At 38.6% G+C, this 72,089-nt stretch overlaps 1 protein-coding gene across 2 annotated transcripts; it reads left to right on the plus strand.

Annotated features, from left to right (window-relative positions):
* Positions 1-13,113: 13,113 nt before the first annotated feature.
* FAM174A (family with sequence similarity 174 member A) lies at positions 13,114-31,880 on the plus strand (the record flags this gene model as incomplete). Of its 2 annotated transcripts, XM_084780804.1 has the most annotated exons (3): positions 13,114-13,686; positions 22,031-22,165; positions 31,294-31,880. In XM_084780804.1, the coding sequence occupies exons 1-3, from the start codon at positions 13,253-13,255 to the stop codon at positions 31,295-31,297; spliced, it is 573 nt and encodes a 190-aa protein (XP_084636930.1). In that variant the 5' UTR covers positions 13,114-13,252. The 2 variants fall into 2 exon arrangements, with proteins under 2 accessions (XP_084636930.1, XP_084636931.1); XM_084780805.1 differs by lacking the exon at positions 31,294-31,880 and having other exon boundaries at positions 22,031-22,169.
* Between the last annotated feature and the right edge of the window lie 40,209 nt (positions 31,881-72,089).

Genomic DNA, 72,089 nt, shown 5'->3' on the forward strand with positions numbered 1-72,089 from the left:
ATATGTGTGTACAGAGCTAACCATGCACTTTCACTGATGGTTGCTGGAATAATGATTTATCTCATGCTGGATTAAAAATAATACATACAACATGCTTTCCAAACACTGGCTTGAATTATTTCTAATTTGCATAAACTTGCTTCCTTGTGCTAATTTTTGTTTATTTCTAAAAGTGCTAGATGTTGAAACCAGAGCTTTGCACACACTAAGCCTTGTTTGTGTTCAGGCATTGAACTGTAACCCCCTACCCAATTAATTGTTTTACTAGGCCATGTTGAAGCCTTTATAACAAGAAAGGCTACTGGTTGAAGAACATACGTGGTTTGTGATGAAGTCAGTACATTTAATCTGTTAAAACAACAATAATATTAGCCATCTGAATGTCTTGATTATTCCAACAATCATCCCAGTGGCCACATTCTGGATGTCTTTTCTATTCAAACCTGCTTTCCAAGCACTTCTGTGTTGCTCTTTTTTTTTTTTTTTTTTTTTTGGTTGAAGGCCGTTTATAGTGAATTAAACCCGCCAAGGTTTCCACCTCTCAGTTACTGAGCAACCAGCAGTTATTGATATTTTTCTACGGGAGCTTAAAATACATTGCAATGGTGTCTTAGCTGAGAGGCCATATTTGCATTTGAATGTTATCCAGTATATTCATGTTGCCAAAGAAATGGACTCAGATCCTAGGGTATTCAGCCGAGTGCACTGAAAACCTCACACCCCATTTATAACAGAACACTTTACAGTATAATACACCCGGAATTGAAGTTGTTGGAAGCTATAATAGCAGGTTGAGTTCTCCCTAAAAATATCCCTGAGAGTCAGGATGATGAATGAGAATAATCCATTAAAGGCTGTATACATAGGCATTACAAAGCTCCTGGCACTGTTTGAAGCATTTTATGAACATTTGCTCATAATTCCCGCACTGAGTACATTCATTATCTTCAATTCAAGTGTATAGACAACTGCCAGAGCTAGAATGACTTGAAGAAAGGAAAATACTTTGTTACAGGACATGATCCTGTATATGGTCCCGCATATTAGTTTCTATGTAAAACATACAAAACATTATAAAGTCCATCACTTAAAGTAAATACAAGAGTAGATATATTCTAAATGTCAAAACAAACACAGTTTCTTTTATATGCCCTTGACACAAAGCATTATAGGCACTGAAAGGATGCATTTCTTTCCATCATTGATATTTAGACACTATAGTATTGCCTTAGATCTTGAGAGGGCAACCATGTAACCTTATAGCCCCAAGTATGATGACACTGGTATCGTTGCAATAATTGATTTGTATTGCACTGAGGTACATTCCATTTTTTCATTTTCTTTCTTTTTTGGGGGGGGGGTGGGACAAGGTTTCTCTGTGTAGCCTTAGTTGTCCTAGACTCACTGTGTAGACCAGGCTGGCCTGGAGCTCACAGCGATCTGCCTGCCTCTGCACCCTGAGTGCTGGGATTAAAGGCATGCACCACCTGCCTGGCAAGGCACATTCCTTTAATGACTAATTTGTTGAAGGTTTTTAATAACTGGACAAAATACCTTATGGACCTACTGTGATTATCATTTTTTATTCCGTTGATATTCTATAGAGTACACTTTTTTGAACTGTGTATGTTGAATCATCTTGATCAGGGATCAGGTTAAAGAATCTTTGATGTCTATTGATAAAATATAATTTCATAAATGACAATGGTTTACAGTAGCATCTATGTAAATAACCTACATTACTTATGTATTTCTACAGACAAATTAATGCAAATCTTTGTGAAACCCCATTGTAGGTCAAGAGTTCAGACACAGCTGAGTGAAAATGTTTCTAGCTTTTGTTTTCCTCAGGAAGTTGCATCAAGCCTAAGTACGAGCTGCGCTCTTTGACTCATAATGAAGAGACTTTTGCTATGTTCACTTGTGTGCTCACTGGAAAATATTTCAATTTCTTGACTTTAATAAGGTCCACAGGACCATAACTAAATAAAGTAGGCCAGCAAATTTATAAATTGACCTCCTGTGAGCTACTTGTATCCCAGACTCAGAACTGACATAGCCATGTCTTCTGCTACAGTTGAGTGGAAACAGAAGCCTACCCCAACTTACAGTAAAGACTATAGGGAATCAGAGGTGATCATTTTCTAAGATGGGCTAAAATTAATATTGGCATTTGGATGGAAAAGAAAGAGGGAAACTCACTATTTTGTTGAGTTTTCTCCATCTTTAGAGAAGATGATCTTGGTACATTAGTTGCCTTCCTATGGCATAGGTAGTGAAAGGCACATCTCTGAAATTTATCATTCACTTGAGTCACAAATCAATGGTAGTATTAGAAACAGGGGTAGGCTCTAAATTCCAGAATTATCTTGTTCTTTTCTTGTATATTTTCTCCACTTAACACAATGGTTTTATAAAATAAGTCTATTCTTAATCAGAAGTCAATATATTTTTCATTTTTTAAATTTTGTAGTCTTTATTTCATTAATTACTTTTAAAATTTGAAATAGATTTTTCTTTCATGCAATACACCCTAACCACTTTTCCCCACCCCCCACCCCCGACACACACACACACACACACACACACCTCCCAGCTCCCTCTAACTTTCCCTCTCCTCCAGAGCCACTCCAATCTGCTTCTCCTCAGAAAGGATCAGGCCCTCCCAACAAAATAAGTGAACAGCTCAAAACAAGATACAATAAGAAAAGGCAAAGCCCTCATATCAAGGCTGGACAAGATATTTTTCTTAATGAAAGAAGGTTAACACAGTGGCTGAATACCAAGCCTCCATATCTGAGGTGCCATATCTGAGGTGTCTCCACAAGTTACAATTACCCTCCTAGGAGCCATGCAATGGTCTAGCTCTTTCTGTATGCTGTGAGGAGGAATAGGAAATTTGTCTCAAGGCTAATCTCCATTCTAGTACACACCTGCTATTGCTTATTCCATCTGAATTAGCCTAATTGAGATTGAATATGCTCTCCGGAATGCATGTGCTCTGAACTGACAATCAGATTGTTAAACAGGAAGTTTGAGAAGTGTAGGCCTTGCTCCAAGTCGTGTCTTTACACATGAACAATAAAACGTGACACACATTTTCCATTGTATTCTCACACACAATGAATTTATGCATCTTGAATAGTCTCATAATCACAAGAATTAGGGGAAGTAAGATGCGCTTGTGCACTTTGCATAATGACACAGATGTAGTTCAAACATCAGCCGCTCTCTTCGTTCACTTTAAGAGATAGCTCCCTTTTTCCCCTTATTGATTTTCTATGCTTATTCCAGACTACTTGATGTTCCTCTGATTTGTTTCTTTTACTGACTTGGCATTTTTTGTAAGTGAGTCACTTGTTACTAATGGCAATTGCTAGCTATTGACCAAGTATGACATGACTACTGAATTGAAACTTTTATATTGTTATAGCTTACTATTGGTAAGTACGATTTAAGGTTCTCTAAATTAGCTCTAACTGTGACATTTAAAAATGCAGGGATAGCAAAGACAAATGCACAATAAAAATCATCAACAATGAAATCACAGCTTTAGTGTCTCCTAACATTACATTATAAAGTACTTTTGCTGATCTAGAATTAAGTGAAGTAAATTATTTCACAGGCAATCCTGTCCTTGATGGATTTCTGTTTATTATTTGAGTTTTTACTCCATTGGGCATGAAGAATAAAGTTAATTATTTATGAACAACTAACTAATGAACAAGAATGCTGATTTGGTTTATTGCTTTATTTTTATTTAAGGATTTTTACTATTTTATTAGGCATTTCCAACTTTCACAAGGGCAGTAGTTGCTATTTAGGAATCTTTTCAATCACTAGGATTCTGTAGTGCTGTTCTTTTAAATCTGTTTATAGCATAGAAAAAAGACCAGATATCGATTCCCCAGTAAACTTCTGCCCACATATACCTCTCACCAGAGTATCACATCCATTATAGTAAATGAATCTACACTGACACACTGCTGTCATTGTAAATCCTGAGTTTGACATTTGGATTCATGCTTAGTATGTTACAGTCTGTGGGCTTGGATGAAGAGTAATTATTGCGTTTTATCACCATAGTAGACTAGATAATGTTTTCACTGCCCTAAACTGCTTACGCATTCTGCATATTTTATCTTTTTTCTCTTCCTTTTCTATTTTTATTTTTTAATTACTTATTTTATTTTTTATATTATGATATAATTACATAATTTTCTCTTTTTCCTCCTTGAAAACCCTCCCATATGATTCTCCTTGCTTTCTTTCAAATCCATGGCCTCTTGTTCACTACTTGTTTATATATATATATATATATGCATAAGGGTACATATATAGGGAGATATATAGATTTCTAGATGTATAACATATATTACTATACTTATTTATATATCCCTAAACATATAAGTACAACCTGTTCAGTCTCTTAATGTCTCAGTGTTACTTGTATGTATGCGCCTTTTGAGTTTGAACTCAATATGATGTTTTTTATTCACCTTACATACTGATTGTAGCCCACTCCCTCCTCTCTTCTTAGCCCCGCCCTTCCTCTCCCATCACTACCTCCCTTATTCCTTAGAAAATGGGAGCCCCACCCACCCCTCCTCATCAAGTTGCATTAGGACTAAGTTCATCTTCTTCACCTGTGGCCTGGCAAGGCAGTCTGTCAGGGAGGAATGATTGAAATGCAGGCAACAGAGTCCATGTGAGAGACAGCCCCACCCCCACCCCCAGGTCTCCTTCCTAGCAAATCCACATGAGGCCTGAGCTGCCCATCAGCTACATCTATGTAGAAGTCCTAAGTCCAGTCTATGTACGGTCCTTGATTGGTGCCTTAAATTCCACAGGCCCCTCTGGCCCCTAGTTATTTGGCCCTGTTGGTCTTCTGGTGGAGCTTTCATCACCTCTAGGTCCTTCTATCCTTCCTTCTACTTTTCCACTATACCTGAGACTCCTAGAAACAGGAGCCATGAAGACTGAAAAGGACACCCTCTCATTGGACAAGAATCCTAGTGGAGGGAGGAGAACACCAGCCCCCAACAAAAACTTTGATCCAAAACTAACCCTCCAAGATGTGCAAGGATAAAGATAGAGCAGAGGTTGAGGGAATGTCCAACTAATGCCTGGCCCAACTCAAGACCCACCCCATGGAAGAGAGTCAACCAGTGACACTATTAACAATATTCTGCTATGCTTGCAGACAGGAGTCTGTCACAACTGACCTTTGAAAGTCCCCATCCAGCAATAGTTCAGAATAGATACTGAGACTCACAGCCAAACATTGGTGAAAGTAAAGGGAGTCTAGTCAGGATGATTTTTAAATGCATAAATTGAATGGTACCCATAAGCAAAGTGCTTCTCCATATTATTTTTAAATTATTTTCATTCTTGAGGTTTATATATGTGTTTATGTGGGTATTCACAGACATACATGTATTAAACAACATGCCAATGAAAAACAATTAATGAAAAAAGTGGCCTTCCTCATTTCTATCAGCTAGAAACCACCGATATTGTCTTTTGTCTGTTCAACAGTGTAAAACATTTGTAATAGCAAAGTATGCAACTTCATAGAGTAGCTTTGTGTAGTTTGTAAGACTAAGGTAAGTTTCCTTCTCATCTTCACGTGACATGATAGTTCATTTCTCTTCCTTTCTATTTCAATGGGACTTGTTATTTTCAATTCTCTTCCATTGAAAACCATGTCACTGTGCTGATGTGCCTTTCTCCTACAATGTATCTTGGTTGCCTGCAAATTTTCAATTATTAAATAAATCTACCATGAGCATCTTTGTATAAATTGCTGTATAAGTGTTATGTTTTCTACTACTTTGGGTAAATATCAAGAAACACACTGATCAATCAACTTATGAGGCTGTATTTAGTGTTCTAAGAGTCCATGAATAAAATCTTCTGGAGCATCTTCCTGACATTGGGGACATTTGATACGGTCACGAGCCTAGATTCTGGTCATTCTAGTTGGTCCACAGTTAGTGCCTTCTGCCTAACCAGTAAGTCCGCTGTTCACTTCAGTTTATTGAAACTCCCAGCAACTGTCTTCTGGATTATTACTTTGTCCCTATTTTGCATCTACCATCATGTTCTTGCAATAATTATCAACATTTTCATATTTCAAACAGATAGCTTTGTTTTGTTACCTTTGCACAGTCTCCTGCTTGTTTCTCCCTTACATTTCTCCTGAACACTAGATTCATTTAAATTTATTTATCAATCACTGAACTTCATATAATGCTTCAATAGAACCACTAACTCTCCCTAACCTTTTAAGTAAAAAAAAAAAAAATCTGTTTTTCCACAATAAACAAAACCAGTATTTGGAATAAGATGTAATACATAAAATGTTAAAATGTCATTTAAGGCAAACATTGCTTGAATTAAAGTACCTCAGCCAATTCTACTACGTCTAGAAGGCAGCATTATGCCATGTAAGATCCAAGTTCCCTTTGACTAAAGCTTTTCCTAACGACGTCAGCCTTTGCTAACACTCAGGCATGAATCTAGTAGACTGCAGTCCATATCCAACACTCTGCCAAGTTCTATGCATTGTTGTTGACGCATGTCAAAATCTTCCCATATTTTTCTTGTTCCCAAATTATTTTCACTACCACTGTTCACAATATCTCTAGTGTATCTTCTTCCTCAATCATCTTGTACACATTATTTGACTTATTTAGAAAGCCGCCTTCATTTGAGTATAGACTTGTGAGTCATTTTGAGATTTTTTTTTTATGTCTGTCCTTATTGCCATCTATTGGTCCTATGTTCTTTCTTCATCACTGATACGTCTCTATTTGACAAACTGCCAAATCAATTTATATGTTTTTTATGACTCACTTGTTCTATCCTGGAGAGTCTAGAGGCATCTAAAACATCTTGAACATAAAAACTCATCCACATGTATGAAAGTGTTGTTAAATAGTACAGTAGCATGTAAGTGGATAAATAAAAAATAAATGTAATAAATATAATCAAAATCTTACATTAAAATACTTTACTCACAATCTAGTGAGATAATATATAGCTATAAAATGTTATCTAAACAGTAGATATTCCATAAAGAAAATACAAACCTATTTGAAATACAAAATATTGAAAGTACAAAATATTTGAAATAAATATTCAAAATAAAGGAGTAAATGGAGAAATTGTTTCTCTTTTAAGAAAAAGTATTGAAAGCAAGAAAATTCAATAAGAAATTCTAATATATGGTGTGTAAAGCTAATTATGACAGATAATTTTATTTATAAATAAAATGTAAAATAAAATAAAAATAAATTTACTTTCTTAAAATAAAATAAAATTTTGCTCTACATATTTCATACTAGGGAAGTATAAATAAGTAAATAGGCAAAACTATAACATATAAAAGGAAAGAAAAATATTGTATGAACTGTAGTTTTATAGTATATGGTATAAATCTCAAAAAAATAATGACACAATTGTAGGTATTTAATTTTGTAAAAAGCAATAATGTAAGCATTTATATTAATTAATAACAAATATTCACTACTGTGTAACAGAAATTTTAAAAGAATATTGAAAATGGAAGTTATTTGTTAGCTCTTTGCCGCACACAAAAAACATATTACAAAGTAATAAATGCTATGACTTGGTATTTGACAGCCTAGACTACAACTAAATGTCATATGTTACTTTGAATAGTACTCTGAGCACTTGATATGTAGAAATTAATTTCAGTGGGTAAAGTAAGTTGGGGACATGTCAGCTTCAGGTTATATGTATATATAATATATTAATATAAGTGTATATGCATGCATACTTCATTTATATATGTATTATATATAATTTTAGGTAAATATTAAACAACATGATTTCTTGATGCTTTTACCCAACAACCAAGGTGTTATTTGTCCCTAATTCCCCCTATTCCTTTTGTATTGACCTTCCTTCCTTCTTCCCAGGAGTCATGCCATTGCCATTATTCTATTTCTGATGTCATATCATGTGTATACTATTATTCACCTCCTGAACCTCACCACCACCTATGGTCCCTTTATACTTGCCTGGTTTCTCTGATTACTCCATGATGTATGTTCACATCTGTAGCTAGGAATCACAGGTGAGACTGAAAGATAGCATTTGTCTTTCGGCCTCTGGGTTACCCTACTCAATATACTATTTTCAGGTCCATCCATTTAAAAACAACAAAAAAAATTCATGATTTCATCTTCCTTTATAGCTTAATAGTATTTCAATGTTTGTATGTACCACATTTCAATTATCCATTCATTTGTTGAAGCACATTTAGGTTGTTTCTACTTACTGAATATTAGGAATAACGTAACAGTGAATATTCCAGAGGAAGAATCTGCAGAAGATGTAGAGTCCTTTGGGCATACGTCAGAGAGTGGTATATTTGGATGATATAATAAGTTCCTTTTTCATTTGTTGTGGTTTTGTTTGTTTTTTGAATGATGCCCTATACTAAGTAACAAAGTGGATGCACCAATTTACATTTCTACTAAGAGTGAATGAGTTTCTTTTTCTTCACCACTTCATGAGCACACAACAGATCACTAACAGCCTTCATCTTAATTTCTGTTTTCCTCCTTTTCTTTACATTATCTTTCTTATCTTTTCTTTCCTTTATTTTTCTATTTATCTTTGGAGACATTCAGTTTTATAAAGCAAAATTTTGATTTTGTTACAGGAAAAATCCAGTCAGAAACTTAATATAAGCTGCCTAGGACTCGCTGTGAATCACTGGTACTCCTCATCAGGCGACAATCTTCTAAACATTCAAAGTGTTTACTTAGGACTGATTGTGGACAGTTCTTTTTGTTTAAATATAACTTGTAAAGTTGGTTTGTTTTACTATATGTTTCTTCCAAAAGTTTGTAAGCAAAATATATGGGTCTAACATCTATTATGGCATAAAAAGAAAACTCTGTCTTCAAATATTTTCATACCCAATTGCCTTGGTGAGCTTCTATAAAACATACATTCTACACCATCATTTGACCCTGCAAATATCAAACTCCAAACCCTAAAATTTTTTTATCCAATCTCCTTAGGAAAGACCTTGATATGTTGTGAGCCTAGATCTGAATATAGGCACCACAAATACACCATGGACAACAGTACTATAGGCGTGCAGTTCTATCAGGAGGTGCTTTTATGATTAGTATAAAGAGAATGATAACAGATAATAAGGTACCAGATACCAGATACCAGATTGTATGAGGTTTATTAACTGAGGAAGGGGGTAGAAGAAAAGGGGGGATGAGTATCCCAGAGAAGAGAGAGAGAGAGAGAGAGAGAGAGAGAGAGAGAGAGAGAGAGAGAGAGAGAGAGAGAGAGAGAGCAGAGACAGACACAGAGGAAGAGAGAAAGGGCGTAAGAGGTAAGAGAGAGGAGAGAGAGGCCACAAGGCCACAAGGAGGGTTTGTCCCTTTATATAGCCCTGGGCAGGGCCACACACCTGTGGCATGTAAGCAATGACATCACAGGTAGGCAGGCTGAAGCAGAATCCTAACATTCCTATCTTTTCCTATAATTAAAAAATGAGGAATGTTGTATTGTTTTTATACAAGGTAAGTTAAAGTATATAAATGTAGGTAAGGGAAAAAAGAGAGTGGAAAAAAAGCAATAGCAACAAAATGTCCAGATTATATAGTGAAGGGAAAGGAAAAGTTCTGCACTGAAAGTTCAAGGTAGAGGGTAGGCTATGGCAGCCGTGTCCTGCAGCAGGTAGGGACCACAGAGTGTTGGGAGAACCTGGAGCTGTTTGTCCCAGACTTGGAGCACACCATTTCAGCCTTTTGCAAATGGACAATGGGCAAAGTAATCTTCTTAACTACTTCCTGCTGACAGCAGGGCAGTGATAGGGGGTTTAAAAGGCTGAAATGTTGGCCAGGTTCTGGAAGAACAGGCTGTTGCATTTGCTGTCCAGGGTCTGAGAACATCTGCAGCTGAGAAAGGCAGTGCAGGTCTCGCTAGGAGGAGCAATGCAGGTTCAGCTGCCATGGTCTATGAGGTTGGACTGAAACACTTGTGGGTAGCTGCTTTGAAGATGTCCCAGATGTAGGAAGTCTGGCAAGATACTGGAATGTCTATGTGGGCAGGAGAGAAAGTTAGCAGGTTAGGGAGAAAATTCCCTTTAGGTGTACATTTGAAACTCTGGGAAGAGCAAAGAGAAAAGGCAAGAGACATTGCTGACAATGTGTGAAAATTTTGGGAGAGCAAAGAAGTTTTTACACAGGAACTTCCTTTCATTTATCCTAAGAAAGGCATGAACATGGGAGAGCAAAGAAAAGCTTTGGGTATAGGGAGCTTCTTTCCATTTTACACAATTGTTGACAATAATTAAAACTGTTTAGTTTTGGATGTGTCCAAGTTTAGTTGCAGAAGCATGTCAACTAAGAAGCCCTTAATGTGGGCATAGGGATTTGAGATTCTCTAAAAGACATCCCGAAGGCATGCTAGGAGGACCAGACATCTGGGCATTTTCCATGGGGAGTCGAAGTTGGTAACCCATTAGGGCCTCCCCCAAAATGGATAGTGACTCAGGAAAAACAGATACAGACTGGTTTGTAACTCATCAACACTGACCAGAGACCAAGAGCACAACTCAACAGTGCATGAGCTGGCCCCAAGGATGTAGCTACTCAGAGCACCAGGGTTTTGGACATCTGCAGCAGCAGCAGAGAAGCAACAGGAAAGAAGCTACGTCAGAAAGCTCCCTTGATAGGAATGGTCCTACTAGTAGGTCAGTGAGGAGGACTGGGGTTGGGTACCTCTGCCCCCAGTGAACCAGAGATGTGTCAAAGGTCTCTCAAACAAAGGGAAGATTTTATGCAACTAGGAAAGGGGAACTTAGCTGGGGTTGGATGCAGAAGGGTAGCAATCAGGTAGTTAGGGGAGTCCCCAAACCAGCGAAAAAGAGAAGGAATCCCACCCTTAGAGATAGGCAATAGGCGATAAACTTAGGCTTTGGATTGACAATATGTATCTGGATTCCATTTGACCTGAGAGATGGACTTCCTGTACTTACAAGAATCCCTTTAAGTTCATAAAGGGAGATAAATTTTAGACATGTTAGGATAATCATTGCTTGAAGTCTGTGGTGAAATACACATTGTTAGACATAAACACACTGTAAGAAAAGGCAGTAGAATATAGCACAGTAGAGGGCTGGGAAAAGAACTTTCTGTTAAAAGCGCTGAGGTAAGCTTAGAAAAGGCAGAAGCCTCTTTTTTTTTTTTTTTTTTTTTTTTTTTTTTGCCTCTGTGGGACAGTAACATGGGGAGGACAGAAATCTCCTGTCTCACTTTAGCATCACTACACATCATAAAAGAGGGGTTTCTTCCCCCTGTTCAGAAGACTAGAAGTAAATAATTTTAGTACAATGAGAGACATTTTATAAAAAATAAACAAAAGGAAATTTTAAATTTTGAGCTTGGAACTATGATAGGGTCATACAGTGGAGTGTTTTCTATAGTTAGGCTAATAAACTAGAGCTCCATTGATCAGTGTCAACACTTTGAACAGTAAATACAATAGCAAGAGCAACAGGATAGCAACAGGGAGAAATAAAACATCCTTTTAGACATGTCGTTCTTCATAACTTGCATTTACCAACTTAAAACACATTCTTAGATCTTCTAACATTCATAACTTGCACTTATCAGCCTTAAAAAACCTTCTATGGAGCTGTAAGTTATAGGTGAAATTGCTATAAGTAGTAACTGTCCTTAGCTAAAAGAACGGTAACAAAGTAGATTGTATCTAGACCTGACAGTTAAAGTTTGGTCTCCTGCATATGAAGAGGGCTGGGAAGGTATCTGAAGCCTGTTTATCTTTCACCTCAGGTCTGTAAGACAAACTTGTTTGTCTTTTTAAATAAGAGAGCTAGTATCTAGTAGTCTTAACTAGTTAATGAGTTGACCAATGAACTAACACGGCAGATTATTTTGGGCTAAGGAGTTAATTGTCTGTTTTCTGGCTACCATGCTAATAACATCAGCTTAGCCTTCAATGTGATCAGAGACCTGAGAAGGATAAATTGTAATCTAAAGGAATCCATGTATTAATAAAAATGATAGAGATGAGTAGTTTGTCATAACAAGTGCTATTTGTAAATCAAATAAAGCAAACAACAAAATAATTTCAGAATGAAAAACTAAAAGCAAATTTACTAAATATTACTCAAAAAACAAACATATGCTAAGGTAATGCAGGTTGCAAGAATGAAACTGACAAGAGCTTTTCAAATATTTACATTTTAAAGCTAGAACCAGAATAAACAACTCTACATTTTCTAAAGTAAAATCTTCCAAGGAAAGTAAGAATGCTTAAAGCTAGAAAAAGCTCTCTTTCAGGCTGGGCATAGTGGTGCACATCTTTACATGCAACACTCGGGAGGCAGTGCCAGGCGATCGCTGTGAGTTCGAAGCCAGCCTGGACTACAAAGCGATTCCAGGGCAGCCAAGGCTACACAGAGAAACTGTCTCAAAAAACAAACACACACACACACACACACACACACACACACACACACACACACACACACACACACAGAGAGAGAGAGAGAGAAAGAAAGAAAGAAAAAAGAAAAAGCTGACACCAAAGCGTTTATTGATTAGATGAAGTTTTAAAGTTTGGCATGAAGGAAATTGAATCGAGTTTCCTATAATGCACATTGCACAGAATCCCGGGTTACTACCCTAGCTCAGCCCTTTAAGTTAGGTACACTCTTGTTTGTTTGTTTGTTTGTTTGTTTGAGACAGGGTTTCTCAGTATAGCCTAGTATAGCCTTGGCTGTCCTGGACTCACTTTGTAGACAGGGCTGGCTTCGAACTCAGAGCCTGCCTCTGCCTCCCGAATGTTGGGCTACCACAAACAGGCTGCTAAGTGCACTCTTGATAAAAGGAAGCTCAAAGTTGGATCGCCTCAAGTGTCCCCCTGCTGCGCGTGCGTAGAAGTCGCGATACTCTGACGTCACCGAGTGCGGCCCGCCCCTACATATTAGCAACCGGAGGCGTCCGTAGCAGCAGTGGCTGCGGAGATGTACGAACTTCCGGTTGTCCCGGCAAGCCGCTGCCGCCGCCACCGCTGTCGCCACCGCTGTCACCGCCGCCGAAGCCTCCCGGCGCAGTCTCCGCCCGGGAGTCGGCTCTTCGCCGGGTCGGGCGCGCTCATGGTCGGCGCTGCGGACCGGGAGGCCGGCCCGGCGGCTGCGGCGTGCTGAGAGGGCGGCGTGGGGACGATGCCGACCCCGCGCGGCGGCCCCGGGCCTCGCCGGCTCCTGGCTCCGGCCTTCGTCCTGCTGTTGCTGCCGGCGCTGAGCGGGTCCCGGGCGCTGCTGTCGACGGCGGCCAGGGCTGCGCCGGGATCCGGGCCTTCCAAGCCGGGGCCGCGCACGCTGTCGCCGCTGCCTCCGGGCCCCACCGCGGCCCAGCCGCCGGGCCACGCTCAGGGTGAAGCCTCCGACCCCCGAGGCGCGGAGAACCGCAATGGCAGCAGCCCCGGGGCGGGCTCTGAGGCGGATGGCCTTGGAGGGAAGGCCGGGGAAGGCTCCCTGGGTGGCAGCCTGGCTGTGAGCCCCAATCCCGGCGACAAGCCCATGACCCAGCGGGCCCTGACCGTGTTGGTGGTGGTGAGCAGCGCGGTGCTGGTGTACTTCGTGGTCAGGACCGTCAGGTGAGGCGTAGCCTCCTTGGGCTTCCCCTGAGGCCTAGAGCCAGCTGACAGGTGACCTGCTCTGGGAGCCAGGGAGGATGTCTGTGATCTGGGCTTGACCCCCCCACTCCCTGCTCCCAGCATCAAAGACTAGAATCTTAGACCATCCGGTTGGCTGCCTTAATGGCCTGCTCTGCCTGAGCTGGCAATACAAACTGTTGCCTGTCATTTGTAAGTCACTAACCCAACTCCAACATCTCACTCTCTGAGCCTTGCCTCTGCCTTAAAATACCCCAGAGTTTGGAAATAGTCTCCCATCCGCTGGAATTGTGATTACACTGCCGGGCGGTGCTTCTCTTACTCCCCTGCAGTTGGTCTAACTAAGGCATCTGCGTTTAGGGTCCATCAACAGTAGAGCAAACAGTCTTGATGTATGTTTTTCACTTTGATGAAACTTAGAAGTTCTTCCTTACCAGTTGTTTTTCTTGGATGGTGCCCTTAATCTACCCCCAGGTAAGTTGTACTCAGGTGCATTACCACGTCTCTGGAGAGGTGTCAAATAGAGCAAGACCCCACCGGAAGAGGCCAGCCAAGACGACAGCCATGGAAAAGCTCATGGGTTCTCTTTCCCTAAAATAAAAGCAGATGATATTTTGTGAGATTTGTAATGGTTTACTGTTTTCCAAATTACTTAAGACTTTCCCCATAACTACACATTACCATTATTTAATATGTTTTAAATTCGACAAAATAAAATTTCGCTTTTAAGAAGTATTTGTGAATGGAAAACCAACATGACTTGTCTTAAGTGGTTGACTAAAAAGGTACAATGTTTATGGTTATGTGGCCCAAAGACTCTTATGACACACTTAAGTAGCTAGAGTTTTACAACTGTTATCTGAATAATACATCATTTTACAAGTGCATAAAATATTTACTGGTAAAGTTTGAAATTATACATTGAAGCTGATATTTTAAAAAATACCTCATGATTATATTGGTATTCTTGGATAGTCCAGGTTAATCTCTTTATGTTAAGGTCTGCCTTTTTGCAACTCTCATGACAGTGTATCCTTACTTCCTTTTTTGGGGGGTGGGGGGGCTTGTAAAATAAAATAATGTTCCAAAGATCCCAATATAATCACAGGGATCTTTTAAATTCGGAAATGGGAGCAAGGAAGGCAGTGTCAGGGTGATGCATCTTGGGAAAGACTAGGCTAGCCAGTGTTAGTTTTAAAGATGGAGCCAGGAACCCTGGAATAACTACAGTCCCTACCAGACAGCAAAGGTGAGGCTGCCAACTGTTGTTGTTTTTTTCCCTAAGATCTTTCAAAATGGATGTGGCCCCGTTCACATCTTGATTTTTTAACTTAGAGGGATTTATTTCAAAGTTTGAGCTCCTAGTGGTGTGAGAGAATAGTTCTGCTGTTGTGAGCTGCCCAGTCAGTGATGTTTTAACACTAGAAAATAATAGGCCTTAGTAGTTTCCTGAGGCTTAAAGTTTCTGTTCCTCCTTTAAAATCAATTAATGTTTCTGTGTTTTTGTCATAAAAATAAACTATGTGCTTTGGCTAAAAAACAAACAAAACAAAAACAAAACAAAAAACACTTGTCAAGTTTTGGTGTTTATATAGTAAAGAAAAAATAGAATCAGAAAATGGTATTTATTAAATTTCTCCCTTCTTTTCCAAGTTGATATGATTTTGAGGCTGGATTTTCTTTGTGCCCATTAATCCGATATTACAAATGACTGAAGCAGAAGCAAATTTGAAAATGATGTGGTTTTTGTTTGGTTGTTTGGTTTTTATTTTGTATTACAATTTAGGCCAAATGTTAAAGAGCTTTTGAAGAACAAAACACAGTCATTCATTTTACTAATTTTTTTATGAACAGTTAACTTTTTTTTTTAAGATTTATTTATTTTTATTATGTACAAGTGTTCTGCCTACAGGCCAGAAGAGGGCACCAGATCTCATTGTAGATGGTTGTGAGCCACCATGTGGTTGCTGGGAATTTAACTCAGGACCTTTAGAAGAGCAGCCAGTACCCTTAACCTCTGAGCCATCTCTCTAGCCCCTGAATAGCTTTAAAAAACATTTTAGGTCAAGTTTTCCCCAGATTTCATTTGTAGGTTAGAATCCACATATAAAGCCCCCTGGAACCCTGAATAACCTTAGAAAATGTAAAGGAATTCAAAGCATTTGAAAAGCCCTCACACAACCAATATAATTGGACTAGAAACTGTTGATTTACAAAGTTCAGAAAATCCACACCCACTCCCTGTACTGGGAAATTAGACAGTGTTCAGAGGTATTAAAAGCTTGTGATGACCAAAGTGAGCTTCTTGATGTTAAGAAACCCTAAAGGACAATTAAGTCATTTTTACAATACATCTTTTATTTAGTACTGTGCATAGTTCCTGTAAGGACCAAACTCTCCTTGACATATAGGAAACATGGGTATAGTGATAATTTTCTTGAGATGGTTCTTGTTTTTATTTGTTTTTCTTTTTTCTTCCACCTTATTTGTAATCTTATATACAGATGTTTACTGTCACCGCTTTTCTGTTTATTTCTATATAACTTGAAGGAACTCAGGCTTTTCTGATTCTGTTGCATGATTCAGTATCGTGGTGTAAGAGAACAGCCAAATTGAGAAGTGTGACTGACAAAAACTTCATACTTCAGGCAGCATCCAACACACTGGTGTAGTCCAACTTCTATATTTAGTTGGTTGCCTAACATCTGCAGCTTGATGAATGCTGACTAAGTTGGGTATCCAGCACTCATACTCTTTCCTTCCAGGCTGTGTTTTTCATCCTCATTATGGTGGTTGCTTATTTTGGCTCCCTTTCCAAAAGGAACCAGAGTTTCTTGTTTGTGCCAAGGGAGAATGCTCCCAGGTCATTTCTTTAACTGATGGTATCAGGTGAAACTGAATATTTTAATTATATTTTTATATCAACCTCTGTGAGACTGTGAAGTGTTTTCTTAATCTAGCTCGACATCACAAATATTTGGATAGAAATAACTTATTCTGGTAGTATAGAATTATTTCAAACAACATTCTTTCTGTAGAGGAACTTGAACACATCATGGTAATGCTGTAGGGGCAAAGTAGATTTTATAAGATGAATACAGCTCTCTGTGAAGTGGCTTGTCTGTTTTATTCTGTACTGTTTGCCCATTGCTGAGCCTTGCACAGTGTATGGAGAGCACACTGTTGCTTGATGAAGGAGCCTTAGTTCGTTCTTCATGTTGCTGAATAGGTAAACTGTGAGGATTAGAAACTTAAAGTGTAATTGCTACTTGCTGATAGAACCAAGAAACATGAAGGTCCTCATGACGACTAGGATTTCTTTCTTCTTGTAGGACACTCTTCCTGTAGTAAACTGTGTAAGGCTGGAAAACACGTATAGAGGGTTACTACCCTTTTAAGTGTGTATGTTGCTTATATTAAAAAGTTTCTATTGTAAGTATATGATTACTTGGTCTTGCCGTAAAGCAAACATTCTGTGTGTTTTTTTGTTTGTTTCTTTGTTATGTTTTGGTTTTTTTTTTTAATGCCGTGTCATTTTTTCAGTATGATGCATCTACTTTTCCTTCTTTAGGAAGTTACATGGCTTCTCCAGTCTCAGAAATCAATGAACTAGAGATAAAGAGCTCTGAAATGGTAGCAATGAGCACCAAATTTAGCATTGATTGTCTTCATTCAACCAGTCAATATTTACTCAGCTGCCCCACTCTGGGCAGTCACAGTGCATCATTTTGAAATAAGTCAACATTACTGCCTCCTTGGCACTTGCAGCCTGGAAGAGCACAGGGACATTCATCAAACAGCTACACCGATAATTAAAAACTGCAGCAAAGGAGCATTAAAGTGCCAGCTTCCCACTCGCCATCTCCCTCCTTGCTAGTGGTCCTCTTTCACTTTTCCGTCTTGGCTTCTTATATTTTTGGTTGTGAGCTTAGCCTTTAACAGCTGAGCCTTCTCTCCAACCCCATCTTGGCTTCTTTGGATGACAAGGACCATGGGCATGTACAATATTGTACAGCTACTAAAAGCAGAACTATAAAAATGATATATGGGTCCTATTAATAATTAGCATTCAGGAACTACACAGCACTAATTTAGTTTTAACTGGTAATCTGAAATATAAAATGAGGGAGGCTTCCTTCAAACAATCTTACTCCGTAACTAAAACACGACTTTTGAGATTTTACCTGCCATAACAATAAGGTAATGAGTATAAATAGCTAATTAATGTGTGTTATATATAGTGTCACATAATGGGAGTCCATTTTCTAATTCTGGAAAACATCTTCTACATGGGTGCTCTTCTGAAGGAAGCTGAGGCTGGACAAGGTTAAGTGGTTTGTCTGGAGCACACACATAGGACCTGCCCAAATTACGCTCTGCTGGACCCTAGCATGTCTGCTAGATTCCAGCCGACTGTGCTGTCTCTGTTAACAAATACACATTATTTAAGGTGATGTTGTGTGTGAAGGTGGCCAATTAGTTTATGGAAAAATGAAGTGTGTTAACGTTTCTTTGTAAAATAGGCTTTTCAGTGAACGTTACTTCTTAAAACTTTACAAATTGAAAAAGGAAGACAGCCTTAGTATTTGTTGATATTCATTACAGTGCTCCACTGAGGGTAATTTAGTATGTGAGGTCAGCCCTGCACCTCAGCCTTCAGTTTTCCTTGTTTTGGTAGATACAGTCAGAGAATGGCTGTATTTTAAAGTAACGACTACTGCTGGGCATTGTTTTGTCTGTCTGCTTCTTTTCTTCCTTTTTATTTTTTATTTTTATTTTTACTTTTTTTTTTTTTTTGAGATAAAGTCTTACTATATAACCATAGATGGCCCAGTGCTTGCCGTGTAAAACAAGGCAGCGTTAAACTTGGAGATCTACCTGTGTCTGGCTCCTAAGTGCTGGAATGAACACTGTGTACTTACCATGTCCAGTTCCTGTCTGCTTCCTTAAGAATATGAGTTACTGAATGAATTTAACCACCAATTATAAAATTAAGACACTGATGGAAATTCAGTTTAGACAGTGATAGAGCTAGAAGAGCTGCCCAGTATTCATTCCCGTCAGCCACTGCCACGGTGTTGCTGAGTGCTGTCATCCTGGGCCTCGGGTAAGAACTAGCCATGCGTAAGCTGTGAAGTGTCTACATTTTTAAGGAATCTAAGTTTTAAACTATCCTTTGAAAGCGTCATTTGTACTCTGGTTTGTCTTCACTTACTCAGACAGGAAATATACATAACAAATGTTACTCCTTAAGGAATTGGAATTTTTGAGAGATGAACTTTCCAAAATGTTTATGCATATTGTGAAATAATACAGTGTTCTGTATGACACCTGCCCTACGCTAGACGTCAGAATATGACGAGTGGTGATGTTAGTGATAGACCCTGGAGCCTGTCAGTGTGGGGAAGGCTGAGAGATACGAAGAACGGCTGTTTTACACTTTTCATATGGGAAGGAGCACAGAGCTTCACCCAAATATTTAGCAAAGTAAGTAGGCATGAGCAGAGGGAATAGGGAAAACAGTAGTTATTTCACTGAGCTCTTCTGTTATCTAAACATAATCAATACTTTTGAGTTTCTTTTCTTTTTTAAGGCAATGTTTTATTCTCATGCAGCACAGGCTGGCCTTAAGGTCCCACTATATCTGAGGCTGGCCTTGACCACCAGCTCGCCCTTCTTTCCTCTCCTGAGTACTGGGGTGTACTTGTATACTATAATGATCATCTTTTGAGGTGTTCGTGTTTAATTGTTTATTATTATTCATGATGATGATGATGTGTGCGTATGTGTGTCTGATAATGATGATGCTGGTTTAGCTGGGCTATGGCCCACAGGAGGAGTTCAAAGGATAACTCTGAAGAGTTGATTCTGTCTTTCTTCAGTTGTTCTGGGCATAGGATTTAGGTCATCAGGCTTTTTACAGGAAACACTTTTATTCACTTTTGTTAAGCCATCTTGATGTCCTTGCGTGTTTTTAATAAAACCCTTGAATTCAATTCTTCCATATATGCTAAAACTTCTGCATTTAGTCAATACTTTTTATGTATATAGCTGAAAAGTAAAGATATTCTTTTTCTTTAAGCTATTAATGCTAGGATTGTGCTTCTCAATGTCTTCCTATCATTTGGAGACACAAGGAAATTGATATCCATATGGTGTTCTTTGATATTATCCACTTGAGACCCTGCTTAGTGACTGATTTACATATTCCTCATTTTTGCTTGGTTGTATTAAGAAACAAAAATCTTGTAATTTATATTATTTCATAATGCATTCATTGCACATAGTCGATAAAAGAAAATGAAAAGAAACAATTTTATGAATCCAGTCATGTGTTTTCACTTCTAGAGAATAGTAAAGTGAAATGGAGTTCTATTCTGTTGTATTTATTTTATATGACATCAAACATTTTTACATAAAATTTTATCATGCTTACTTTAGTACTTTTATTTTCATTCTATAAATAACTGATGCATATTATTGAAAAAGAGATAGCTCTCACTAAGCTGGATATATTTAGTGAAACATTAAGGAATCTGCATCTCTGTTAAGACAGCCACTTGAATCATTTATGCTGTAATTAAATCTAGCTCAATATAGATTACTGTGTCACTGTCTCCTGCCATTTTAGATTCCATACTTTTTGCTTGTTTTATATAATGTTCCTAATATTTTCTAGGACTCAACAAAATATACTTTCATGTTACATATGTGTTTGTTATATCTAACTGAAAAGTGTGCATATTAATAGATATATGTATATAATTATTAGCACATTTATATGTATGAAAGTAAAGAATAAGGACTGCATTTTAAAGCCTCCTTTACACATTGATTGAAAAATAATGTAAACTGGAAAGTAAAAGATAAAAATAGCTTTTTTAAGTTAATATTTTTGTTCATTTTACACTTAACATTTTAACTTCATTGAGTCATCCCAGTTATTTAAAAGTTTGCTTTTTTGATTTTCCTTGATAAATATCTCGTTAGACAGCAGTGCTTGTATAGCAGTTGATATTTTTGTGACATGTAGGTGTTATGATCTAAGTGATAGAGGCCGCAAAAATCACACCATCGAATAAATCTCACATGGGAGGTTTACTGGGGGAAGGGCTATACAGAGACTACCTCGGGAAAAGGGAAGAAAGTGGGCAGAAGAGGCACTGGCTTTTTAGAAGGAGATATAGTGTATGCCATAGGGATGATATGCAACTCATGGCAACAGTGGAAATGTGTCTTGGAAAAGTGTTGCATCTTGGCATCTAGTTATGATGTGTCCTCTTGTCGCTGTGTCCCTGCGGCAGGCCAGTGGAGAGGCCTGTTGGCCAGCAGAAGCTGTCAGGTAACCATTACTGCATGAATTATCAGAGTGAGGAAAGACATTTTAAAGAAATAGAATTTTAGATTGTTCTATTAATATAAGGCTTTTAAGTTTTATTTAATTTCTATATGAGTTAATTTCATTGTGATCACTTGCTGAAATATTTTCTGTTCTACTGTATCTGTGAGGCACCCACTGCTTCCTATATTTAGTGTTGACGCTATTGCATTGGAAGTGACTTAGATATTGAACATAAGGTCATAGGTTTCATCACTGAGTCAGAAATCTCCAGCTTAGTGATGCTTAGTTTCTGTTCCTGAAGGTTTTGGTTTAATTATGGTCCAAGTGTGGTCATTTAAAATTCTCAGATGATTCTGAAGTGTAGACTAGGTTCTGAGCCACTTTAGGTGGCAGCAGCAATGCTTAGCTGTGTCTGTCAATAAGAAGGTATTAAGGACATGAGATAATGGCTGGAACCCAGGGTTTCAGAAAAATTTAATATCTGAAGTAAGGCTTGAAAAATTATCTCTTGGGGCTCAACAATTAAGAATACTGCTGCTCTTCCATAGGACCTTGAGTTCAGTTTCCAGCGCCTATGTGGGGCATCACAGGACCAACTGTAGCTAGAGCTGCAAGGGATACAGCACCCTCTTCCTTCTGGCTTATGTGGACATCCACACACATTTCAGTCACTCAAACGTACACACATGCACATAAATAAAAATAGTGAATGATCTCTTAACTTCAGGTCACAGAGGTTCAAGAGAGTATGCTATACAGGAGAATGTTGATGCCACACAAATATATAGCAATGGGGATAGTTAAAGAATTGCCAGTAATCCTTCATGCTAAATTGATTGTTTTAATATGCCTGAAATTTACTCAGTTTTGTACTGAGGATATGATTGATAGGAAACACACTGGTTTCTTTAGTTTACAATTACATATGAAGCAAAGATTAGGCTATATTAAAATAATTTTTAATTAATTTGTTCAATTTAATAGGATGAGAAGAAGAAACCGCAAAACTAGGAGATACGGAGTTTTGGATACTAACATAGAAAACATGGAATTGACACCTCTAGAACAAGATGATGAGGATGATGACAACACATTGTTTGATGCCAATCATCCTAGGAGGTAAGTTAGTGTGGTAGTTTAATTCAGTGTGTCAGCATGCAGATCTTTGCCCAGATAACTGAAATATACTATCATTATGCAGTCCCGATTCTAGCAGGTTTTATTGAGTTCTGTTTAATGAAGTTCTTTGTCTGCCCAAGCCATGATCTAAACAACAGTATACATTCCCTAAAGGGAGCTTTCTTTTTGCAGATTTCTTTGCAGTGTTTTAGGCTTGAAATGTTTCATTCTTGCAGTGTACATCACCTTTAGTATATGTTTGTTTATGTGTGGTTTTGAGAAATGTTTAGTCAACTTGCTTTTAGCTTTACATTCTGAAATTATTTTGTTGTTTGCTTTGATTTACAAGTAGCACTTCCTGATAGAACTGTAAGACTAGAGAGGGTTGTTGTCTCGTGGTGTAGCTGTGGTGTCTGTATTCAGAGCTGGGCTCACAACATGCCAAGGTCTTTCCTAAGGAGACTGGATAAGCACAACCATAAGGACATATGATTAATCAGTACAAGTGGAATGAAAGAGGCAACAGGAGTTACAGAGGTAGGAAAGATATGCTGGGAGAACAAAGGATTTCTTGTGACAGAAAGTTAGAGTCTAAAATCATATAAGTAGCGGACATAGAAGTCTCTCTTTTACTTGCTTAACTTTATTCCTTGACAATTTCATACACGTATAGGGTACATTCTGCCTAACCTCACCCCCTACCTTGTCTCCCTCCCCCCTGGGGTTCCTCCACCCTCCTTCTTACAAGTTTTCTTTCCTACATTCATGGTTTTTTTTGTTTTAGTTCGAGTGCACTAAGCTTAACCTGGACTCTGTTTGAATACTGACTGGTAAGCAGCTATCCACTGGAACATGATGGTCTCACAGTTAGGTCAGAACAACTGCATGTGACCGTCCCTCAGAATCATTTACTAGCTAATAGCTCAACAAGGGGGAATCAGGCCCCAGTTCATGATTGGCTATTGACAAATCGAACCCACCCCATGGGAGAGAGTCAACCCCGAAAGATGCTCTGCTATGCTGGCACACAGGAGCTAGCATAGCTGTCCTTGGAGAGCCTCCCCGCAGCAGCCGATCCAAACAGATGTGGAGACTCATACCCAAACATTGGGTGAAGTGTTGGGAGTCTTGTGGAAAAGTGGGGTGATAGAAGGACCTGAGATGACAAGAACTCCACAAGAAGACCAACAGCCAATTAACCAGGGCCTAGAGGCACTTGCAGAGACTGAAGCACCAACTAAGAACCATAAATAGACTGGATGTAGGCCCCCTACACAGATGTAGCAGCCTAGGCTTCATGTGGGTCCCCTAGTAAGGGGAGCTGGGGGCTGTCTCTGACATAGACTCTGTTGCCTGCTTTTTGATCATTTCCCCCTGGCGGGGCTGCCTCACCAGGCCACATGGGAAGAGGACATGCTCAATGTTGATGTGATTTGATAAGCTGGGGTGGGTGGGGGCTCCCTGGGTGGGGGCTCCCCCTTTCTGAGGAATAAGGGAGGGGAAAGAGGGCAGGAGTTGGGACTGGCAGGAGAGGAGGGAAGTGGCTACTATGAGGATGTAAAGTGAATAAATAATTTAATTAAAACAAAAGACAAATCCAGTGCTATAAAGACCAGATGCAAATGGCTCCAGTTGCTGTTTGCAATGGCTGTGTCATACCCTGAAGACAGTGTTTCATAGGCTTTCTGCCTATCTTCCTGCTGCTGTACCCTTTCCACTCATCCGAAATGTTTGCGGAGCCTTTCAGGGGTGAATTAAATGTCCTGCTTAGGGATAAGCTCTCAACTACCACTTATTATTAGCACCTTAAGCAGCCCTGGTTCCACATTCATTGTGTTCTTTGTAAAGAGATGTGTCTATGATTAAAGATAAGAGTAACATTTGTCTATGGGTATAAACATATTTACAATGCATTTTGGTTCCATGTCAATTTATTTAAATAATAGAGCCCTATGCTCCCTGGCTACTACCTATGTGTTTACTGTTTTTGGATTTTGCTGTGTTTATAATACCAGGCATGCATTCCACTTTGGAGAGCACTAAAAGCTAGTCTAAAAGCCATTGGTTACCCTTGTAGCAGGTGTGGTACCAGCTGGCATATCCTGCAGGTTGCCGTTATAGTTGTTATGATTCATGTAGAGTGACTGTTCATATTGATGTAGAATTGATTAGCCCAACTTTTGTTGCCTTTGTTTCATCCTAAGAATTTTCTGTTGTTAGGATGAGCGTAACCTACATGACTGAATACCACTGCTCCCAGAAGCTATTAATTACATAAAATTCTCAATGCCACAGATGGAATTCCTCTTTAAGAGTTGTTAGTAGAGAGGCCCAGCAGGTTTTATAGGACCTTCAAGCCTAGGGAGAAATCCTATGGCTCAGTTCCAGATTGATTTCTCTCTATCATGTATCTGAATGTATGCTGTCTTCAGCAATGTATGGTATCTTCATTTGGTTCTGATGGACAATCAAGAGAAATGGCAAGAGCCTGTGTTGTTTGGTGGGTGAGACTAGTTTTTTGGTTGTCTCTTTTTAAAGTGTGGGCCAGCTAAATTTATTAGCTTGCATTTAAAAGTCAATGTAATATGTACTTATCTTTATATTAGAATCAAATGAAAAATAATACGAGGTAGCATTGAGGACAAGTGCTTAGTAAATAGAAGATGATCTTGGGCTCCGTGTAAAAGAGCTAAGTAAAACAATGGCATTAGAATCCAATTTACTTTGCGAAAGTATTATTATATTTTGCAGTGACCATAATTGTATTTAAATACACTAGATATATGTGAGGTATCTGTATATACACTCATAGAAAGGAAGGATGTAGCATGAAATTAACAGGTCATGATTCCCTCCAAAGAAAAACTCAAGTGGAACATCAGTTCATCTAAAAATAGGTTATAGTTTGAATGTGAAATGTTCTCCATGCGCTCATTTTGAGCACTTGATTTCAGCTGGTAGCATTGCTTTCTCACACTTGTAGAACCATTACCCAGTAGAGACTTGCAGAAGAAATTTGGATACTGTCAGTAGGGCTTAGCAGTTCAGTACCCAAGCCCCATTTCCGGACAGTGGATACAATGTGAACTGCCCCTAGCACTCCTTCCCCACCATGATGGAATGTGCCCTCCAACTGTCAACCAAGTGGAATGGTACCTAATATAAGAATCCATCAAAGGCAAGGTTGCAACAGGCAGCGATAACTACCTGAAGTTTAGTTGTTGTGAAGATGAAGCTTCAGAAATACAGAAAAGCTCATGACACTATTGTGTACAGCTATATGTCACTGAGTTTGTAACCTAGAAAAAAAATGGATACATTTCTAGACAACACATCAGTGTACTCTTTGCTGGAGAATACCACCTTTCCTCCTCCCAGCTTTCCTCAGTTGCCTGTAGCCTTTTGTGTAAGGTTGAGGCCTCGTGGGCTTTTCTGTGTTTAGTTTGGTGTGTTCATTGGTGTCATCCTTGTTCATCTCACATTTGGACAGTCATGAGTAGACGTCATGAGTGCAACTTCTGATACTAGTAGGAGACACGTTTTCACACCAAACCCCTGATCCTCTGGCTTGTACAGTAATTCTCCTCCTTCTGTAATTTCCCCTGGGCTGTAGGTGGGGTAGTATTTTGTAGATATAGCCACTGGGACTGGTCTCTACAACCCATTTTGAAGACTACTCTGTAGATTTTGTAGGCAGAATAAGAAAGGTGAGTTAGATCCTGCAGATATGAGAGTGACATGTGCTATTTAAGGGTTCTTGAAGCTATCACCCAAACTTAGGAGTCATGCTTTCAAGGCAAAGGAGAGAGAGGCGGTAATAATAAAGAAGTGCAGTGATCAGAGATATGTTATTGAATTCATCTTGAGATTTGAATCATACTCAGTTTATATCGCAGTAGGTATTGAATTTAACATACCACTCTTTAGGGAGCCCACTCAAACTGTAATGCAGCTGTAGGAGTTATTATGAGGCATCAAGTTTGAAGCCAGGGTTATTGTAAGGAATTAGGGATGCTTGTGGAGTGTGCCAGTGATCAGAGCAAACTGAATGGAATCATTCCTTTATTAAAGTCAATGACTGATATCTGCTATGTACCCAGGTGCTCATGTGATTAATAGTGTTTTAGATAGACTTAGAGCTGGCAAGACAGAACAAAAGAAACTTTAAAACAGTAAACTTGGGATTTCACATTTTTATCAATGGTAATGTAGTTTTGGAGGCCAAGCATATGTTTATTTTTAAAATGAGAAACAGAGACAGCTAGTTAGTGACACAAAGTAGCAAAACAAAACAAAACAAAACAAAAAAAAACAAACAACAACCAAACAAAAAAAACCCACCAGACCAATTGTTTCTTGTTCTTTGATTGTGTTTTCTCTCCTCCCCCGTGTGTGTGTTGTTGTAGATTAAATCCAGAGTCTAGCATTTTTATGCCAGAGAAGCACCTCTGAGCTGTATCCCCAGCTCTGCATTTGTGTTTTTAGACTAGATTTGTATTTATTTGTTGGTTGCAGAATTTATGAGAGAGTGGAGGTTTATCTTTGGTAAGACTGCTAGTGATAAACTCAATTTTGTAATACACATACATACATACATGCATACATACATAAATATGTAGGTTTATTTGTTTACTGTATATTACACTTTGGAAAAATACTAGGGTTGTACAAAATTCTATTTATTAATCAAAGTTATGCCTTAAAATGCATTTGACACAATACTAAAAGGACCCACAAGGAATATTTACTCTTCGTCTTTATTACCTTCTCTTTTATTTGATGTCTACGCACTTTAGTGTCTCTCCTGTTTCTTATTGTTCCCTTTGTGTTCAATCCATTCTTTGGACCAAGATGTCTAGTAGTTTTATTCATCTTTTTAAAGATGTGAATTAATGAAGTAGAAGATGTGAGAAATGTAGCATTCTCCTTCCTGTTTCAGTTGTTAAAAATAACTGCATTCAGTGGTGAAGACAGCTAGTAATGTGCAGCAGTGATGGAGCAGGCCTCACAGCAGAGGCTGGCCAATGGTAGCATGGGCTGTGTGCCGCACTGATTACATTCATCACACACTGTGCTGTAACAAGGAAATTAAAGTCAGCCATCAAAGAAGGGACATAAAGCTGTTGAAGTTTGGAATTTGTCACAGTAAAGAGACAATGAGTCCTTTGCTGACTGGGTAATTTCTGATCTTTTTTAACAATTTTCTTTAGAACTATTGAAAATTTGATAGAAGTACTATAAAATACTACCCAAGAAGTGGGGTATAGCTGAATGGTAGCATGCTTACCGTGTGTTTGTGTGTGTGTGTGTGTGTGTGTGTGTGTGTGTGTGTAAGAGCTGTGTGAACATCTAGTCTTAAACCGTTGTGATCTTCCTGAGCTTCCCAAGTGCTGAGTGTGTGTGTGTGTGTGTGTGTGTGTGTGTGTGTGTGTGTGTGTGTGTAAGACTGTGTGAACATCTAGTCGTAAACCGTTGTGATCTTCCTGAGCTTCCTAAATGGTGAGTGTAGGTGTGAGCAACCATGTCTCACTTCTGTTACTATATTGTATAAAAATTAACAAATTTGCATTCTATTACACACATCATACTTAACATTTAGTGGATAGACAGTCTCAGTAATTGATACAGGTCTTCCTGGAAGGAAATAATCTGCCTTGTGTGGGAATAGTGGCCCTAGATCTGTAGCAGGAATGACTGAATGGGCACTGCAGTGGGCTGCGTATTAGACACAGTGTTACCAGTGTGCTTGTCTGCAGCAGTTCTTGTGACTCTAGTCGGAAAGGGGAAAATTGAGGCTCAGAGACCGTAAAAGGCCCTATACTCTTGCTGTTGCAGTCTCATTCCGTTTGTTTAGTAATTGTTTGATTTATACATAAATGCGAGCAGTCCCGTTCTGTCTCTTCCCTCATCTGTCTCCATCTCTATTCATTTTCTAAATGTGGCCTGGGAGTCCTGTGGGGTTCTTTCTTGCCTGTGCATGAAGAACCTGAACATCCTACAGGAGCAGCCATAATTAGTTTTTGATCAGATCTTACTTCCACTGTGCTAATACCTATAAATCCTCCTTTACTGCCCAGATTCTAAAAAAAAAAAAAAAAAAAAAAATGCCAGGAAACATATTACTTCTAGAGAGACAGAGGAATTCTCTTTCTTACAGTTTTATAAAATTGCCATTTGGTACTGTTTATAAAGAGTATTTCATTCTTGCTAGTCCATTCTCTTCTTTAGGAACTGTAAGTGTGGGAAGAACACATCAGGCTTTAAGTGATGGGTGGAGTCTTCTCTGCGTTTGGATAGAGAAGCTTAGGAGAACAGATGGCATTTTCTCTCTCTCTCTCTCTCTCTCTCTCTCTCTCTCTCTCTCTCTCTCTCTCTCTCTCTCTCTCACACACACACACACACACACACAAACACTTTCTGAAAAAAGAATTGAGACAAAATGCCTATAATTGACTTTACTATTAGAAGCTTAAAACAAGTTTAGAACATAGGAAAAAAAAAACAGGAAAAATATATTAGCAGAGTTAAATTTAATGTCTATCAAAAATAAAATAATTGTTATAATGATACATACTTGAAGACAACTTTAAAATTAAGGAAACAGCTTTTAAAGGCTAATACTAATATGTCATTCCAATGCTAGGCTAGTAATTTGTGTCAATATGTCATTTTAAAGCCCTAAATTTTCTTCCTCACTACTTTCACACTGCTACATTTAATTTAATATTGTATGTGCTCATTACATTTTGTATGTAAAGACATTTGATCATGAAGTACTTTCTAACTATTTATTATTAGCCTGTCAGAATCAGAAAACAGACTTCATTTAAGTGTTTAACAGATGCAATAATTAGCTGGACCTCATCAGACTGGCAATATAAATAGGTGGCTTAAACGTGCTGTGACATATACTAAGCCATTGTGATTGGCCAACATATTTGCTGAGTGTCAGGAGAACTGACTGGTGTCTTGACGCTGAGGTCTTCTTCCTTAACAAATCACTGCCACATAATGGAAGTTGACTGTATTACTAACATTTGGTCATGCATTTGACTTGTAGTCTTTGCTTGTTCACATCTTACAATTAAAATCAACAGTCATCTTCCCTTGCAAGTTATAGTTTGATTCAATTAAAAATTTTTAAAGAACTTCCAGCATATAATTGACTAAATGGTAGTTTAGAACAGAGGCTTTCATTTCAGGTCAAGATTGCCTGTCTTATGAGTGACTTCTAAGATCTATGGGTACTTTTACAAGTATAAATGTCTTACAAAATAGAGACTTGAGATTTTTATATTAATTCATTAATTGATCACTATCCTCCTAGCTTCCGAACATTTAACAATATTATTGACTCAGAAAATAAAGCAAGAGGATCAGGAATTTCCAGGCAGCTTCAGACATGCAAGACTATAATTTTAAAAAACAAAACAAAAATAACAACAAAAACAGCTAAGCATGGTAGATGATTCTGTAATACTAAAACTTGGTAGCCTGAGGCGGAAGGATTTCTGGGACTACAAAGTGAGATCCTATCTGAAAATGACTAAAATTAAATTCTTTAATGTATTTGAGGTGATTAAACAACAACAAAATTTGCTTTTAAATTTCTTTTCAAGGCTATTCCACACTGACACATACAGGCTGGTATATTGCATGGCTGCTTTGAGTGCCCTGGACCTCAGCAGTGTTGACTGCTGTGGTTAATAAAAGAGTCTACCCAAATATGTACTTTGTTTCAAATTGTTGCAAGTTCTGTGGAGACTTGAAAAATTACTTACTTAATCTAAGGCACAAGCTGCCAATTTAATTCTGACAATGTAATGGTACCTCACGTAAGTATTTTCCTTACCATCTCCCAAGTACTTGTGCATATTTCGTCTCTTGAGAGTAATTTGGCAGTCTGTCCTAATTGCTTTCTAGCTTCAGTGCCTATCCCTGGTCAAAAGAGCCTTCTAATAGACACAGCTCTCCCAGACTGCGCTGTGCCCGCCTGGCTGTGCTCCACCAGTCTACCTTTTATAACGTCTGTTCTATTCCTCCAGGAAGAGGAACTTGGCTTGTTTTATTTTTTTTCCCCTCATGTAATGTTAATGCCATCTTGGTTTTCTTGAAGTTAAGGATAGCAGACAAGAAGGGCATACTGATGAAGTGATGTTTGAGTTGCAGTTACTTTTAAAAATGCAGAAGACAGACAGAGAAGGTTCTGTGGGAGATGAGGAAACTGTGTATCAAGGGGAGCTAAAAGCTCCAGCCAAGGTGTTATGTAAGTGTGCACTTGTTCTCAGGCGTTGAAGGTAGAATATGGGGAAATCTATCCTGTAAAAGCAAAACTACTCACCAAAGACCAGTTTTGTCAGTCAAGAGTGCTCCCAGACCATCCCAGGCTTTTGAATAAATAAATGATATTATTGCCCTTATGTTCTAGATGACTCCTGTGACTTGAAAATGACTTACTACTGAGGTGCAGTATTAGAGATAGTTTATATGGCCCAGTGAGGAGTGAATATGAATGAAGATTCACATTGCTATAAGTATTTAAGAAAAAAAAAACCTGAGCAGACATCCCAATGTATATGTTTATTGGAAACCTTGTCCTTGTTCTTGTCTACGTATCTGAAGCAGGGTCTGGCTATGTAGCCCAGACTTGCCATGAATTTATGGCAGTCCTCTATAGCCAGCAAAACTTTGTCTTTTGTATGATTTTTGTCACCATACTACAAATATTAAAATAATGGTTTTTGTATTGAATATGATTTCATAAAGCCAAGAAGCAGAATTAAAGAACTATATTTATAGGAACTGTAAAAGAAACAAAAAAAAAATGTATTACTTGAAGTCCATCAAAATAGTTTGTTAATATTCTGTGAGGACAACTTTATCGTGAATATAAACATAAACTTTTATTGCTATCAGTATTATATGTAAATTATTTTAAATAGTTAAAATTACAGTTCAAAGATAATGTCTAAAACAGTTAATAATGACAGTGTCACCCAGCCACAGTGGTTTACAATAGGAATTTTTCCTTAGTTGTATGTTTATTCACCTCAAAACTTCTGAATATTTAGATGTATGTAGACATTATACAGAAGTGTTATTTATATATTTATGTATTTGTTTTACAGATGAGTATGTGCCTTTCATGAGAAGACTTCATATTTCTACTGAAGAACAGTTTCTATGTCTAAGGAATAAGAAGCCACTCTATCAAAGGGAGGGGAATTTAAGTTGCATACATTATGACCACTTTTCATTTGTTGTTGTGCAATAAATACTGAATCATTTTGTTATACCTTTGTATATTTGGAACTATTCTATTTATTACTGGAATCCATACTGTTAAGGACAAACTATATTGTTCTTGATTTCCTGTTTGAACATTATTTTAAATGTTGTTTGCTGAAGAGCTCTTGTCCCTTCCTTTTACCATATTACTGTACCTTGGTTTTTGGGAAGTACTAATCAGTTGTTACAGATTTTTGTCAGTGTCATAATTTAAAGAACTATAAGCCACATCTAACTGGTATGAAAAATAAAACTTTACTAAAACGTTTCCCATTTTTCTGGGGAAAAGCCAAATTTATTATGTTGTTTTTGAATTTTTGAATAGTAGTGATTGTCTGTGCTCTTGTATGCAAAAGAATAAATATGATTTAAAATTATTTAAGTGGTACAGACAATGTGTTTATAAAATAAACACTGCATAATTATATATTAACGAGTGTGTTTTTATATTATCTTTATATACGGAGTCCAAAATGTATTTTTCTGTAGTATAGTGTCTCACACCTATATTTCTTGCACTAAGGCAGGAGATTGCTGTTAGTTTGAGGCCAACGATAAATGGGGCAAAGAAGGTTGAATACATTCTTAGAGATTAGATGTTTTGGAAATCTATGAATTTCAAATACATTTGAGGTTAGTGTGAGAGAGTTGATGATACAAATTGTATGGGTATGAGTCTAAGTCATCAGAGAGCAAGAGATTGAAGTTTTTCACTGTAGACTTTGAGTCAGGAAGTTTTGTAGAGACTACTTCATTATCTCACAGCAGGTTGGGTCCCTCCCAGCTTCAAGTTTACATATTTTAAATTTAGAAGAAGGCTTAAATAAAAGGCATGGGTCATAACCTCTATTGCTTGTTAGCACTAGTGAGGTCACTCAAATGTGACAGAATGGGATAGTCCACAGGCATGGTGGCTTACAATAAGGATTGATATGTCAACTTTATGATCTCTAGATGTACTGTGTGTGACATTTTCTCTGAGGCAAAACTGATCAAGAAATCTACTTCAGTTGCTAAACTTGGCTATTTTATAGGCTAGTGCCTCCTGCTGGTGAATTAATTTCAGTTCTTACCTTCTTGTATTGACCAAAGCCAACCCTTGGGCTACTCATTCAACAAGGCCGCAGTAGATAGTCCTCACCAAAGAGGAGAAGATCAAAAGGAAATGGTTGTATATTTAAATATAACCCAGGCCTGTAATATTTCAAATAAAACTCGAAACTTCATTTGCTGAAAAGTGCTCTTGTCACCACACTCTCTTCTTGCATTGACACATCCTTGCTGGCTATCCACCTGGAATGTGTGGCACCATCAGGCTGTGGCTGTGCTGTGGTTGTCTGGAGTTTGTCTTACCTTAGGCTCCAGAACAGCTTACCCTCATGTCTGGGAGTTGATATTGATGGTTTCTGGGGAGTTCAGCTAAATTGTTTCACATGAATTTGGCAACTAGATTCTGAGATAATCCTAAGATAATTGTGAAAAATAGCAACCTCTCTTAGGATTTCATTTCAGATGTATGAATATTGACTTTGGCACATTCTATTCATTAAGACTGTCACTAAGATTAATTTAGAGTCAAGTGAAGGAAACTACAGTCTCCATGGTCATTGTATGAAAAGCAACACACACGCAGAAGGAATCCAGCAGTGGCCATTTTGGAGACCAGCAATATATGCTGTCTGACTACCAAAATTCTTAGCGCCCTTATCTATAGAACAGACCAGTCTTCCCAGTGTTTCCCAAATTATATCCCATTTAAGTGTTGGATCAAACCTTAGGATTTATACATTTAAACTTAGATGAGGGGCTTGGATGTAGTTAGAGGAACTTAGATGCTGTTCCTCAAACATGCATGGTTTCTCTTTTTACCAAAAAAAAAAAAAAAAAAACCAAAACAAAAACGAACAAGAGACAGATGATCTGTTCAACAGTCAGTAATGCAAGGGAGATACACAGGTTTGAAGTTCACTAAAAATTCAAATTTATAAAGGGACGATTTTGACTGGAGATATAGTACAATCCTAGAATTAAAAAGTTACGCTTACGTATTTCTATAAAAATAAATAATTTGGTTTAATCCAATGTCTTAAACCGTCATCTCTAATACTTAGTACTTTGTCATGAGAACATTTGGTATTTTTTCTCCTGGTGTTGCTACAATGGCACTCTGTGTTTATCTCTTCCTGTCACATTCCTCAGCGCAAGGCACCTCTTTGGTTATGTCCTTGTTGGGCTCTAAGGGATTGAATCTGTGCCACATGATCTGTCTAGCTGGTGACACTGGGCTCTGAGACCTCCTTGCAGTGAGATTATATGGCCTATGTTTGGTTTTGAATAAGTGCCTGTGGATAGAAATTTGAGCCTCCTCAGTCATTCTCCTTGGGGTCTATGCCTTTATACAATGTTTTCTCCATGGTCTCTTTTCCCTAGAAGCGCTCTCCGTTTGGGAACTTGGAGTCTTGATGTTACCATGCGTTTGGTTGAAGTTTGCAGAAACTGATATTCCTAAGAGATTGCTGTATTTGTCTCTGCCCTGAAGCTGTCATTAAAAGCTTTTTTCTTTAAATTTTTAAAAAAGATTTATTCACTTTACATCCCACTTGTAGCCCCCTCCATCCTGTTCCCTCCCTCGCTCCCTCCCCCCACCACCATCCTCCTCCCCTAGTTATCAGAAAGGGGGTGTGGGGAGAGGCCTCCTCCCTACCATCTGTCCCAGCCAATCAAGCCTCATAAGAACTACTTGTATCTTCTTCCTCTGTAGCCTGGCAAGGCCATCCCACCGAGGGAAAGTGATCGATGAGTGTGTAACAGAGTCATGTCAGGGACAGCCCCTGTTCCCCATATTATGGAGACTGTGCTGCCTATCAGATACATCTGAGCAGGGGTGGGGGGTGTCTAGGTCCTCCCCATGCATGGTGCTTGGTTGGTGCATCAGTCTCTGCAGGCCCCTGGGGCCCAGATTTATTGGCTCTGTTGGTCTTGTAGAGCCCCTGTCCCCTCCAGGTCCTTCTATCCCCCAACTCTTCCAAAGTTTGGCTGTGACTCTCAGCATCTGCTTCAATCCTCTGCCGGGTGGAGTTTTTCTGAGGACACCTATGGTAGGCTCCTGCCTGTTCCCTCTCCTCAACCACTTCCGGTGTCTATTCCATTTGCCATTTCTGAATGAGAATTAAGCACCCACCCTGGGGGCCTCCTTGCTATTTAGCTTCTTTAGGTCTGTGTGCTGTAGTGTGGTTATTGGGTATTATGTGGTTAATATCTGCTTACAAGTCAGTATATACCATGCGTGTCTCACTGTTGGTGGGAGTGCAAACTTGTACAACACTTTGGAAATGAATCTGGCACTTTCTTTGAATACTGGGAATAGTGCTACCTCGAGATCCAGCCATACCACTCCTGGGCATATACCTGATAGAGGTTCCACCATACAACAAGGACACTTGCTCAACTATGTCTATAGCTAGAAGCAACCTAGATGTCCCTCAACTGAAGATTGGATAAAGAAACTGTGATCCATTTACACACAGAATATTAAAACCAAGGAAATCTTGAAATTTGCAGGCAAATGGATGGAACTAGAGATGATCATCCTGAGTGAGGTAGCCCAGACCCAGAAAGACAATAACAGTTTTTGTAAGTGCACTATTGCCCAGAACCCTGCCTTAAGGTAGTAATGTTGCACATTACTGAAACAGGCTAAGATTGCATTTTCCCCTGATGCATTTTATATTTTAAGAGAAGTTCTGCTGCTGGGAAAGATAACGTGTCCAATTTTGTGTCTCCTAGTTTTTGTCCACTAAATTCTCTTTTTAAATTACTGAGTATTGTCCCTTTTCACTCTGCCTTTACATTATGCTATGAATTCAATAGAAAGTAGCTGGCATTTTTATCCTTTTCCATGATATATAAAACATTAGAACCATTTCTATATTCTTACATTTCTGTTTGTTTGTTTCTTGAGACAGGGTCTCACACAAGCCCATGCTAGCCCAAGATACTTTCAAACTAATGGCAATCTTCTTACCACAGTCTTCAGATACTAGGATTGTAGCTTAAACTACTACAGTTGGCCATTTTCTGCATTATTGGAGCATATTACCAATATGTGACTTTATATGACATCTCAGTTCTGAGATATGATTCCTACTGTATTTGAATATTTAAATTAGCCATTAAGTCATTCATATACTCAAGAAGAAGTAATTAAATTCCAGTTCTTGATAGAAGAGGGGATTTATATATGAAGAAAAAGACTTTTATACAGAATCGGAAAAGCCAGATTGTGCAGAAATTCTTAGCACTCTTGCGCTTTCTCAGTGGTCAAAAGTGTCTCATTCAGAAAAGGAATTGCTTACACTGGGGGAATAAAGATCTTTCTTTGAGTTCATTGTCAATTTTTTAAAAAGTGGTAGCTGCATGTAGTGGCGTGCTCCTTTAGTCCCAACACTATGAGAGGCTGAGGCAGGTGGATCTCTGTGAGTTCGAGGCCAGCTTGTTCTACAAAGGGAGTCAAGGCCAGATAGGGCTACATAGAGAAACCCTGTCTGGAAAAACCAACCAACCAACCAACCAACTAACCAAACAAACAAAACAACAACAAAAACAACAAAACCCCAACAAACTAACAAAAGAAAAAGTAGCCCTTTAATATGGAGAGAAATGGGATTTGGCTAGAATCACAACAAAATTATTTGACTGTAGCCCTTTCTATGGTGGCTTCTTTAAGCCCTGAGTTAGTAACAGCGTCCTGGAATTAATTCTATGTTAGTATAGACATTCCAAGTTCTCCCCTCACAATGGTGTCCTGTCCAACTTAGATAGAGTTCAAGCTGGATGCCTGGCAGTGTATCATCTTACTAATGAGGGTGTCTAACCCCAGTTTTCTGAACTTACTACCCAAAAGACAGATCGGATGTCCCCAGGGCAGGAACATGTGGAGAAAAAACCAGAATGATCACTGAAAACTTTCAGTCAAGAAAAGAGTATTATGAAAACCCAGAGCAGTATTGTTCTGTCCCACGTCTCACATTCTGCCAATAAGGACATATTTCTGCTAACAGGCCAAGGACTCCCTAAGCTCAAGTTAATTGAGTGCTGGGGTCAGCCAGTCTCTCCTTCCGCTCAGCTTCAGTACCCCTTGCTCTGTGCTTTGAGAAGGGTACAGATCTAATGCCTTGGACTCTTGTACAGTTTGCAAAATTGCTGTGGTTGTAATGGGGAACCTTGGAGCCTATTTGGGAGGTCCTTGGCGAAGCGCTGACACCAATTCTTTACAATGTCGGCTGGGTATCTTGACACTGTCTCTTTTCAGTGTCTGGCCTTTACACTGCCCACTTTCTCTCCCTCACCTTCCTGGCCATTGGCTTAGTCTATTAGAAGCCGAGATTGGGGGGAAGCCAAGCCCTGACTCTCATTTCTTCCTTGTTGCTATCTGAATTTGCCTGCCCTCTTACCAGTTTATCTCCTTCGATGGCTGTGGTTAGCTAGCCTCACAATGGTTTCTATTTAGAGCACCGGCAGAGCTTTCGTCTTTTAATCTTCTAGAGATCTGGTTTTTAGGATTATCTGGAAATACAGCTGTCAACCTGTGAGCAGAAAGGGTTTCTCTTACTAAAGTGCTTCCCCCATTTGTGCCTGTGGGCCCCTTCTCATTTCCGGAGTTTCCTAACATTGTCAAGCTGGCTCCACCCAACATTCTGTCAGTTCTTTTTCTAATACTGTATTCACTCAATACACAGTTTGCTTCACATAGTACAGCAGGTGAAAATTTAATTTTGTTTTCTATTGTACATCAAAAGTAATTAGCTTTCTACTGTCCAGTATTTAGGAGTCCATTTTCATCTCTCCACAATCTCCATTAAGACAGATCTACAGTTTGTTACCCATGATTTTTAACAACTCCTTTACTAAATCAATCAAGGAAATTAGTTCCAGTAACAATACGTTGAAGTGCAGACAATTCATAAAATCTCCAGGCTGGTCAAAGAGAGAGAGAAAAAAAAATTCAAATGGAAAGCTTGCTTCCAAGCTTGTAATCTTTATTCTTATGGCATTAAAAACAGAAAGGCTGAAACTCTAGCAAGCTGCCCAGAAAACAGAGTTTTGAAATTCTGTATGCTGGAAATCCTCATGTTGCCTGGAGGCTGCCTCATTCTGTTTTATTCTACTACCAGACTGCTCATGACATTGCAAGGGTACCAAGAGCTACAATTTTTAACTCTATGCAAGTTCACACACACACACACACACACACACACACACACACACACACACACAACACACACACACACACCAAAAAATAAAAATAAAATAAAAACCAGGAAGATGAAAAGAATGCAAGAATGGATGTTGGGTGTTAAACCAGGATATGAGTAGGGGCTTCTGTAGCTGCATTTCCTGTGCCTGACCCCTGCTGAAAAGCAATACAACACATGGCAAATACAACTTCAGAGACTACACACACACACACATTGTAGACATCCATTCTTCTCTCACCACGGGAACATTGTTGTTACACTTTTGAAGCTTTAATATCATTTTTTGGGGAACCTTGGGTGATAATAACTATGGCACTAGCTTTAATGTGACAATACAGAATAATTAAAATAGTTTTTAAGGAAGTGTCTCTTTGAAGTAAATTCTCACTAAGTGATAGCTTTTATATTATTTCACCTTGGGGGAAAAAAAGTCTCCTGACTTCAGCTCTTCTCAATTTAAAATATTCTCTATATTTCCATAAATACCAATTCAGAGACTTGATATTTCTAGGATGAGACATGGTTTGCATACATGTAAATATTTCTGTGCTAGAATATTTAAAATGTTGCATAAAAATTTAAATTCTAGAGGTAAAGCCCCTTGGGGTATTCAGCAGTAGCTGGGTATATTTGGGAAAACACTAAAGACTTTCTGTAGAAAGAATAGCGTGTGTCCTTGGATGATAAATAATGTCACTTAGTCTCAACACTTAGACTTCAGTGCCACAGCAATTTTGTGGAAGCCCCGCTGTGCACATAAAAGGCACAAAGATTGAAAAGCGATGCAGCCACATGGAGTGCGTGTTCTACCTCAGAACAGACAAGCACACATACAAGTTCCGTAAGATAATGACTAGTTATGACAAATATTTTCAAACACCAAGTTTTTGTGATAGAAAATCTCTGGTAGGAGCACAAACTGCTCTATACGGTATTCAAGACTTGCTTCTCGAAACAGCTATATATATAAAATGAGATGTGTAGAAAAGAGGCAAATATTTGAAAAATCAGTGAGAAGGCATTCTAAGGGAATTGCTGTCTGAATGTTCCTCAGATGGGAACCAATTTGAATTGCTATAAAATTTTTAGAACTCAAAGGTGGTGTGGTATCTTCCACTACTTAAAAAAAAACCTGGCACAAAGCAAGGATAGCGCTGTGGGCTGGGCTGTACAGAGCAATTAAGAGGTGGCAAGAATCTTTTTCATTTTTATTACAACTGACATGAATGCCGACCTATGGGGAGTCTCAAGACAGTCAGTGATGCAATTTATTTGCATTTAAAAAGGATGTATTTGCTGTTATATTAGTATAGATGGATGAGGGAAGTAGTTATGGGGCTTTTGAAATAAATAGGCACAGTATTAGACGGAAATGCTGGCGGGCAAGATGGGTTTAAGGGAATGAAACCTGATACGAGTTGGCGTGGGAACTAACTGGGCCAGTTAAGAGACTGGATCAGGAAGACCCTGATAGGATAAGAACGAAAGCTACCACATGTTTTGTTTCGGGAACTGAATCCCTTATGCTATTCTCAACTGAGATACTGAATGTGAAAAAGAAAGGAGATGTGATGTAATTCCTAAAATTAGAAGCTTTTCTTTAGCTCAAGTGATATTTGCAATTTTAATTTGGAAATTAATTTTTATTTAATTTATTGTATAATTCATTCATTATAGGCTTTCATTATAAGTCAAGAACTCAGAGGTATTAAATGTTCATTTAAATTATCTATCTATCTATCCTAATTATTATGTGTACAAGTGTTTTCTCTATATGTATGCATGTGTACCACATCTGTGACAGGTATCTATAAAGGTCAGAAGAAGGCATTGGATCCCCTAGAACTGGAATTATACACAGTTGTGGGCCACCAACCACGTGTGCTGCGAATTTAACCCAGATCCTCTTTAAGAACAAGGGCGCCTTACTATTGAACCGTACATCTCACACAAAACAGTCATTTAGTTACTATCAGCTTAGAGAATCAATAAACTGTTAGAACCATGCCCTTTGTGAGGTTGCAGTTCTCCCAGTCCGCATAGGTGCAGCACGTCCTCTCCTCAGCAGGCCCTCTGGCTCTCTGCCTGACTCCGTCTGCAGGGTATCTTTACAGGGCCCTTGATACAGCTCCCTGCTAGCTCTCCCCTCCCTGGGCCTATAGGATACTTAGGTACCGTCTTCCCATTCATATGATGGGAGCTTGCTACCAAATGCAAAAAACAAGCATCATAAAAGTGCCTGGTTTCGACCAATTTTAAATGCCTATCCTGGAAGCCCCCTACCCACTTCCCAAGGGGTATGTAGCCTTTGTTCTCCCCGAGTAAAGTTGAACTGTCTCTTGAAGTGGTCCTGGAGTGTTCCATCTCAGTCATGCTTACCGCCTTCCAAGCCCTGCAACCTTGTCTTCTGCTCCTCTTGCCTTGGTGGGCTGGTGGCCAACAGCGCCCCGCCCCGCGCCCCAGGGAAGAGGAGAACCACCACGGAAAACTACTCGTATATATTCATTAGGTGTGTAGCACTTTGCTAGAGAAATTTGAAATATGCATTATCAACATAATGCTAGTATTTTTGAGATGAAAAATATAATTTACTGAGATTGTTCGCGCTGAAGAAGAGAAATTGTAAGATCTCTGTCTGGAAGCATCAGTGTACAGGAACCGTGAGCAGATTCTAGTGGTGTATGCCTAACTCCCTACGGTAAAGGCTAGTGAAGAGGTGTGTTTATATGTGTTTGTGATCCAGATGAAATTTGAAAAGGGTAAAGAAATAAGAATATCTGGTCTTCTGTAACTCAGGGAAAGCAAAGTCATCTAGAAACGTATGAAGAGCTCCAGAGTAGGCTCTCAGGAGCATGGATGCCACAGCTGAGGAAGAGAAATGCTCATGCGGCATACAGGGCTCAACTCAGTCAGGCAGCGCGGAGAGCTTTATCAGTGTGGCGTAAGAGCACAGACTGAATACGGAAATATGACAGTGACTGCTGGTCTTTTCAGGGTGGAATCAATTAAATCATATGGATTTAAGCAAGATAAAAAGTAGGGAGCTAGAATATGACATGAAATAAGTACTTTATAAAGCAGCAAGGTGGGACACAGGACAGAATCAGAAAGACTTTGGCATTAGGAAGAGAATGAATGTAGAGAATTTCATATTTGATGGGAGTGTAGATTCCTCTTAAAGTGTTGCCCGAGGCAACAAAAACTGGCACACTCCTTGACAGAAAATTAATGATGGAAAAGTGAGAAATCTTCATGTTCTATGAGTCTGAGAGTAATTTCATGCAAAAAAAAAATAATAAAGACAGAGAAATATAAGGCAAGAAGGTGAATTAAGTGAAGTTTGGTCCAGTAGGAAAGTAGGATAACTTGTGGCCTATGAGAGTGACAAGTAGTTCACAGTGTCCAGTTCACAGCTACTCATCTTCCTTAGCAAAAGAAACAAAGCACGCAATCGCATCCTGGCTAATATCTTCAGTTTCATGTCAGGTAAGACAAGATCTCAAAGCAACATAGTAGGGAAGATTGATTTTTCTCAAAAGAATAAGCAGAGTTCCCACCTGGAGTTGTGAGCCCCCATTAGTTGGTTCCGTGGGTCACTATCTTGCGGTGTTATGAGCCCCTGTTAGTTGGTTCTGTGAGTCACTATCCTGTGGTGTTATGAGCCCCTGTTAGTTGGTTCTGTGGGTCACTATCTTGTGGTATTATGAGCCCCTGTTAGTTGGTTCCGTGGGTCACTATCTTGCGGTGTCCTCGCTCCCTCTGCATCCTGCAGTCCTTCCTTGAGCTCTTCTGCAGGATTCCCTGAGCTCGGCCCAATGTTTGCTTGTGGGTCTCTGAATCTACTCCCATCAGTTGCTGGCTTGAAGCCTTTCTGATGATGATTATGCTAGACTCCAGTCTACGAGTATAGCAGAATACCATTAGGTATCATTTCATTGACTTTTTGAATATTATTACTTATTTTGTTTTATTTTTTATTTTTTGCCAGTTCTGTTTGGTTCTATTCTGGGTCTCTGGGCCTTCCAGTCTCTGGTTCCTGACTGTTCTCCATTGCTGATGGGAATGGAAACTTGTATAACCACTTTAGAAATCAATATAGTAGAGTCTCAGAAAATTGGGACTTGAACTACCTCAAGACTTACCTATACCACTCCTGGGCATATACCCAAGATGCACTCTATCCTACAACAAGGACACTTGCTCAACTATGTTTATAGTGGCTTAATTTTTTTAATATATGAAACATTCAGCATTTTTATTTCAACTAGTAAGAAATTTTCTTCTTTCTGTTTAATATTTTATTTTTTATTTTTATTATTTTTTATTTTACTTATATATTTACCTTATTACACAGAAATACAATAAACTACATATAACAAGAAGAACCACAAAACAATCAGGAATTATAAAATTGTTATATTCATAATGTTTTGGCTATTTGAATTTGGCAACCTTGAAGAAAACACCTTTCCTATCTTGGTGAATCTAAAATTCTGAATGTAAACCAATATTTATCATATCTCATCTTTATCAATTTAAAACATCTGTCTAGACCTAAAAATATCTTAACCCCCTAAACAACTACGCTTAATTGTAAAACTAAGCTACCTGGTCTTCAGCCCTTAATTATCTAAGTGAACTGGAAGTGCAGGTTAACAGCTTCCAAAATGAAAAAAATGACATAGACATTTTGCTGCTTGAATAGTCACCCAAAACTCTCTAAAAAGTTCAAGCATCATCTTCACCCTTCTGGCCCAGTATATCTGACAGACATATTTGTGAGGCAGGAGCTATTGGGGACTTGTTTACCCTGTCTTGGCAGTGTTTGGCCGCTGACTGTCCCTGCTTCCAAGCTTGCCCATTTTTAGGCAGAATTCTGTCTGTGGTAGAAATGAGGACATTTTCCCCAGTGCCTAATTTGTCACATTTGAAGCAATCTCCAAATAGAGGTTCTTTGATGTAGGCTGGGTGTTGCCAGGAGTTAACCTGTCTTGTTGCCAAAGAATCTTAAAAACAACCTAGATGTTCCTCAACAGAAGAATGGATTTTAAAATGAGGTACATTTACAGAGTGGAGTGTTACTCAGCTCTGTGTGTGTGTGTGTGTGTGTGTGTGTGTGTGTGTGTGTGTGTGTGTGTGTGTGTTTGCAATCAAATAGATGCAATTAGAAAAAAAATCATCCTGAGTGAGACAACTCAAACCCAGAAAGACAAACATTACCTGAACTCACTTATAAGTGAAAAATTAGCTGCAAAATAAAGGATAACTAACCATGTCACAATCCATAGACTTGGAGAGGCTATGTAACAAGGAGAGCTCAAGGAGGGAGGCAAGGATCTCTCTGGGAAGAAGAAATAGAATAGATTTTGTGGGGATGGGAACAGGAGGAAACGTGTGGGGCTGGAGGGAGAGGGTATTGGGAAGACTGCAACTGGGGAGAATCTGGGGAGGTAAGGTAGAAACTCCCAATTGTCTGTGAGTGTGACCCTAGCTGAGACTCCTAGTAATGAGGAATACAGAGCCTGAAGTAGCCATCTTCTGTAACCAGGCAAGGCTTCCAGTGGAGGGATTGGGACACCAACCCAAGCACAAAACCTATGACCTACAATTTGTCCTGACTACAAGCTTTGCTGGGATAAAGGTGGTACAGAAATTGTTGGGAGTGACCAACTAGTGACTGGTCCATCTTGAGACCCTTAACATGAGAGGGAGCCCATGCCTTACCCAGCAGCCTATATTAACTCCACTTTATTTTGGTGGAGCTCTTCTTCATGAATAGTATCCCTCTTTGCAAAATGGCTGCCATCTTTACAGGAAGTGTCATGGAGGCATTCAACCAAAGAGGAACAGCATTACCACTATGTGGATGTGAGAATGAAGACGTCATTTCCTGAAGTCACAGCTAAAGCATTCCTGAGCAAAGAGAAGAATGCTGGAGTGGTTGTTATTCCAGACTTCAAGACACATTCTAGAGCTCTAAAATAAAAATGGCTAAGAAACACCTCAAGAAGGAAGTGTTCATAATCTTGAGCAATTGAGGAATGCAAATTGAAACAACCTTGGGATTTCCCCTCACCACAGTTAGAATGGCTAAGATCAACAACACAACTGGCAACAAATGCTGGTAAGAATGTAGAAAACGAGGGCCACTTGTTTACTATTAGTAGGAATGAAAATTAGGGTAGCCACTCTGGAAATCAGTACAGAAAGTTCTCAGAAATGAAAACAAAAACAAAAAACAAAAAAACAAAAACAAAAACAACAACAACAACAACAACAAAACCATAAAACAAAATCAAGCCCTAACAGCCCAAAGGACTCAGCATCCTACTCCAAGCATGCTTGGTTTGTCATGTTCACTGCTTCTCTATTCACAACAGCCAGAAAATGGAAACAACCTAAATGCCCTTCAACTGACAAATGCGTAATTAAAATGTGGTATGTATACACTATGGAATACTATTCATGAAAAAAATAGAATTATTGATTTTTCAGGTAAATGGATGAACCTAGAAAATGTATCTAGTGAGGAGACCCAGGCCTAGAAAAACAAATACTGAATGTCCTCCTCTGTAGCTCCTAGATTCAAATCCTCAGACATGAGAGACTAAATACACAGAATGAGCAAATTGGTGATATAGCTATAATATTAATGCAGGTTTATCAGAAGCAGCACAGGAGGGGGAAGGGAAGAGGGAGCAGGCAGGTGCTGGGGGTCTGGGTGGGGGAAGGGAAGGAGAGAGGGGAGTGTGGAGGGAGGGAGGGAGGGAGGGAGGGAGGGAGAGAGAGACAGACAGAGAGACAGAGAGAGACAGAGAGAGAGAGACAGAGCGAGACAGAGAGAGAGAGACAAAGACAGAGAGAAAGAGACAGAGAGAGAGACAAAGACAGAGAGAAAGAGACAGAGAGAGAGAGAGAGAGAGAGAGAGAGAGAGAGAGAGAGAGAGAGAGAGAGAGAAGGGGAGGGAGGGAGGCACGGAGGGAGGCACGGAGGGAGGGAGGAAGAGACCCTGGAACCAAAATGTGTGGTTTATATAGTGATTCTCTGAAAGTGGGGAAAGCCCTGCCCCTAGGTAGAAAGAAGGCCATGATAGCCACGCCCTGCAGCAGGACATGACAATGATTATAGAAATCAGAAACATATAAAAGGGACAATGCACAGGGTAGGAGGTAGCACAGTTTGGCTTGAAAGTGTAAAGGTAGGATACCAGTGATGTGAATCGGGAAACGGAAAAATGGGAATGGGTAACTCAGGAACAGGAGGGATGTGAGACAAGGAACACCAAGGTTGTTTGATAAATATGCAAGAGATTCTATTCTTCAGTATCTACCTAATATATATCAATTACTGTAGGAAGAAAGAGACCAGCCCTGAGCAGGAATAAACCCCGCTTAGCAACATGCATGTGCAAAAGGGAGCCTTCATGTAGAGTTTGCCTGAGACCTACATGGACATGCCATGGCATACCCAGTGTCTAGGAACCAAGGAGGAAGAGCCACAGCAGCAGCGTTTTGGGAGCCAATGGTACACTGGGAAGAGCATATAATGGCATGCCCTATTTCAGCCTCAAAGGACTCTGCTTCTGCTTCTTGCATGACTACCTGAATCTGTGAGTTGACTCAATGCCAGCTCACCCCCATCCCCAAGGGTCCTGGCAATGAGTCCCAGCAACGTTTGGCACCAAATATGGTCTCCTTACGCATATGGGCATGGGCATTGAGTAAGCTTGGGTTAGACTTTATTATTTTTTCATCACTGTATGGAACATCGCTAACCTGTCTCCCCGTCCCTTCTCTTTCCCACAGCACAGTCCAGTGCCCCCTTTGGCAGTTTGGTCAGTGAGTTGGCCCTTTATATTGTCCGTTCTTCGTCCTCTTGTGAGGTAAGTGTGTTGGGTCCTCATCTCTTTTCCTTCGTGTATGTTTGTCTTGTCCTGGAGGTTCACTCACTTTACTTTTGATTGGCCTTGCTTCTCCACATAAGGACTGACCTCCCAGGAGAGTGAACCACCATCAGATCACCCTAGAAAGGCCTAAGGAACCACCGCGGAAGTCCCCCACTAAGCACAAGATTCTCATATCTGACACATCTTTCCATTCTCTTGGTGTTGACCATTTCCTCAAATTTGTTCATAGGGTCCTGGGCATGGGTCCCAGCAACAACACCGTATATTATAACATCATATATTAACATATAATATTATATATGAAGTTAGTAAAGGCTGACAAAATTCCTCACACAAAAAACAGAGAGCAACAGAACCGTAGACTAACAAAGCTCCAGTGCCAGGCATGAGAAACCTTTTGAACGGTTGTTCAAGACAGTCCAGATAACTTCCAAAACAGCGTACACTATTGATGTAGCCTTTGGTCGCCTTTCAGGGATTGAGGGTAAGACACAATTGTTGAAGACATGGAAAACATATTACACAAGACCCAAATAAATGGTACGGATCTGACCCGAAGTCCATTGCAGTCTCCATGGCTCATCGAATACTGTGCAGGCTGCCAAGGAAGGGAAGCAATTAAACATCCTATGCAGCTGCAACACCTTTGAAACATCATGATAGCCACAATGCCAAGTTCTGTGCAAAGGTCCCCTAAGTTACATACACTTGTCAGTGGGAAAGAACAGCCACCTATTTGAACTCCAGGCCCACCAAACTAGAGGGAAAAGTATTGCTGGTACTGGAAACCTATCGAGTTTCTGAGTGCTGCTTAGGGCTTGGACATTTGAAAAGAACCAATTATCACTTTTTTTCTAGACCAGAACAATTCCTTACTAGATTCTAGCTTATTTATTTATTTATGGGTTTTTTTTTTTAAACATGATTTCTCTGTGTAGCCTTGACTATCCTGGAATTGCTTTGTAGACCAGGTTGGCCTTGAACTCACAGAGATCCACCTGCTTCTGCTTCCCTGACTGCTGGATTACATAGACGTTTTAAAAATGGTTTACGAGATATCAGATTTTTTTTTTCTGCAGCTTTCGAAAGAGTGTCTTAATGACAGGTTTTAGTTGAAACGAGTGTTTAAATGAAGTTTATTAAGATTATGTAAAGGCTGGGCGTGGTGCTGCATGCCTTTAATCCCAGCACTCAGAAGGCAGAGGCAGGCGGATCGCTGTGAGTTTGAGGCAAGCCTGGTCTACAAAGCAAGTCCAGGACAGCCAACAAGGAAGGCTACACAGAAAAATCCAGTCTGGAAAAAAAATTATGTAGAAAATACAAAATAAAGATGTATATCAGGGAGAAACAAATAAATTATGCAAAGTGCACAGTATGTAGTCAGACTGCATGCAAATATATTTAACTTATTAGGGTATAAACAAATGTATGTAAAATTTTGCTGTGTCAGTTACTGACCTTTGCTGAAGGTTAACATTAAAAAACTGCCTTTAGAAAAATGAATTCTTTCATCCAAAATTTGTGATTAGCTGAAGGAGAATTAGAAATGATTGGGGATAAACTTTGATGTGACAACTATCGCAATAGTGTTTCTTAGTGGTGTCTGAATTTTAGTATTCTGTTTTGTTTGTTGCTTGTGTCTTTGTACCCTTGCCACATGCCTGAGTCCTCGCTGTTCCCATGCAGAGCTGATATCAGTGTATATTAACGGAAGTAACATGGAGAGCTGCCAAGGTCGGTCGTCACAGTCTGACTCTGCCTTGCAGCTGTGTCCCACCATCAGCGCTGGCTGACAAATATGATTTAGGTTTATGCACCCATGGTCATCAGGCCCTGTTTTATGTAAAATACCTATTATCCAAACATCAGGGTTATAAAACATAGCTGCCCCTACTTGGGTAGTTGATTTCCTTTTCTGTTTCCCCTAACCCCCCCCCCGCCCATCCCCCAACCCCCGCCTTAAAACTTAAAGCTATTCTTTCCTTATTCAAAGCTTAGGATGATAAGTCAACCTCAGAATAGGCCAGTCATTGGCTCTTCAGCCAACTTGTGGGCCAAGGTATATCATTTGTGTACTTAAAAAAAATAAACTACTTCCCTAGGAAAAATAAGATCTATTTCTATGTCTATTGATCTTAGCTTGAACAAGGAAATGAATAAGCTAATGGCATAAGAAACAAAACAAAACAAAGCTACAAAGACCGTCTTGTAATTTGTCATAAGTTTCAAAAGACTATAAAAAGAGAATGAAATGGTTGTATCACATACGAGCTACACTCTTGAGTGTAATTGAGTCATTGTTCTCACTTATGTCATTGCTGTTCTTCAGGCTGGATCACTGTACTGATTGTAACAATGATTTCATGATCCTTTACAACATGGAAATCTGTAGGTGGGTGAATTGGTTGTAAGTTATGTTTTATCCCTTATTAATATAGACACTTAAAATCATAGATTACATAGAGCTATTTAAAAGGCACTCCATCTGTTCTATTTAGTCATGGAAGCTCTCTACATGTTGACCACTTAGTACATAGTTAGAAGATACATCACAGGAGGAATCTCTGTACTTATATTTTTCTAAACATACAGAAGGTCATGAAGCTGCCTTATAATAATCCAAAACATTTTTCATAATTCTCTCCATTATTGTCCTCATTTAATTATTGATTTTACAACTCTGTAAAAGTCAATACTTATATTGGGAAATATTCTCTTCCTGGTGCTGGTAGTCACCAACGATTCTTATCTGAAAGTCTGATATGGCCTTTAAAATTTTAACTTTTGTCATGTTTCTGAAGTAAAAAAAAAAAAAAAAACCCCACACACATAATTTTTGCCACTCCAAAGTAGATGATATAAATTTTAAAAAATGGGTATTCTATGCTTATGATATATTTTTGTAGAAATGAATAAACATACCAACTTTCATATGAATAGGGTGGGTGCTTTTTTGGTTTAGAAATGTACTTTTGTCGTGCATAGTGTCGCATGCCTATAATCTCCAGTACTGATTTAAGTTTTCTGAGGCTTCGGGTTTTGTTTGTTTGTTTGTTTGTTTTTGGTTTTTCTCGTTTTGTTTTGTTGTTGAGATTATACTATAATTACATTTCTCCCTTCCTTTTCTTCCCCCTAAACCCTCACACATCCCCCCTTCTTCAAATTCATGGTTTGTTTTTGTTCTAACTGTTATTTCCTTCATATGTGTGTGTGTGTGTGTGTGTGTGTGTGTGTGTGTGTATGCATATTATTTTTATAGTTGCAATTGAAATTTATTATTGAGTTATGAGCATTCATCATGAAATATGTCCTTATAGCAGACTTTTGTATTATTAATTATTGTCATAGTCATAATTTCATATAAATATTCTCTAGAGCTTGTTCCGTTCACACTAATGAAACTTTGTGCTGGTTAATTCTCAACTTGACTCCCCTACAGTTTGTCTACTTTTTCTTTTCTTTTTTAATTTATTCACTTTACATCCCAATTGTAGCCTCTTCCTGCATTCATATTCTTAACTGTAAGCTGCTAAGTCCATATAATTTCACGTGTATGTGTGTGTTCAGCGCTGACCAGTACTAGACTACCAATGGGCGTGCTCTTTTCTCCTCTGCTCCCAGCGTTCCTCGGTTGTCTGTAATTCTTTGTGTAAGGCTGAGGCCTTGTGGGCTTTTTTTCTCTCTGGTTTGGCATGGTCCTTGGTGACATCTTGTTCAGCTCACGTTTGCACAGTCACAGTGGTGAGACTTTATGGGTATAGTTCCTGACTTTCCTAAGAGACATGGTCTCACAGCAAACTCCATGATGGCTGGGCTTTTACACTCTTTCTGCCTCCTCTTCCCAAATGGTCCCTTAACCTTACGTGTAGATATATCCAATGAATAGTTCTCTTGAAAACAAATTGCATTTCTCTGGTTTGTCCAAGTCTTAACATATTCTTCTTGTTTTTTAAGGAACATATCCTGTTTTTCTATGGAATGGCATTGTTTCTTTTGATCAAACATTTATTTTTGATGGTTTGTTTCATTTTTATTTTATATTTTTATAAGAGGTGCTAAAACAAGTGTTATTCTGTATATCTTTCTACATAGAATTTTTTTTTTACCAATACAAAACATTTTTTTTTGTCATTCAAATAACATGGATCCTAGTCTCATGAGCAAAGCCGTTGTTCTAAAATGGTTACATAAGAAATCATATGTAGACACACTCAAGGAGACTTATACAACATCCTGTAAGTGATGAATTTTCAGGAAATAGACAAATCACGACATGAAAGCTACAGCTTAGGATGCATTGCAATTGAAGAAAAACAAGAACTTAGAAAAATGGCAACAATGGCTAAAATTCTTTCATGAAGTTTCTACAATAGGGAAGTAATGGTGGTAACTTCCGTTGGGATGTTACTCTTATAATTAGTGATTATAGAGTTGTTGGAGGTGATGGTTTGCAGGGGGATCATAAGAGTAAAAAATCCCCAGCTACGTCTGGATATTTTTTTTTGTTTGAGCAACTACTCTGTTTAGCCTTTAATTTGCATATTTCTTTACATATTTGTTAGCTTATTAGTTCAGCAGATTTAGATAAATAATATGTTCTAGTGATTACTATTATTGATGATTTAATGTTTTACATTTATTTAATACCTCATACCTCGTTGCATAGGTTTACCTATCATTTTATGTGAATGATCTCTTGTGTAGAAAATCCTCATAGAATTTATATGGTATAAATTGTTAGAATTCATTAGATCGTTTTACATTCATGGGGAATCTCTGTTCTTACCTTTGTGAATACGGAGGTCTAGTTTATGACACAATGCAGTAATACGACCATGCTAAAATATACATAGACCAAAAAAAAATCTAGATTGTCTCAACAGGGAACAGTGATTCTAGAATTGAAAACAAGAGTTGACAACAAATTCTATCTCTGCATGTGGACAGAGATTTATTGTAGTTTCAGTTTGTATCAACATGGCTGGGATAGCTACATCAAAAACTAGTAAAGATTTTTTCCATTTGTAGAAGAAACGCTCTGCATGTGTGCATGTGTGCGTGTGTGTGTGTGTGTGTGTGTGTGTGTGTGTGTACGTGCATGCCACTCATATGCAGTAGTAGTAGTAAAGAGAGGCACAAGGAAATACAGCAGTGTAGCTGGCTGTCTGGCAAATGCTGGTGACATATGCATTCTCATCTCATTTCTAAACATTTCCCAATGACCTATTTTTTGTGCTATGAATTCCTGAGCTGAAATAACATCAAAACACAGGGAAGGATGAAAAAGTAGAACATTGTAAAAGAAGCTGCATTTCAGTCTAAAATTTAATGAATTAAAGGACAAGGATTTTAATCTTTTTTCAGGTAACAGCAAAATGGGAGAATTATATTTTGACGTATAAAATTATCCAAGATCCTATTTCTTTGGTGATTCTTCCATTTTGAATAGCTCCGTTCAAACATTGCTTTAATCCACCTAAAAGGTCACTGGAAAGGAGAAAAATCATGTGAACATCTTTTTATGATTTATTGTTATTTTAATTATGTATATGATGAATATGTGCCCACATGAGCATAAGCGCACATGTATGTCGGTGCCCAGAAGGCGTCAGGTTCCCTGAAGCTAGCATTATATGCGGTTATAAGCTGTCCAAATTTGGTGTTGGCAGTTGAAATCTAGTCCTCTGCAATGGCACAATATAATCTTTATTGCTGAACCATCTCTCCAGCCCCATATATTTTATATTAACTAAAAGAAAAAAAAAACAGTTAATGGCTACCTAAGAGTCAAAGATGTAAATGAATTATTAAATAAAGATAGAGTTACTAATATCAAGAGAATATAAAATAAACATTAAATTATAATTAATATAAAATAATTACATATTATTCTTAACAGAAAAGGCTTACATCATCTTAAATACCTGAATACAGTTAGTATATTCGGTGTAGAACAGATTAAATCATGTTGACTTTAAAAATAGTGAGACAGGTAAAATGAACACTGGGAAATTGCATTTTTAATAGTACCAGGGATACTTGATTAAGAAAAGTTGATTCAAAGTTATAATACCTGAAACTTTTGAAGGGAAAATTAAGTTTAATAAATGAATGAATAATAAATCAGTGTAGGCAGAGTGAAAAATAAAATACAACTTGTTACATTCTAATGATGCTTTTCCATATCAGGGGAAATTCTAATCCATCCAAGAGAAAAATTGTTTTATATTAATTAATAGTAACATATGATAATATGTTTTCTATTTGGCGGATATTACAGCAAATTGTTAGTACAGAAGATCCTCTAAGCACAAATGACCAGAAGCTCGATGTGGCTTGCTCTCTGAGGCATGGATGATGCCACCGAAGGGAGCAGCAGCTAGGAAAGAGTCCTCCAAGCAAGGAAACAAACAGTACAATATCAACTGGATCTAAAAATGTTGGGCCAAGGAGACTCAAGAGTCCATGCTAGGAGGACAACAGTGGTCTGAAAGACGAAGTTTGAGCACAGCCATGTGGAGAAATCGTGGTCTAAACCTCTGCATGAGACTGATTCTATGCAAAGATTAAAGAGAAGCCATTTCAGAGTTATGTTTTTGGGTCACCTAAGAACCTGGCTTGCTTCTGCAGGAAACTCATCCTATGTTTGGCCCAAAGCACACTCACACACTAAAACAAAGCAGCTGGATTGTAATCAAAAATGAAAAAAAAAAAACATGGCTGTCTAATATAAAGAATAATTAGTAAAATTCAAAAGTCATATTTATATAATTTGAATGATTGAGGAGACTTCATAAAAATGTTAAAAAGTCACAAATATGAACAAGTATAGGGAGTTGGTAAAATCCAAAGTAAATGTATGCAGTTGACATGGGCATGCCATGTCAGGGACCAATGCCTCTATTTCATGGGAACGGCAATGCGTTCCCTGTGTGATGTGCCGATGGATGACAAAGCCTTCTTCCTATTTATCTCAGTGCAAATGTTGACCATGTGTGCAGAAAATACCCACTGTAGCTTTCTCACCCTGGGTACCAATGGCATGAAGACTGCTCTTCTATAGTCTCTTCCTACCCAGACTCCAATACCTACCTCTTTGATACTACTGCATATCATAAACCCTGTCTCCTTGCTTCAGATGTGTATAATAACTCTGCCTTATTTCTTGTCTTTATGTAATAGCCCCATCTAATTTCTCAGGGATATGCAATAACACTATTTCCTTGTTCAGTAAAACTGGTAAATGAGAAAAACAGCAACAGTTATCTAACTAGAAAACCAACAATATATTAAATTGCTGAGTGCATATGACGACTAAATCTGCAACTTTTATCTTGTAATAAACTACCTGGTTATTAAGTATCACACTTTGTAAATGTTATGAAAGTATAGCTAACAGGGCATGTTTATGAATTCAAAATAGATAATAGAAAATTAGGACTCCAAAATAACTGAATTGTTTAGCTTTAGTCAATGGTCACCAGAGAATTTTAATTTAATGAAAATATCATTGATTCTGTGGACTGCCAGTACTTCATTCCATAACGTGGTGAGAATGACATGTCTGTACTTTGAGCAATTAGTAATATAAACATGAAGAGGACAGGAAGGCTGTGACTCGGGAGATAAGTTGGGGCATCAGGAGCCAACATCTGGTATTTAAGGCATGAGAGGAAAATAATTGCCAAAGGCAAAAGTACAGAGAAGGTGGGGAAAAGAAGAGTGTCAAACATCTTGGAACACTGAAATGCCAATGGGTGAAAGGTCAGAGGAAGAAAAAAAAACTGAAGCTTTTGAGCAGGATGTGATTGTTTCCATAGGAACATTCTATGCCCAATAGTGCTGCAGGAAGTGTTAGTCAGCCCTGGCCCGTGGTTCTGAGCAAGCTGACTTTCTCCAAGGGAACCCATCTCTGCTTCTCCCAAGCAGCCACATCCAGTTTCCGTTCTATTTAACTGTCATCTCTCCCCGGCTCTTCCTACACATTTGTACAAGTGAACGAGTGCAAATACTCACCATTTCACGTGCTTAATCTCAGGCTTTGTTTAATTTAGACCTTTATTTCATTATTTAGCTTAATTGGTGCCTCATTCCATCTGACCAGCTCAGAAATCTATGATTCATTTAGTTAAAATTTCAGAAATCTATTTAGTCAAGTTTTCCTCATTCTTTTATCCTAATAAGGCATCTGGATTTTTGAATAGGACCAGGTTATAAAAAAAAAAAAAAAAAAAAAAAAAAAAAAAAAAAAAAAAAGAGTAAATTCTCCAAATGGGGTCAAAAATGAACCCAATGAACCCAAAACTTTCCAGGATATTCCACCACATAATTAAATTAATTTATACACTTAGGAAAGAATATTAAATATGTTGCTTGAAAACATTCCTCAGGTATGTGGCAGAAGTGTTGTTACAGTTTTAGACTTGTTATTTTAAACTGGGCACCAGGGTGACCCCTTCTGATCCAAGCATTCAGGACGGGCAGACAAGAGGAGGAGGAGGTCAAGGTTATCCTTGGCTGCTGATTAGTTCAATGCCAGTCTTCTGCACATGAGTCCTTGTCTCAAAACATGACAAAAAATAGGGGAGTGCCTTTATTCTGTTTGGTCACAGACAGTTTTACTATTGGTTTGCACATTATAAACTTTGGACAAAAGGATGAAAACTACAACTCCAGAGATGGAATCCCTCTTTCAAAGGACTCCACAATGACAAAGGTAGATTCGCTATAAACACAATGTGAACTTACATACACACACACACACACACACACACACACACACACACACACACTGCTATTTCTTTTACAGCCTGAAATGTATGCTGTAACACCATGCTCTTTCAGGTTTAAATTGCTCTTAGCATTCACTGGGTCTTTTAAAATGTTTTGAACACAGCACTGTATCTGCCTTCTTAAAGAATGTTTGTGCATATGTTGGCTTCCTATGCTCAGAGTTTTTAAGAATTTGCTTTCATTGGACATGGACATATAACTCTAACACCATCATTTTTGTCATCTCCTTGGCATTTTTTATAATCTAGAATATGGAAATATGGGAAAGCAGTCATAGTTTTTGAATACTGAGATTTCATGAAATTACAGATAAAAGTGTGTGTATTTATAGTGTATTATAAAGATGAGAATTTTATTGAAGTATAATTATGAAGCACCAACTTATTATAAAAAAGACAATTCTCATAGCATTTTAAGATTTTCCCAGAGAAAATGCAGTTTCTTAGCAACAATTGTAAACACCATACTTGGAGCGTCTTCAGCAACCATGCAGATATATCAATTATTTAAACAGTACCAGCTTGACTTTTACAGCTAAATAAACTCCTTGGACTTGTTTGTTCCCTCCATGCCAGTGCCATGGATTTATAATCTCTTCATTCTAGAATTAAAGAGATTTTTAATTTGCACAAGCATTTGCACAAGAATATCGAATTGCATTATATATTAGGACTAAATAAGTTTGGTGAGAATGTAAAACTTTTTAAAACATCCTTTAGTGATCTTTCCTAAACTAATATATGTTCTCTTTTGGAAATATTTTGATATGATACAAATATTTGTTTTTTAGCTTTATGATAGCTTATTTTTATAGTAGCTATAATCATCATTATAAAAATGTTTCATTAGCATGTCATTTTAATTTTATTAGTTTGTAATCCTATTGAAAGTATTTGACTAAATGATATATAGTTAATTCATATTTCTTTATTGTGGTCAGATTTCAGAGTCCAGTATTTGTACCAGTTGGAAACATAATTTTGAATTTGTAAGCATTTTATAATTTATTTTTCTTCTTCTTTTTATTTTTATTTATTTTTTTGGGTGGATCAAAACTCCAACAACTTTATTTTTTTCTCCCATGGCTTATATATTGCAGAAAAATCTTTCAAGCAGTACAAAAATCACAATGTGGTTACATCTATTTTATAAGTGAATGATTACAATGAGTATACAAAGAAAAGATGGTCCCCAATATCCTCACATGATCAAATGTTTCACGTATTATGGATGAAAAACAAATCATTCCAGAGAACCATATTTTTAACAAAATAACTTGTAATATTGATTAACAAAAGTATAAGCAAGCAAGGTAATTTTCTCAATCATTTTCTCCTACTAGCAAGCCACAGTTTGCAGTTACAAAAAAATCAATTATTTATTATTTATCTTAAAAGGTAATTTTATAAAAACTTAAAGGAATCACATATTTAAATATTTATATAAAACAGTCATTTCTACTTTAAATCCTCATGATGTATACATACTCATTAAGAATTCTTTATTAAAACATATCAGGAATCTGAGGGCAAAAATGGGTACATGAACTTAATCATCATCCTGATCACTTGGCTTGCTTCAGAAAGAGAGGGCCACATCAGCTAGTACCAGTCAGACTGCAATTGTTATTGTTCCCTGACCTCAAAAAAATTCATAGTTCAACTCTTAAAAGTGTGTCTTTCTGAGCTTCAAGGTCCCTAAGATTTTCTAGGGAAAGGTCAAGTCCACTAGCAAAAGCATCTTAACCTAAACACTACTAACAATCTATATGTCCAAGTCCTTTCTGAGGGTGGTGGATGAATCATTAATCTACTCCAGCAGTAATGCTTGAAAAAGAGCAAGTACTATCAATGTGAGTGTTTTTAACCTTTAATTTTTTGGGGAAGTGAAACACGTGGCAAATAGAAACTTTTATGTTTCAAGGGATTAATGGGTGTGTTCTAGGAATCATTATTTTCTGTATATAGGCTCTGCAGTCATTCAAATTCACATTTATGCTGTGGTGTCACTATTTCTGCGGTCTGATCTGTGAACAATATAACTTTGTCTCATCTCCCCCTTCATTTTAATTTTTTTTCATTTATTTATTTACTTGTTTAATGACTTTACAGCTTGATCCCAGTCCCACCATTACACTCTCTCCACTAAGGCCTTCCCTCTTCTTCTTCTCAGAGAAGTGGGGGTCCTTAAGGGGTACCAGCCCACCCTGGCACCTCAAGTTGCTGTAGTATTAAATACATCCTCTCCCACCAAGGTTAGACAAGGTAGTCCAGCCAGAGGAAAGGGATCCAAAGGTAGGCAACAGGGTCATAGGCAGCCCCTACTCCCATTGTTAGGGGGGACCCACATGGTGACCAGGCTGCATATCTGCCACATATGTGTGGGGGCTCTAGGTCCAGCTCATGTGTGTTCTTTCGTTGGTAGTTCTGTCTCTGTGAGTCCCCATGGGCCCAGGTTAGTTGGCTCAGTAGGTCTTCTTGTGGTGTCCTTCACCTCTCTGGTTCCCTCAATCCTTCATCCCAGTTTTCCACAGAATTCCCTGTGCTTGGCCTATTGTTTGCCTGTGGGTCTCTGCATCTGTTTCTATCAGCTGCTGGATGAAGCCTCTCAGAAGGGAACTGGATGGTAGAGGGAGTGGAGAGGGTGCCCAGGGTAGGGGATCAGAGGCTCTGGGAGGAGGACCAGGAGGGAAAATAGAAATCGGTGGGTGGGTGGCATCTCTGGGACAGGGGAAGCTCCCAGGCGTCTATAAGGGCGAGTCCAACTGAAACTCCTAGCAGTGGAAGATACGGAACCTGAACATGACGCTCCCTGTAGCCAGGTAGAACTTTCAGCGGAGAGAGGGTGACACTAATCCAACCGTAAAACCTTTGACCCCAAAATTGTCTTGCCTGAAGGGATAAAGATGGAGCAGAGATTGAGGGAATGGAACCAATGACTGCTCCAATCTGAGACCCACCCCATGGGAGAGAATCAACCCTTGTCACTACTAATGATGCTCGGCTATGCTTGCAGACAAGAGTCTAGCATTACTGTCGTCTCTCCCCTTTAATGTCACCATGAACGGTGGATTATCATTTACTATTGTTACACTTTAAATCCTGTCGCTTAGGACTCCAATTATTCCGTCCTTGGCCAGTGGGAGTCATTTCCCACTGATGTTTCTATCCTTTGGACAGCACTTTCTATCAAGTATGTATATTTTTTTCCTTAACAACAAATGTTCCAGTCCCATGTTGTGTTTTCTCTGCTTTAGTCTTGGAGTGTAAACAGCTTGGTTCGCTTAGCCAAGTACCCGGTGGATGCCCTGACTCTGTTTCTCATTGCTCGTAAAGGAAATGGAACTTTTAGGCCTTCAAATTATGTCCTAAAACATACCAAAAGTTTATTTTGACGTGTCTAATTAAATAAGAAGAGATTTTTACTTTCATTAGTTGGTTTGTAGTCTAACCTCCTTTTTCTTACAATGAATCATCTTGGTCGTTATTGACAATAGCTTACCATTTTCTTTGTTTTACGATGTGGATAAAATAGGCATAAAACTGCAGCCCCATTTTTAAATAAATCAAACCTTTGACTAGCAACAAAGCTATTGAAAGAAATTTTATAGTATTCTTTTTTTTCTAAAGATTTTATTTATTTTATGTGTATGAGCGTTCTATCTGCATGTACACCTGCAGGCTAGAAGAGGGCATTAGAGGATACAAATGGTTGTGAGCTACCATGTGGTTGCTGGGAATTGAACTTGGGACCTCTGGAAAAGCAGGGAGTGCTCCAGCCCATAGCAGGTGTACATGAAAATAGAATACTCACATACACACAATAAATAAATAATTCTTTTTTTAAAAAGAAAGAAACTATGATTCCTACTTATAGGGCCTTTGCAGTGGTGCAGGGCCCCTTAGGTAGTCCAGGTTGATCACCCTGTTAAGGTCAGAAGATGAGGCAGTAGATTTTATTTTGTTTGAGGTAGGGTCTCCTAATGCAGTGTATGTTGGCCTCTTAACTGGTGATCTTCCTGTCTCACCTTCCTATTGGTTGGAACTACAGGCTTGTATCACCAAGCCCAGGTTGTTCATTCTTCACATGATTTTCCATTAAAGATTTTCAGAATTGTGCATAAAGGCAGTATTTTTTTTTTCTAAAGACTCTATGTGGAGGAATGCCTGAGTGGATGTAGCAGTTGTCAATAAAGCTCTGTTTAGCCAATCAGCTGGGTAGAAGGACAGGAAGTGGAAGGCGAGGAGGAGGAACCTCCTCCAGGAGAGGAGGAGGAACCAAGAATTGACAATTGAGGGTACACACTCGTTGGAGAGAAGCTGTCCTAGGAGGATCAGAATGGCAAGTGCTTAAGATATATTAGGTTATGAGGATTAGAGTAGTTTATTTCAGTTTATTGTTATATCAGTAGCAGTAGATTCTGCCCAGCATAGTGCTTGAAGCTTTGAATTACATTTCAGTCTCATTGTGGCAGTTATTGGCTTCATAGGCCTTGCAGCTATAATAACTGGCATATATATTTATATTATTACATGTAAGTAAAAAATACATACAGCAAGAAGGACCATGAAACAATCAGGGATTATATGAATGTTACATTCATGGTGTTTTGGCTAATTGGATTTGGCACATAGGAGTGTAAACTTGTACAACCACTTTGGAAATCAATCTGGCACTATCTCAGAAAATTGGTAATAAGTCTACCTCAAGACCAAGCTATGCCACTCCTGAGCATATACCCTAAAGATGTTCCACCATACAACAAGGACATCTGTTCAACTATGTTCACAGCAGCCTTATTCATAATAGCCAGAATCTGGAAACAACCTAGATGTCCCTCAACTGAAGAATGGATAAAGAAACTCTGGTACATTTACACAATGGAACACAACTCAGCTATAAAAGCAGTATTCTTATTTACTCAGTGTTAGTGGTAATAATTTTATGTACTGTTAAATTGATTTCAAATCACTCTTAATGCTTCATGTTTTTTTTAATCCCTTCTCTTCACATCTGGCCTTCTTATCTTCCTGGAAAATACCTAGCAAAGCTCACCATATGTATTCTTTCCTGTCCTGTAAGAGCATGTGTTGTGTTGGTTAAGCTCAGTATATGAGTATGAATTTTTATATGAAATGACACTTTACTCAAGCATTGTGATTATTTTTTAATCATTTGAGTTTCTTTTGTTTGAAAGACTTTCATTTGTACTGTTCATCATACCTTTCTATTTTTTTTTATTTGATTTTTATCCTTTGCTTATTTTATTTACTTATTTATTTACATTTTATTTATTTATTTATTGACACGGAGCTTCTCTGGGTGGCCTTAGCTTTCCTGGAACTCACTCTGTAGATCAGGCTGGCCTCAAATTCAGAGATTTGCCTGCCTCTACTTCCTGATTACTGGGATTAAAGGCAGGTGCCACTACCACCTGGCTTATTCCTTCTTGTTTTAATGATTAAGATTCTGAATCTTAACATTTAGAAATTTGGTTTTTTTTTCTCCAAATTAATCTTCATTGTTTCCATGGCTTTAATGAGATCTGCTGACTTAATTAAAGCTACAGTACTGGTTGTAATCCCTGTGTCACTCAGCCAGTTCTTTAATAGTGAGAACTGGCTAAAGATAGCCCATGGCTTTCAGTGAGAGAGCACGCCCTAGACCATTGAATAAACAAACTCGTTATTACAGGAAAACCTTAGCAAATCCCCTAGTTTCACTTGCTTGTAACTGATTTTTTTTTAACGCCTACTCTTAGTATTCACACAGCTAAGGAAGGCAGTATTAGTCATGTTGAGGACGGCACCCCCCAAAGCCAGATAACAGGGCTCCAACTGTCTTCCAGAGAAGGTCTCAGTCCTCTGCTCTTTGGGAAAAAGGTACCTCCCAATCCTGTGGGGGAAAATTGGGTATTTCCCTCCCACCCCATTAACCCATATTCTTGGAAGAAAAGTAGCCTTTTTCTGGCTAATTTACTGGATAATTAGCTCTTTCGGGGAAAAGAGAACTAAAAATATGTGGTCTGCAGAGTTTGACCATGTCAAAAGCCTTTGAGGTCATGTTGTCGAACTGACTGTTCAAGGCTTTTGATTCAACCCACCGGCAAGGGCCACACTCATCCTTCGTCAGAGAGGCTTTCTTTCTTTCTTTTCTTTTATTTATTTTTCTTTTTCCGAGGTACTGTGAATGTAGAGACTCATGGTTGTTTAAGGTGCTGAGAATAAGGGACCAGTGAGTGTTCACCTCTAAATGGGACATCTGTGTTAACCCTTCTACATGTCATGAAAAGAGGGCAGAAAGACTGTTAGAGTCAGATGGTGGGAGGAGTAAGGCCTGGGGAATGCTGTCGTCTGTTAACCGCATGGCCACTGCAATCATACACTCACAGAAGCAGGGGCTAACTGGTTGAGGAGGGGCAGAAGTATTATTGGCTGTTGACAGCTGCTGGTGTTGGGAACAAGCAAAAGAAACATACTCTAAGTATTACCACTTTGTTTTCAGGCTCCATTTAATCATAGAAAGAACTAAAGTCAAGGTCCCAGGCCCTAGAGGAGCTAGGGACTTCCCAATAGCTGAACAACGTCTGTTGTAAGGAAACAGTTGTCTGTTTCCAGCCGTCTCTGGGACAGCTTGTAAGTAAACAGTTGTCTGTGTCCAGACGTTTCAGGGACAACTTCTCCATCTTGCTGGCAGGGTCAAACCAAGTTCATGTTCCCAGGCCTCAGAACCTACCCCAATCCTGACTGATGGAAACCCCCTTATTCAACCACTTATGTCAAAATATAATTGGCCATTACCACCACGGACTCTGCTCCGCCTTTTTTATGGTTTTATCCTTTAAATACACTGAACAATGTCCTTTCAGGACTGCAGTTCAGCTCCCAAGTCTGTTCTGCAGTCTTGATCGGTCAGTTTTGGCTTGATTACAGTAAACTCTTTGTCATCTGCATTGACCTGGTGCTTGAGTTACATTTAAGAGGACCCCACAACACTGGGCTGTGAGGAGGTCACTGTCATCAAAGTAGTCCCTGTTGAATCTCCTATGCGTCACTGGATAACTCCACACCCATTGTCTTAGTCAGTTTCTTTCGTAGTTATAGAATTAATGAAAAAAGAAAAAAGGAATGGATTTGAAAATCAGCAAGATCGGGTTTATGAAACTTGGATGAAAGGAAACAGAAGGAGAAAATGATATAATTATAATCTCAAAAACAAAATAAATGATTATTAAAAACCAGCAACAACAGTACTCATCATAAGCAAAAGCAACTTGAGGAGAAAAGGCATTTTTTGTTTACCGTTAACTAAAGAAAGTCAGGGCAGGATCTCAAAAGGGGCAGGAAGCTGGAGGTGGGAGCTGATACAGAAGCTATGGGGAGTACTGCTTACTGGTTTGATCTCCAAGGTTTACTCGGGTGGCTTTCTTAGAGAACCCGGGACCAACCAGCCAATTGTGAAACCTTTCCTGGTGAGCTGGCCCCTCCCACATCAATCATCAATCAAGAAAATGCTCTACAGGCTGGCCCACAGCCCAACTTTGGTGGGGGCATTTTCTTAATTGAAGTTCCTTCCTCCCAAATAACCCCAGCTTTGTCAGGTTGATATAAAACTAGTCAGCATCTCTGTGCTTGCGTGGTTGACTATGGCTACAGGCAGTACTGAGAGAAACTTGGACAGAGGATGATGTTGTTTGGCACCGGTGGGAGGAGAAGAGAAGGGTGGGGGTAATTATGACAAGAATTCATCAGACACATGTGTGAAATTCCCAAAGAATAAATTTAACTTTAAAAAATTTTTCTAACCTACGAATCAGAGAGGCGGATAGGTAGAAACCCACAAGTATCCTCAAGATTGTAAACGCCCTATTGCCTACTTATCTGTGTGAATCCCACAACCCTACACATGAGCCTTTGCTCCAGTAACTCTTAAGAAAGTGATTTGTTGTAACAAAAATCTGGTGTGAGGCCCTGTTGCAGTAGTAATTTATATGCTTACAAGCTTTGTTCATGATCACCTGTGAGTAATGCTATCACCCTGAAGTTTTCTCACAGCATCGGGAAGTATACTGGACACAGAGTTGTAGGTTGGCACCTTGTGCATGACTTTACCCCATTGATTTGTCCATTTTGTGGAAAATATTTTTGAATTTACTCTTTGTATTGAAAATTACTTTCAAACAATAATTTTGCATATGCTAAATGAATTTAGTTTATGTAAATGTTAAGATAGTTTTAGAAATAGCCAATAAGTTTTGTCCCCACTTTGTTGGCTTCCAGTTGGTTTTTGTTTTCTAAAGTGGTCAGAAAAAGTGTGTAAGTATATGTTGGGGAGTATACTTTACCTAAAATAAAGAATGCTTACTTCATAATATATCTTTTCTTAGGCTAATTCATTCACTATTCATAAAACAGGACAGGTCAACTAAATTGGATTTTGTAGGATAAAAGGCTAAAGGGATAACGCTGAACAGCTTTTCAGCAATATCACCACATTTGGCAGCACAGTGTAATGAAAGAGCCTTTTAAGTCATCCAGATATTGTTTTTAAATCCCAGTGACTTTATTTAAACACTGAGACTCCATTTATTAAGCTACAAAATTGAAAAGCTTTTGTCTGTGCTGTAGGCTGTTAGAAGATGAAAAGGTTGTAAATACTTTTCTACCTTAGCCACCTACTCTCAGTCACATTAATACACTGTGTCTTCTCTAGATTCTTCCATTTCTCTTTACATTTGAGAAGAAGAATTTAAAATTAATTAATGAGAATAAATGAAAGGACTGTAAAATGTTTATCAAGAATTCTTCCATAGATGATATCAAAGTACAGTTTACAGTCTGAGACAGATATTGTGATAATTTTAATTAATGAATGAAATTGTAAATATTAGTATCCAACTTCTCAAGTAATAATCAAAGACATAATTAAAAAATGAATCAATAATGTCAAAAGATACTTCATAAGACATGACATTCATATTACCACTGAGCATATGAGGACATATTTTAAAGTGCTGAAAGAGTATTTGTGTAAAATTTATTGTTCTTTATTTGCTATTAATTATAATTCAAGGATTGTATATATAGGCTTGCACCAAAATCCCTCTCCTTCCCACAGTAAAATAAAACAAACAGACAAACAAAAAATCTTGTCATAGAAGCTGTAGTGTATCATGCAGTATAGCCTTTTATCCACATATGTTTACTTTCAAATGTTCATTGCTACGACTCATGGGTCTGGTTGGAGGCCTACACTATCATTACCAGATCCTTCCATCTACTCCGTAGTTTCTGTGTGTCAAGGAGATTCTTAATCTTTGAATCTGCAGGTCCGGCCCCTTCATGTTTTCCAGCAGGTCATACATGGGGTAGATGTTGGGGTGAGGTTCACTCAGAGCCCTGGATCAGGGCCCACTCCCTTGTCCTCAGGGCAGGGGCGGCTCTCCTGCTCCCTGTCATCATGGCAGGGCCAGCTCTCCTGTTTCCATGTCCTCGGGGCAGGGCCCAATCTTCTGCTCCTGTGTCCTCAGGGCAGGAATATAGGCTTATCTTAACCACAACCCCTTTAAGACTGAGATAAGAGTTAGAGTTAAAGAAGATAGGTTGATACATACATATCCAAGAAAGAGGTAGAGGGGAGGGAGAGAGAGAGAGAGAGAGACAGACAGAGAGAGAGAGAGAGAGAGAGAGAGAGAGAGAGAGAGAGACAGAGAGAGAGACAGAGAGAGAGAGACAGAGACAGAGACAGAGACAGAGAGAGAGACAGAGAGAGAGAGACAGAGAGAGAGAGACAGAGAGACAGAGAGAGAGAGTTAGTTCACCTGCATTGAGGACAGGATACACTATTAGTTTCTAAAGAGGAGAAAGAAGCCATCAGTCTAGAGATGTAAATTGTCATTAGAGCTAAATTTTGTTTCTGTAAGATCTATTTACAACTACTGACCTCTGGAACTATAAGAATTGCATTGTTTTACTTCACAAATTTGCTTCAGTATCAATGGATTTTTAACATGGTTTTGTTATGATTTAAGACTCTATAACTGAAGTTAACAGGTGATTTAATGTGGTTATAAGGTGTAAAAAAAAAAATAAGGAAGCACTTGGTATCATAGTATTGGAGAAATCTGCTTACACATGACTTCAGTGCTTGCTGGACCTATCAGCTGTGCTCATTATAGTAACTGAGGATTCCAAGACAGGGCCATCAGCTGGAGATCTCTGGAGAATTAGTTTCATTGTTATAGAGACTGACTAAACGCAACATAAAGAAAAGAAACGTGCTAGGATGATTATTTTTCTCTTTCCTACCAAGAAGCAACAGCATTTTAATTTGAGAATTTTGCTCTAACAGTTTTGCTGTAAGGTCTTGGTCAAGCAAGGGTTTCTCAAAATGCTCTTATGCAATTTCCTTCGAGCTGTGCTTTACATAGTAAATGTATTCCTTGTGCAAGTCAAAACAAGATTACTTTTTTTGTTGTTCTGACAGTGTGGAGTTCAATATTCACTTTAAAATCAAGCTGTTCTTTCTTTACACATCTAATAAAACTGACAGAATGCGCTGAAAACTTTACAAAATAGACATGCCCTGTAGTTAGGTTAATAAAGGAAACTACAAAAATAAGTTGATTTTTTTTACGCAAAAATCTAATCTTGTGGTGATAATTATAATCCAAAGACTCAAGGCTCATAAATGGCTAGAACATGTTCTGTTGAGTGATTAAGAGACAGATATAACAAATACATATGGAAATTGCAATAGAGTATCAACTCATTACATTAAGTTGTAAGAAAAAATGATATTTACTGTATCTTAAGTTAAATGTGCTTTATCACATAAAGCATATACTGTAAGTCAAGCCAGCCTACCAGCATATCATTTGCAGGAATCTTTAAATGATGTAATAAATATATTTTTAGTTTAGATTATGCCATTACTGTATGTTTGTAACTATTATTTTAATATAAGAGACTGTTTCTATAAGTCAGATACTCACTGATAATGGCCTTTAAAATTATGCCTGCCACTTCATTCATTAAATTGTGTTACTTTTAAGAATGTTAAAAGATAAACATTAGTTTGAGCAGGACCCCTGGGCCCAAATCTGCCTATCATAGTGTTCTATTTGTAGGTTTCTAGGACCCTCTGGATCCTTCTACTTTGCTATTCTCCCATGCTTCTCTCACCTAGAGTCCCAATAGGATGCCCTCCTCTCTCAAACTAAGGCACCAGCCAAGGACAATACAGGTGGTAAACCTTAAACCCCTACCCAGATCTAGCCAATCGACAGAACACTCTCCACAGTACAGTGGAGAGTGGGATATTACTTTCTCACATACTCTGGTGCCTCACCTTTGACCATGTCCCCTGGAGGGGGAGACCTGGTGGCACTCAGAGGAAGGACAGCAGGTTACCAAGAAGAGACTTGATACACTATGAGCATATACAGGGGGAGGTAATCCCCCTCAGGCACAGTCATAGGGGAGGGGAATAAGGGGAAAATGGGAGGGAGGGAAGAATGGGAGGATGCAAGGGATGGGATAACCATTGAGATGTAACAAGAATAAATTAATTTAAAAAATTTAAAAAAAGATAAACATTAACATAATCCATTGAGAATTCTTATCATTTTATCTTAACCAAATGGATTTCATTGTGCCGTTAGACACATCAAGTAATCTCTACAGTTACATATAAAATGCTATATGCAGTAACTCGGCAAAGACCTTCATAAATGCTGCCTGTGATTGTGGAACAGAGAAGCTAAGGAGCAAATGCGAATGAACACCCATGGGAAGGGAGTAAAGTCTCAGTATGTTTTGAGTGTGATTCCGAGTTTGAAACAGTCTGGCAACTGCTTTTGAGCATTTACTATGTGTCTTCCTCCTGCCTCAGTGTTTATACCTAAGGTATATTTGGCTGTCTGCACTGGTTCCAGTAAGCAATGACATAGAAAAGCGCCAGCCCTAGTGGAGAACAGCAGCCTGGCTGGCACTCCAGAGTACTGCCTCTGCGTCTCTGTGTGGTCGCTAATAGCTTGCATAATCAAGAATACAGTGCTACTCAGGGTGAGGATTAAAGTGATTGCTAAAGAACAAATGCTGCTAAGAAACTGCTCAGAGTGGCACTGATGTCCTTTATTTTTCTTTTCTTTGTCCTTGCTGCCTGTGTAATCTCATCCTGTATCTGCAGGCATCTTAGTCTACTTTATGTAGCTCCTGAGAAACAGAGAACATGTTGACTTTATGAGAAAAAGATGGAAGCTATAAAAAAAAAATACAGATTCATATGCTCTTCAACTGTTAACCTTTTTCTTCCTTATCTGTATTTTATACAACTTCTACCAATTGGATGTCTTTGTTAAGAGAACCATCAACTCCATTAGCACCCCCACAGCTTATAATTTGCACAGAAGAAAACATTTTACAATATACCTGAAGTGTGTGTCCCTCTGACAATAGTTACTTAATACCACGATTTAGCCCTTTTACACCATAGTATCAGTATTACAATATATGCTTATATTTGAGTCTCTAGTTTTGTATCAAAACTTGTGACACCGATTTTTATGCTTAGCCCGATGACAAGCATGAGTAGACACCTTTGAAAATTGCTTGCGGTACAGTGCATTGAATGTAAGTCATCAACATGTTTTTGTGGCTATGCAAGCACTGCATAATGAAGAAACAAATGGGTAGTATTTCACAATTCACTCTTTTCCGTTTGCTTCTCGGAACAGAAGGGTGGTTATTATCAGGTTCAGAGTCATGAGCAGTTCTTACAACAAATCTCGAACTTGTTTCTATCGCTAAAAGAGAACCCTTTAGCCTTGTCCATTTATTTTAAACTGGTTTGTAAAATTATTTTTTTTCTGCAAGGATTTAATTGTCACAGTGAAAGTAAGAGGAGCAACAGCAGCATTTATTCCAGTTTTTTTTTTTTTGCTTGTTTCTTTGTTTTGTTTTGTTTTTAATTGGTAAGATCTGGGGAACTTCAGTGACTTGACACTATGGAAAGACCCAAAGCTCTCCAATACTCGAGGGCTCATGGAACTGAGACCAATAGAAATCATATCACAGTGAGAATCTATCCAACCAAGGTGTTGCTACTGTTGACCTCCCCCAGACCTCTGCAAAGTTATGAAAAACGTGTTTCTTTTTAAACATTCCTTCAAGATTCAAAGCTTGAAAGTAATTGTCCAAGACACAGATATCAACAGAAAAGGAAAATGGGATTGCAGCACACTAGAAAGGTTCTGCCCAGACAATATAGCCATCAACTAAAGGGATAGCTTGGAAATGCCAGAAATTATTTGCAAACCATAAAATTATGTGATTGACATGCAAACCAAACAAAGCACTCAAATTATTCAGTATCAAGGAACAACCTAACTGTTTTGTTTTGTTTTCAATTCTGTCTTTATTTTTTTATTTCTTTTAAAAAAATTTTAAATTTTAACTTTATTAATTTTTTCAGATTGCAGCTCAATTGCTTTGCCATCACTTGCATCCTCCTATTCCTCCCTCCCTCCCGCTTTCACCCTATTCCCCTCCCCTAGGTCTATGACCAAGGGGCACCGCCTCCCCCTCTATATGGCTATCAAGTCTCATCTTGGTATCCTGCTTATTCTTTCTTTGAGAGACATCAGGGCTCCCCACCAAGGGAAGGTGGTCAAATATGGAGGACCAGAGTTCATGTCAGAGTCAATTCCTGCTCTCCTCATAACTGTGGAGAATGTCCTGTCCATTGGGTAGATCAGAGCAGGGATTCGATGTTTACTACTGTATTGTCCTTGGTTAGTGCAATAGTTTGAGCAGAAACCCCTGGGCCCCATTCCACCCATCACGGTGTTCTTCCTGTAGGTTTCTAGGACCCTCTGGGTCCTTCTATTTTTTTTAAAGTGAACAAAAGTTACAAATAGATTATTTTCCAAACTTGCCCTATGGAACACACATATGAAAATCAATTGATGTTAACTTGTTTTGTTTTAAATCAGAATCATGCGGGGCGGGGCAGTAAATTGTCATCTCTCAGAGCCTTGGTGAGAAATTGGGATGCCAGCCAAATGCATGAGATGCATGGGGACTGTTGTTAACAGCAGTACATTGTAATGTGAATTGGTATAAGAAAGCAGGTCTGAAATTTTCTAATAACCTACCTACATACCCGAAGTTAAACATGGGAGATGATGTGTCAGTTGGTTTCGAACTGATAATTGCTTAACTGTGTCTTGACAAGCATGTGCAATCTGTGCCCAGGGCTGCATAAAGTCGAAGACAGCTATGAATGTGGCATAACATTAAAGTCTATGCATTCTTAAGGCCTTATGAGATGCTGGTTGTGTATGTGTTTGTATGACTTTTTTTGCAACTTGATTGTTTAGTTCTTGGGCCTTTGCTGATGATAATTTTATATCACAATGTCAGAAGGGTGGGTGTACTCCTATGTATATAAAAATACCATATCCAGCATCTTAAACATGTACAGTGTGTTTGTCAATTTTACCTTCACAAAACTGAAAAATTATCTAATACTCTAGATATTGGAAACATAAAGTTTCCTTTGAAAAGATTGGGAGAAAAAAATAAGGAGTCTCCTTCAACTCCATGGGAGAGAAATTGAGAAAGGAGTGAAGAAATGAGACTAAGAAAATAGCAAATGTTTTCTGTGTTAAAAGTCCCAGAGGCCATCATCCATTTTAAAGATGACTGTTACCAAATATATATTTCATAGTTTGAAATTTCTAATTTTAACTTTTTTTTCATATCTAAGTTGCAAGATATCTAAAAAAGAAACAGAAATGTTGGTAACTAGATTTTCCAAAAATGATCTCACCTTTTTATTTTCAGTAGTTTTATTTAGAATTACCATTTTATTTGTTAAACTTTTCACATACAATGTACCTATATGCTATGTCCAATACATATATATATGCTAATTTTCCAATAAAGAAAATCTTTCAATGTTTCTATATTAAATATTAAAAAAAATCTACTCAGTTCAAATGGAAAACAATAACACTATTTTAACATTAGGACAAAATGTAAATGTTCTTTTTTTGTTGGTTTTTTTTGTTTGTTTGTTTGTTTGTTTGTTTTGTTTTTCGAGACAGAGTCTCTCTGTGTAGCCTTGGCTGTCCTGGACTCACTTTGTAGACCAGGCTGGCCTCGAACTCACTTTGTAGACCAGGCTGGCCTCGAACTCACAGCGATCCGCCTGCCTCTGCCTCCCGAGTGCTGGGATTAAAGGCGTGCACCACCACGCCCGGTTTAAATGTTCTTTTTAAAGGGAACATTGCCTTCTTGACTATACTTCTCAATCCTCCTGCCTCAACCTTCCACATAGTAGGATTACAGGTTCACGCTAACGGTATACTGTTTGATTCTCCTTCGTGTGAGCTTTCATGATATTAGAATAATACGGACAACATCTTCAGCAGAATAGGAATGGGTGTCTCTGCCTCAGTGTCCAACAGAGTCCTTGTTCCCTCGGAAACAACGTGAGCTTAGCGTTTACTGTCTGGACTTCTGTCGGTATTCTTGGGGAAGTGGTCCCCTTCCTCTGTAGTAAGCTACTTTCCAATCTTCACAGCTCAGTACCTAACACATCACTTTTATTCTGCCTGATCTCTATTTGCATTTTCTCCTAGTGATTTCCATGTTCCCACCCCCACCCCCCCCCCCCCCGCTCTTTGTTACTGCCTAACTCGTGGCTTACTGTTCTCCTTTATGGAACGTGAGAAGCATCACCCACAGAGACTATCCTGCAGAAACTTTACAAGAGGATTTCCTGCGCGGATGAGCAGATCTTTACAGACTTTGTTCCAAATGCCAATAATAATGAGATCGCCTTTTCCAGCCACGTGTCAAAAGAAAAAAAAATAACATAATGGACATAATATACAGAGAGTTGTAACTTATTTATCAATTATAGTGAAACACCTGATGTTTAAAAATTACACTTCGGTACCTTTGTATAGACCACAATTATCTGTAGCTATCAACACGGAAAAGTCTCTCACCTTGGAAAAACTGTATCACATACAAATTGGATCTGTGATTAAGGACAATTTCTTTTTGGATTTGAAATAGTGTTTTTGGTGCACATTTGTCCACCTTGGTATATACTAGAAATCAGACCTGATTTTCTCACAGAAGAGAGAAAAACAAACAAACAAACAAACAACACTAACAACAAAAACTCAAAACAGACAGACAAACCAAAAATCAAAAACCAAGTGTACCATTATCATCAGTTCTGATCTGTAAATTTCTACAAAGAAGGTAGAACACTATTCTCTCCAACACAGCGTCAAAATGATGCAAACAGAGCTCTGATTTCAAGATTTTTATTTCTGGCGATGATGCATGGAGTGGAATGCACACAGCTTGATTTTGTGAGAGAGTTGTTAAACTTGAACTTCTGACTGTATTATTTTTAAAAAGAGGAGCTTAGCAACTGAGTATGACTGGAAAGTTACTGATGGGAGAGAACTAGAGGTGTTAGTTTTATAAAGCCAAGCTTGTTGAAATGTTAAACTTTAATAGAGAAAACAACAAATTGCATGGAAGTGTTCGGAGGAATGCAGCACCTCTGAATGCAGCTCAGCAGTCTCTTTCACAGTATTTCCAGTGGAGGGGCAATTGATCTCCTGAAGTAAGCAGCAGGTGGCCTATGGCCATAAAATCGCCACACTCAAGTGTTATAAAGAACAGTATGTTTTGTGCCTTAATATTTTTTTTTCAGTTTTTAAAGGTAGATTCTTTTCTCATACAATGTATCCTGATTATAGTTTCTTCTCCCTCTACTCTTCCCATCCACCTCCCTTCCCCTCTTGCCCCCTCCTCCTCCCTTCCCTTCCCCTCCCTTCCACCTCCCTCCCCTCCCCTCCCCTCTGCCCCCTTCCCCTCCCCCCACCTCCCTCCCCTCCCCTCCTGCCCCCTCCCTTCCCCTCCCACTCCCCTCCTCTTCCCTTCAATCCACTCCATTCTTCTCTCATTAGAAAAGAACAGGCTTCTAAGACATCACACCCAAACGTGACAAAATAAAATATAATAAGGTGAAGCAAAGACTTTTTTCTTGAAGTTGGACACGACAACCTAGGAGAGAGAGTCTCAAGAGGAGGCGTAAGAGTCAGAGACCCACGTGTTCATACACTTTCATTGCCTGATTTTCTCTATCCTACCTCCTGTATCTTGCTGGTGAAGCTTGCCTCTGTTAGTTACTGTTGAAGTTCCTATTTTCCTATGAATAAAAATTTACAAATAGTTTTGTACTGAGCACACAGCGGCAAGCGCTCAAAATTCACACTTAGGTTAGAATTTTGTAGGTTTTCAAAAGTCTGTTGGAAATCTAGATACAGTGGTCATCTCATGAACAAAAATATTTAAAAGCTTAAATTGGGATTACTAGGCACATTATTAAAGCTCAGTGTTGTGGAAATGGAATATATGTACATCGCACCTGTCATCTGGCATACACTACTTTTACATATAAGCATGTGTGCTACCATAACATTTCTTTCTCTTGTTTTAGAGTTGAATTTTAACTCAACAATTATAATTTAATTTATTGTATGCAATAAATTAATACAATAAACTCAACAAATATAATTTAATATATTGTATAAATATATACAATATTAAGCCATTTAATGTGTTAGAAATCTAACACTTAAAACAC

Source organism: Acomys minous, assembly GCF_964271855.1.
Source record: "Acomys minous genome assembly, chromosome: 4".
In the NCBI taxonomy this organism is placed as follows: Eukaryota; Metazoa; Chordata; class Mammalia; order Rodentia; family Muridae; genus Acomys; species Acomys minous.